This window comes from Ictalurus punctatus, chromosome 4 (assembly GCF_001660625.3).
Source record: "Ictalurus punctatus breed USDA103 chromosome 4, Coco_2.0, whole genome shotgun sequence".
Taxonomy (NCBI): domain Eukaryota; kingdom Metazoa; phylum Chordata; class Actinopteri; order Siluriformes; family Ictaluridae; genus Ictalurus; species Ictalurus punctatus.
Genome location: NC_071284.1, coordinates 25078803 through 25150891, shown reverse-complemented (window position 1 = coordinate 25150891; position 72089 = coordinate 25078803). Strand labels below are relative to the sequence as shown.

Genomic DNA, 72089 nt, shown 5'->3' with positions numbered 1-72089 from the left:
ATAAATGACGTTTTGCCCTGAAGATTTTTTCTTTAGCCTGGGATAATTCTCCACTTGGCATGATTTGTCACTACGTAACTGTGAATGAAGACCGCTTGTAATTATATGTTCAGTGACGGAGGCGACAGAATTTACAGGAAAATACATGGAAATACTCATGTCTTATTGGCTGACAGCTCTCAATTCTGCCAAACGCTAGCTCACCGTCAGTGTGAGAAAAAATGGATATATGCCGATTTTTTTTTTAAACCAATAAAGTGGAAACTGAAACACTAACATCCTCTGATGCTGAGCAGGAAAACAAGGTGTGTAAATGTCTAAATGAGTTAAAGTTTACGTGAACATGATATGAGCAGAGCATAAAGAAAGATATACTTTGCAACCAAAACAATGCTAGCAATGACAGCTGTTTCTCCCCTTGGCTAGTGACACCAAATGAGCCTAGTCAGAAAAGTTTTATATTTTATTGGGTCTGCTAGTCCTACAAACACTGTCAACACCCGAGGCAAGTTTTATGATAAATCCAATTTTTTTCTGATCATTTCATGCATTGAGAGACTAAAATTACTGAAAGACCTATGAGTTTCACTTTGTAGTGTATTTTTGTAGGTTTGATAGGTTTTGAAAGTAACATGAAAGTAAAGTAACTAGTAATCTAATTACTTTTTACATGCAGTAATCAGTAACATAACCAGATTACAATATTAAAGTACTAATTAGTAATCTGTAGTGGATTATTTATGTTTTTTGACCTTGGATGCATGTAAACCTATTGTATGAGACCTATGAAACAAAATTAGGCATGTTTATATTGCATAATAGGTGCACTTTAATATTAATCCAAAATCTATTAAAGGTCATGGTTAAGAAGTTATCAGATGTCAAATTGGAGCGAATGCATGAGGAGCAGATGTCTATATGCTAACCATTAACAAAGATATTAACCACAATATTCAGATCTATTTAAACTGCATATGAGGAATTTGGTTTAAATAATACATTCCTGAATATTACATATTATCTGCAATGATAACAGAAAAAAAAAAAAAAACATGTTACTTTTGATGATAAACAGTAATTGGTGAAAATGAAATCTTTTCAGCTTGGACTCCTACTGTAATTGGTTAAGAACTTGACAGCTGTTCCCTGAAGGAGGTTCAACAATTTTCCCAAAGTAACTTAACTTCCAAGTGCATAAACTCCAGTCCTCATGGGCTGCTGTGCAGTATTTCACAGCATGTTCCTTCTGTTTCACACACACCTGATTTACCTTAATCAATTCAATCAGGGTTAATCAGATTGTGAGTATGAGAGGCCTGCTGTTTAGTCAAGTATTTTTTATGTCCCTTTGCATTATATATTGTGAAGCTCCATCTAAAGCTAGGTTTATGCTGTACAATTGTTTTGGGTGTGGTCTGCTGTTTTACAAAAATAAACCAAAATTGGAAGAATCATTTGGTTATGATCAGTGAACTTAGAATACATAATGTGATTTGCCATTGCTACCAGAGGGCTGGGAACAAAGTTCTGGCAATGTTAGAAAATTTCTATTAAAATATCAGAGTGTGACAACTACTGCTGTGCTCATCTAAAGTTCATCAATAGGAAAACAGTATAGGATAATGCAAAACCCACGACAGCTACAAATATGGTAGCGGCAATTGTGAAATGTAAATGTGCTAACAGACTCACACTGAAGATGGAAAAGAGTCATAGAGTACAAACAGGTAAGGATTGAGTGTTCACACCTGTGTGTGGATAAGTAAAGGTCTCTTCATACACTCTTCTTTAAATACACCAAGCATTATAAGTCCATGAAAAATAAATAAAGTACAGACATGTAATATTTAGTATGCAGAAAACATTGCCTTAAGGATGCCCCTTTGGAAGAGATAACAACATCTTGGTATGGTCTCCTCAACAGTAAACAGAAAAATACACTGGCAGGAGTTATTAATACAGCCAGCAAAATCATTTGCAGCCGATAGAGCAAACTAGGTGAGTATGCCTTAAGATGAGAAAGCAAAGTGTATTCTAAAAGATACTACTTATCCCATGTATTATCAGTTTGTTGTACTGCCTTCCGGAAGACGCTATGTAATGCCTAGGGCAAAAAATAATATTTAGAAAAGATCATGTTTACCTATGGTGATTGGATATATTAATCATAATAACAAGATTAAATGTTTTTCTTCCTTAAGTCTCTAAGCAAAAGGAGAACATTTGTAGTTATTTTAATATTGCCATTAATTTGTTTTGTATCAGTTTTTTTGTATTATGATGTTGCTAACATTTGTGCTGTATTGTACGTGTCGTTTATGTTGCTGGTGTGGTCAAAGAGAAATATCAATCTCAGTTGACAATAAAGTTTTTATTGTTTTTATATAGGGAATGTTTGATTTCTTTATGTTTAATACAGATTTGCTTTATAAATTTCTTGTGTCTAAGACTTTTGCATAGAACTGTACATCATTATTCTTGCACTCTTCAATCACAATCACACATCAAAGCTCTCTGCATTTGAGTTAATTGAAAACTCGGCTGTTTCTTTGGGCTACAGCAACAAAAGATCAAACAGTGCATCTCATGTCTGGAAGATTTATCCAAAGATAACTTGGAGGTCAACATCAAAGCATAATATAAGGGGTCCAAAGCGGGTTCAGTTCACACTGAATAACAGCTCAAATGCAAACACTGAAGGATAAAAAGGGAGGGGTAGTATCAGGCCCTTTGCGATCTGAGGTATAAACTGGTGAAATTGGTTTTTGTGACATGGTCAAACATTTCTGCATAACTTTAATCAACTTTATGCATTCATTTATTAAAAAAAATATATCATAGTTAACACAAGCTTGGAAGGGGGCCAGATTTTTTAAAAATAAAACTAATAATAATAATAAGCACAGAAGGCGCACCAAGCGCAATGCAGAGCTTGAATAGAAATTTAACAGAACAAAGGCATTTATTTGTATGCCAAGAGGTTGAAAGGTTAGTGCAATGCTGAACCACAAAAGAAAGAAACCAAAAGACACAACATTACGCAAACTTTTAAGAACTTGCACCACACAGGAATCAAACCCAGGACTTTTATACGTGATGCTTGCCATTTATCACAATGCGTCACACAGAGAACACACAGTTGTCTTGATGCTGAGGAGAGCTTCCAAGTTGACAATGAGCATACAAATGCATTAGTTCGAATGTTAACTGATTAGCATGCTAAGCTAATTAGCATTAGACCACAAACATGGGCATGGCCGAATTGATAAATGTATTTCTCAGGAATGGTAGCGTATATAAAAAAAAAACCTCTTCAGTTATTTCTGTGCAGTTCAGTCCAAACATCTTCTGAGCCAATTTTGAACAAAATTGAACAAGATTTGTTGGAGGAGTAGTGAAAAATCAATATAGCAGACAGACAAAATGATGGAAAATTACAAATGAGATGTCTTTGGAATCGGCATAAACCAAGGAATATAACGACACAGAAAAAAAATTTATGTTTTCACAAGTTATGTTTTTTTTTTTTTTACAAAAAAACTTTAAATCTCTAGAACACTAGATTGCACTGCATTCAAATTTCTCAGGTACCTAGAGGACATCCTATGTCCTATGGCGTTCCCCAGGGTTCCATTTTGGGTCCTCTTCTCTTTTCTCTATATATGCTTCCTCTCGGTCATATTATTGAGAGACACCACTTATCTTATCATTTCTATGCCGATGACACAGCTTTATCAGTGAAAAATAAGACCTGCTCTGTGTCTAGTTTGTTTGACTGTCTGCATGACATTAAATGCTGGATGGACAAACTTTTTACAGCTAAACAATGACAAAAACAAAAATAATCGTCTTTGGTCCATCAACTCTGTCCTCTGACATTGTCAGTCCCCTCTCTTCTAATGTGCGTGTGCCAAAAACCTCAGTGTCATTTTTGACTCCACACTGTGCTTTGATAAGCAGATTAGTGCTGTTGTAAAAAGCAATTTCTTTCAGTTAAGATCTATTGCTAAAATCAAGATAATGCTCTCCAAGAAGGACCTCAAAACTGTTAATCATGCGTTTATAACATCTAGGTTGGACTATTGTAATTCACTCTATCTGGGTTTGCCTAGAACAACAGTTGATTGTTTACAATTTTTACAACATGTGGCAGCCAGATTACTGACTGGCACTAAAAAAGTGAGCAAATTACACCTGTGCTCACTTCTCTTCACTGGCTACCGGTCAAGTTCTCTGTTGTTTTTAAAATTTTGCTTTTTGCTTTTAAAGCTTTGCATGGACTAGCTCCACAGTATCTTTGTGATCTTCTCACCTAGTACACTGCTTCAAGTCACCTTCAATCATCCAGTCAATTACTACTCTCAGTTCCTCATTCATGTTTTAAGGCTAAAGGGCTTTCTCGATGGCTGCTCCTAGGCTTTGGAATAGTCTTCCTCTTCACATTAGATCTTCCCCTTCCGTTTCTGTGTTTAAATCCTCTTTGAAGACCTATTTGTATTCTTTACATTTTAATTGAGGGTGTAAATTTTTAATTGGGCCATTTTGTTTTTTGTTTACTCTTGTAATTTGTTTTAATACTGTTTTATGTGTCTTGTACAGCACTTTAGTTTCAACATCTGTTGTTTTAAATGTGCTTTATAAATGAATAAACTAATCTAAACTATGAATGATCCCTACCAAATTTTGTGCCAATATGTTAAATATTTTAAAAGATATGACAAATTTCAAAATGGCAGACAGTTGGTTCATCCAATCCTGGCAAAATTGGTGTCCATGGATTCTCCCAGTAAATCTGAAGACACCAAGATCATAATAGCCAAACTAACTATTCAAAAGTTCTAAGGAAAATATTAATTTTTCATATTTCATGATGTGAAGGTGGCACTCTTCGCAAATTCAGCATGGACCCTGCATGGAGTGTACCAAGGTTCGTTATGATTGATTGAAATATGGCCGAGATATAGCCTCTGATCCAATTTTGGATCAACATTGTTAAATTTGCCACATCATAACTTTTGAACAAAAATTAATTTCAAAATACTGTTCAGTCATTTTTGTGCGGCTCTGTTCACTGATCAATTTGAACAAGGAGTAGTGACTTTATTTGTCACATATACATTACAGCACAGTGAAATTCTTTTCTTCACATACCCCAGCATGTTAAGAAGTTGGGGTCAGAGCACAGGGTCAGCCATGATACAGCACCCCTGGAGCAGAGAGGGTTAAGGGCCTTGCTCAAGGGACCCCCCGACCTTCTGATCAGTATCCCAGAGCCTTAACTGCTAAGCTACCACTGCCCCACCCTAATGGGTTGAGTCTTATTACAAATGAACTACATTTATTTTCTCTAGGATAAAGTGTTCAACAATTATAACCATTTGAAAAGCAAACTTTTGAACACGCTCTTGAAGATTTTTTTCTTTAGCCCCAAATAATTCTCCACTATGTAACTGAGCATCAATAAAAGAAGACTGCCTGTAATTTTCTATCTTCAGAGAACGGAGGCAAGACCAATCAGACAGGGTTTACAGGAAAATCTGTGGAAATACTTGTGTCTTATTGGTTGACAGCTCTCAATTCTCCCACACAGTCAGTGTGAGGAAAAACAGATATACGCCGCTAATTTTTTTTTTAAAACCATTAAATGGGTTAAAACTGAAACAGTAACATCCTCTCATGCTGAGCAGGACAACAAGGTGTGTAAATGTTTATATGAGTTGAAGTTTACGTGAACATGATATGAGCAGAGCATAAGGAAAGATAATGTATTTTGCATGTCACTGTATTTTGCTTGGCAATGTGCACTCGGGTCACTGCAACACAGAACATTCATTACTATAATACCCGCATATGTGCAATCCTTTCCACTCACCTTGTCCAACTCTACTCTCCATTCACAAATTTTCACCCGAGCACACCCCACTTCCACAGTTAGTCTGTTCAAACTTTTAATTTCCAATAAAAATGTAGGACATCATCTCAAGTTGCTGGAATATTCTTCAAATATATGTTTCCCATATGAACTCATTGGGGTGTCAATAATTGTGGAACACCTACATTTAGAAAAGATAAATCTTTTTTTTTTTTTTTTGGGGGGGGGGGGGGGGTGATAAACCTGTGTTTTGTTTGATATCCATGAGAGTATTTTTGTGAATTTTTTTAACAAAGGATCAAAAAGTTTTGCTCATATATACCAATGGTGCTGATATTCGTGGAGGGCACTGTACATCATGTTAGTGAATGTTGATAATAAATTAAACTCAAGGTTGTTGGGTTTACATATTGGACGCTAACATTTAGTCTAATATAAGAACTCTGCTAATTAACGAAAAACATTTCAGTTGTGGAGATCTTGACTTGAATCCCGTTAACTAATTCCATGAATAATGTTAGTTAAGGAAGTGCTAGTTAATGTAAGGTATTAAGAAATTACCAGTGACTTACCAGTGAACTGGGTAAATTGTTTCACATAAAAGAACAAATCTAAAGTTATTGTTTCCATGTAAACATTAAAATAAGCATAAAACTGTGTCTACATATGCTGTTGGGTTGAGTTTTTCTCTGAGTAATGTACAGTATATTCAGGTTTGGCATTAGAGCCTGCACTATGTTTCTGGGTGGTCCTCTGAGTGATGAATTAAATGAATCAAAACTGGCTAACTTGATTTACTTAACCAGGGAGGAAAGTGGTTAGGTATATTACTGATTGTCATTAGAACTTAAGTGAGACTAAATGGTAATCGGTAATGTGTGAAGCCATTGACCATTATACAAATCTCCCCTGCTCTTTCTCATTTGCCATTTTGATTTATCTTGTCAAACTAGGTGTCTTTTAGGATGATTATGTCACACATAATTTTTATCTATTCTTTTACACACACACACACACACACACACACACACACACACACAAGTTTTTCTTTTTTGCAGCCGTAAAATGTTTTTTCTTCATCTATTATTATTATTATTATTATTATTATTATTATTATTATTATTTCCTGAAGTCCAGACAACACAATAGTTGTAAAGGAGAAACACACTAAGTGCATTTTAAGTGCACAGTCCTTTCAGATGATGATTCTTTGATTGCACTCCTTTAAAGATCATTGTCTCCATTAGCTTTATGGTACTCCATGCATCACAGTGTGATGGTTTATGGCTGAACTCACTCTGATATATCTGTACAACAACAACAAAAAAATGAGAGACAGCGAGAGAAAGAGAGAGAGAGATTAAGAGTTAGAGAGAGAGAGACTGGAGCATGCACATTCAGTCTGAATGTGAGGGCAAAAAAACCTGTTCTGATGGTACAGATGGCAGATTAGTGCAACTGCTGGATAAAGACCAGCATACCAAAAATAGCCAGTTTTAATTCTGATGTACGAATCCCATACTGAGTATCAGCATCAGCCCTAAATGCTGGATAGTTATCCAGTTAAATATGAAATATTTGCAACTTGAATTCACAGGTATAATATTTTCATATAGATCAATTTATGTGAGCCACAAACATAGATTTTATATAATGCAACGTTTGCACAGATTCTTTATAGAGATGGCTTGGTTACTGTGTTATAAGCACACAATTGTTTAGGATGTCTTTGCATGTTGTAGCATTAGAATTTCCCTTCACTGGAACCCAAACCTTTTCCAGCATGACAATGTCCCTGTACTCAAAGTGAGTTCCATGAAGACATGGTTTGCCAAGGTAGGAGTGAAAGAACTTCAGTAGCCTGCACAAACAGCCCTGACCTCATATATATGTGTGTGTGTGTGTGTGTGTGTGTGTGTGTGTGTGTGTGTGTGTGTGTGTGTGTGTGTGTGTGTGTATACACAATACAAAAAAAAAAATCCTGTAAAATATCTCATATATGATGTGTGTATATATACTGTATACATGTGTGTATATAAAAAATTGTATGCTTGAGCTGAACAGTGACAGTGTTTCTATAAAATGGCCAGTGAATGGAGCTTTGAGATTGAATATGTTTGTCTACAGTCAGAGGGTGATAAAATGCTTGTGTAACTGGTCAGAAGATACAAAATGAAAATGATGAGCATAATATAATCATTTTATTCTTGCTAGCTTCATCTCCAGTCCAAGTACTGACCACAACTGACAAAGCTCCAACGCTATGCTACCACTGACAACAACCCATAAATTGTATGGGATATTGTGAAAAAGCTTGACAAAGCAATTTCTAAATGAGACTTCAAGTTATCAACAGTGATGTCATTACAGGAAAACAACACATCAAAATGAAGCTTACCTGAAAGTCCCCTATTGACACATGTACTTACCATTACATCACTCAATTATCCTGTCAGTTTCTGTGTTCTGAATGCTACCTTATTTGACTGACTTTTTTACTTACAATTTTCACTTTCATGCATGGATCCTATCTCACTCTCTTAGTCTCAATTATTTCAGTGGAGTGTATTGTCTACATTCATTCATTTATTCACTCATTCTTCTTCATTCATCTCCAGTAACCATTTTAATCTGGTCAGGGTCACGGTGGATCTAGAGCCAATCTTGGCAACACTGGCTTCAAAGCAGACAAATTCACCCTGGATGGGATGCCAGTTCATCACAGGGCACCATGAACACACACACACAGACACACACACACACACACACACACACACATTCAAACTCGTACAATTTAGCAGCTAACCAACATATTTGGATCTGTGAGGTAGGAATGCTTTGGGGGTTTTTTTCAGGTGATTACACAATTTCATGTTAACATTTAAACATAGCAGATGTGTGATTTTAATCATTAGGGCCTGAGCACCACTGGTGCAAAGCCCTATCAGATCTGCTCCGTTTATTATTAGGGCACGAGCGCCACTGGTGCGAAGCCCTATTGGATCTGCTCTATTCATTAGGGTCAGAGCACTGCTGGTGCAAAGTCCTATTGGATCTGCTCCGTTAATTATTATTATTATTATTATTATTATTATTATTATTATTATTTTCCAAAATGAGTCAAATTTTAGAGGACCTAAACATACCCGAAAAATCACAAAGCTTTGCAGACACTTCAGAACCAGTGCAAAATTTACATCTGATAGGGGTTCCAGAATTGACTGTGGCAAAACGGCTCGATAGCACCACCTACAAAATTTCACCGATGTGCGCCTCGCGTTACGTTTCACCTACATGTACGAAATTCGGTAAACATGTGTAGGATACCTATACGTACAAAAACTTCTCTTGAACCCATGACCTAAATTCAACAGCAAGTCAGCCATTTTGATATTTCTCTTCAATTTTTGCTCCGTTTTTTGCCATTTCCAGGCCTCGTACTTTAATGAACTCCTTCTAGAGATTTCATCAGATCGGCATCGTATTTGATCAGTCTCATCTAAAGGCATAGTGATGCCAAACTGCAAAGCTTTTGAGTTTTTTCTGAACGGTGTAGGTGTAACAGCTTCACGAATTTCGATGTTTCGCCATGAAAAAGGAAGTTGTTGTAACTCAAACATAGAATGTCCAATATGCTCCAAACTTCACAAGTTTTATAAAAGTCCCGGCCTGAAGACATCTACATGCCAAGATTCAGTATTAGTCATAGCGCCACCTGCTGGCAACAGTAAATGATACATTTTACGTTGTGATACACTCCTGACAACATGTAAGTGCTGAAAAGTGCTAAAAAAAATTTAATGGCATTCCCCTGGCACAGCAGCCCCAACGTACACCCTGGGTGCAAGGGCCCGTTCATCGCTGCTTGCAGCTTTAATTATAATTATAATAATTATTATTATTATTATTATTATTATTATTATTATTATTAGGGCCCAAGCACCGAAGGAGCCGCGCCTCCAGTGTAGACCGGAGGGCTCATGCACCGGAGGTGCAGGGCCCTATTGTTTTTCCGGTGTTTTTTATTATTATTTTTTATGTTTTTCATGCATTCGTGTGATTTTAAGGGCCTAAACATACCCGAAAACTCACGAAACTTGGCAGACATGCCAGAACCGGTGAAAATTTAATAATTACGTAGGACATGGGCATGGGTGTGGTCGAGGAGCTCCATAGAACCCCCGAATGCAGGCAATGGTCGTGATGAAGTTGCTCCGATGTGCACGAGATTTACCATCGTCATTACTCTTATCAATATATTCAGCCAGTTCCTACCCTGTTGTCTCAAGTTCACCCGGGAATCCACGAGTGGAGCCCGGGCCAGCAGTATTGCGAGGGAGACCCAGAAGACGAGTATGGCACCCCCCCAATCCCCGCAGACAGCCAGGGGTACCGGGCGGACACAGTCCTGGCCTGCTACTAGGCCTAATCTGAGAATGGTCATAAAGGCCAAGCAGGCAAAGAAGAGCAGTCCTGAGGGGCTGTGGAGGGATGTATCAGAGGACATGAGGTTGTTAGGGCAGGTAGCCCCCAGTGCTACTGTAAGGCCTCCCCTAGCAAAGGCGATCCCAAGTTTTCAGTGTGCTCTGGTCAGCGAGCTGTCACAAGGCAACGGAAATCTGATGCTTTCCCTCCAACAGAATGTGGAGTAATTAACGTCACTAAAACACCAGCTGGCAGCGTGGAAACTACTACCAAATGTGTCTCCATGGGTTCTGTCTACCGGAGAAAAGGGTTAACGGGTCCAGTTCATAGCTCGACCTCCCCGGTTCAGAGGTGTGCTCATCAAAATAGTCAGTACAGTCCAGAGCCTGATATTAGTGCAGGAAGTAAGATCCCTCTTGGACAAAGGGGCCATAGAACATGTACCCATGTCATGTCTGCTGCTAGTAGCACCTTATTGGCCAGCTCGAATATGGTTCTCAGAGATAATATTCCTACTAGATGGTACTCCTTGGGAGATTCCCCTCCACAGGGACCCACTGTAGACCAAGTGAACTGCACAATAGCTAAAGTCCTGGAGTTCTTACAAGAACATTTCTCAGTGGGGTGGGCTCCTTCTACAATCAGGGTTTATGTGGCCGCCATTTCGGCCAGCCACGTCCCTGTTGATGGAGCCTCTGTGGGGCAACATCCTCTAACTTCGAGGTTTATGCGTGGTGTCAGGCGGCTGAGACCCATCTGCAGGCCACGCATACTTTCCTGGGACCTTTCTGTGGTCCTGGAAGGTCTGTCAGGTGCCCCATTTGAGCCCTTAGAGTGAATCTACTGTCTCAAGCCGGAGGGCTGATTTATCACCCTCGGCCAGAACTATGGAAACAGTGGGCCTGGCCCCTGAGGGGCACTAGCTCATAGGTTCTGGTCTCACAACTGAGGTCATAGAGACCATGTTAAATGCTAGAACACCATCCACAAGGAAATTGTATGCACTCAAGTGGCAGCTTTTTGTCTTGTGGTGTGAGGAACGTCAGCTAGACCCAGTGAACCGTGCAATAGCTAGAGTCCCAGAGTTCTTACAAGAACATATCTCAGCAGGGTGGACTCCTTCTACAATCAGGGTTACGTGGCCGCCATTTCGGCCAGCCATGCCCCTGTTGACGGAACCTCTGTGGAGCAACATCCTCAAGCGAGTAGGAGATCTACAAGCTCTCTCTGTTTCCCCTTCCTGCCTGGACTTTGCCCCTGGATTAGCCAAGACCTTCCTGTATCCTATGCCGGATTATATTCCTAAAGTGCCTACATCAGCTGCCCACCCTGTGGTGTTGCAGGCTTTCTGCCCTCCTCCATTCCCCACCCCAGAACAAGAGAAAATGCACCTGCTGTTTCCACTAAGGGCTCTCTGTACTTAGGTCCACCGCTCTGGCCAGTGGCGTAAGATGGAGCAGCTGCTGGTCTTCTTTGCGATGGCAGTAGAGGTGATGCTGTGTCAAAGTAGTGCATCTCTAATTGGATAGTGGAAGCAATCTCTATTGCTTATGAGGCGGTCTCGCTACGCCTCTGGGCATAGGGGCTCATTCCACTAGGGCGGTCGCCTCCATGAAGGCTTTTTCCAAAGGGGTATCCTTACAGGATCTGTGTGCTGCTGCGGGGTGGTCTACACCAAACACATTCATTCATTATTACAGCCTGGATATTCGTGGTCGAGGAGCTCCACAGCACCCCCAAATGCAGGCAATGGTGAAGTTGCCCCCATGTGCACAAGATTTAACAGAGTCACTGCTCTCATAAAATGTGACAAAGTTCACTTGGTTTTATCTGACTCCGCCCAACAGGATGTCGGCCATATTGGATGAAATGTTGGATTTTCAAAGTTTCCCACGTGTTTTGAGAGACTTAACATGGCTGAACATCCATGAAACTTTGCATATCTATTTGTCTTATGACATTAATTGATATGATGTTGCATTTTATCATAGTTGTGCCATATAGGCTCCATAGCGCCCCCTACGTTTTAAATGTACATTTGACACCACTGAAATGCTCCAAAACTCAGGATATTTGGCACACTTAATAAAGTATGGCAAAATGATACTTTTATTTGGTCATTTAAGTTAGGTGTGGCAAAATGGCTCGATAGCGCCACCTACAAAATTTCACCGATGTGCTCCTCGGGCTACGTTTCACGTACATGTGCGAAATTCGGTAAGCATGTGTAAGATGCAAATACGTACAAAAAGGTCTCTTGAACCCATACCCTAAACTCAACAGGAAGTAAGCCATTTTGATTTTTCTCAAAAAATTTTGCGCCATTTTTTTGCCATTTCCAGGCCTGGTACATTAACGCACTCCTCCTAGAGCTTTCATCAGATCTGCATCATATTTGGTCAGTCTCATTTAAAGGCATTGCCGATGCTAAATCGTGAAGCTTTTGAGTTTTCTCTGCATGGCGTGGGTGTGGTGATCTCACAAATTTCGATGTTTCACCACGAAAAAGGAAGTTGTTATAACTCAAACATAGAATGTCCAATATGCTCCACACTTCACGGGTTTTACAAAGGTCCCAGCCTGAAGACATCTACATGCCAATATTTAGGTATAGTCATAGCGCCACCTGCTGGCAACAGGAAATTATACATTTTACATTGTGACACTCCTAACATGCAAGTTTTATACAAATTCTGGCCTGAAGACATCTACATGCCAGTATTCAGGTATAGTCATAGTGTGCATCCGGGAGCGAGGGCCCTTTCATCGATGCTAGCAGCTTTAATTATTATTGCTATTATTATTATTTTCATGCTTTCATGGGATTTTAAGGGCCCAAACATACCCGAAAACTCACGAAACTTGGCAGATGCATTGGCATGGGCGTGGTCGAGGAGCTCCATAGCGCCCCCGAATGCAGGCAATGGGCAGAATGAAGTTGCTCCGATGTGCACGAGATTTACCATAGTCATTGCTCTCATCAAGTTCTAAAAAGTTCACATGGTTGTATCTGACTCCACCTAAGGCCAATCTACTCCAAACTTCACATTTTTGATGAAAGTCCAGGCCTGAAGACATCTATATGCCAATAATCAGTTGTAGTCATAGCACCACCTGCTGGCAGCAAGAAATTATACATTGTACATCGTGATACATTCCTAACAACATGTAAGTGCTAAAATGTACAAAAAAACAAAGAATGACATTCCCCTGGCAGAGCAGCCCCAATGTACAACCAGGTGCGAGGGCCCGTTCCTCACTGCTTGCAGCTTTAATTCTTTTTGTTTTTTGTTTATAAAATTAGTTTATTCTGAATGGAACACGGCCTATTTATAATTAATATATTTATAAATTAAGCTGTCCTAAGTATTCAAATGAATAAAACAGAGCCACAGAGTTCACATAACATTCATTAATAGAGTTCACATAACTACCAGCAGGTAAAGTTGGAAAATGGTAAATTTTTCCACCTGATCTTAAACTTAACTGGCTTTATTTAAAAAAAGAAATAAAAAAAAAAAAATAATTAAAAATTAAAAAAAAAAAAAACCTCTTTGTACTCCTACATGATACCATTAATTTCTGTAAAAACAAAGGATTGCAAAAAAGACAAACCTATTGGATCATGCTTTGAAACTGTGTTAACAGTGGATTTGACAGTATTTTGGGGATTTCCAAAGCAATATTTTTATTTGCAACAAATTCAGACACAAGCAGCTCGATCTCTGTGTAACAATGGAGATGGAGAGGCAGAGTGAGGATTAATATCAAAAAGTTTAAGTAATCTTGCATACACAGCACTACCCAGACGTTTTTCAATGAACCATAAACAATTATTGCACATACACCCGTGGAACAGTCCTTAAGACACTAACAGTTTACAGACAGTGGGCAATTAAGGTCACAGTTACAATAACTTTGGACACTAAGGAGACCTTTCTTCTAACTCTGAAAAGCACGAGAAGAAAGATGCCTAGTTTTCTTGGAGGTATAAGTACTGCAGATGTGGCCAGAACAATAAACTCCAATATCTGCAATCTGACTCCCTGGTCAGAAATCTTGTGAGGAGCTCCCATGCCTGGCCGGTTGATGACAGAATGGCGTTTCTTCCACTTGTGGATAATGGCCCCAATGGTGCTTACTGTAAGATTCATAAGTTTTGAAATATGTCTGTATCCCATTCCATCAATGTGTTTCGCAACAATAAGGTTGTGAAGGTCTTGGGAGAGCTCTTTGTTTTTACCCATCATGAGATGTTTCTTGTGTGACACCTTGGTGACAAAAAGCCTTTTTATAGACCATCAATTTATTGACCCAGCTGATATTACTTTGTACAGATAGGGGGTATAATTACTTATGGATTTCAGCTGGTTCCTTACCTTGGAGAACTGCTTTTTTTTTTTTTTAGCATGTTTGTGTCATTCCACTTTTTTAAACACATAACTTTATGGACTTTAATGTTGTGAATTCTTTTTACTTCCAGATTTCTTGAATTAATACTGATGTCTGGTGAAAATTTCATGTGAACAGCCTCATTGGGAATATATTCACCAAAATAAATATTGCCAATACTTACCCCCCCCCCACTCTCTCACACACACCATATAATGGAGGTTTGGATGGATGCAAATACAGATCAGAGCTTTGTTATACGAAAGACAGGCAGAAAAATCCAAATCGTGCAACATAGCCGTTGTCATATTCAGTGTGAAGGGAGACGCTTATCCTGACAACTACACCAAAAATGTGGCAATATTCCCAAGTGGAGGGAAAACATCCATCCCAAATTCAGTAAATCCAACTACACCACCCTGGGTGAGAACCAGGGAAATACTCCCAAACAAAAAGGCACACAAGTTTCACCAATCGGGGCAAGGAACATGAGTGAGACCCGAGTACAAATATAAGAATTATATTTTATTATGACACTTAAGTATCATTTAAAACTTGACATGAAAATATAAATCAATCACTTTCCCATGAAGCACAAGCATTTTAAAGACTAAGAACTTCTCCAGGCCCGGTAGGGACAAGGCAGGCCAGCTACAACTCAGGAAGTCATCCAAACCCACTGCAAGTCTCACACACAAAAATAAAAGAAAAACCACACACACACACACACACACACACACACACACACACACACACACACACACACACACACACACACACACGTTGTTGGTTGTTGTGTTGGCACGCTGAGCACACACCACCGAATAAATGCAGCTAGCTTTCCCACCAAGACTCACTACCTCCTGGAGAGAAAGAAGACACCAGTTAACCCAAAGTTACACAAACACTAAACAACAAGACACAGAAAGACAAATATTACAGACACTGTGGTATGGTAGCTATAACACCCAGGCCCACTGACACCCCCACATGAAATAGAGGCAGTGGATAGCACCCAAGCAGAACCAGAATTATGTTAAACAGTACAAGTGACAATTATGGCCAATCTAGCATGGAGACAGTAAGGCTTAACATACACCCTCTCAGTAGTAAAGTGGTTAGGTGGAACAACAAACCTGTAACAGGTTTGAGGCTAGAAAACACTAATTTTACCACTCTCAGACTACTCACTCTTACCATATGTGGTTACAAAACAAACCAGACATACACCCAAAACTAAAGTAAAACAAAGTACATAAAACCATGAAGCAAAACAGTACATAAGGTAAAACAGTTATTGAAGCAATAAAGCAAAACAATTATTGGAGCAAATAAGTAAAACAATTGTTGATGCACTAAAGCAAAACAGCAGCGGCGTCACATGTAGCGTCTTCAGCTAGGGGGTTATCTTAGAGAAGACTTAGCTCAACTTCCCACTCTCACCTTAACACAAAGTTCAGAGTATCAACCTAAATCTAAGTCCTAATGTGAAAAAGGGAGAGGTGAACTTACCATTAGCTTGAACAAATACCAGACACAAAGTTGTATGATCACTCACAGGTACCGCAGCTCGATATACACACACATCATTCAGCCACTAGCACCAATCTCCAGCGCCAATTCGCCTCTCTAAGACTATAAAAACAACAAGTTAGCCTTGAGGTATTCAACACATTACGCGTGACAAAGCCTGAACGGAAGTGGGAATGCCATAGGGAGCAAGGAACTCAGAATCACCAAGACACCTATCCACTTACCAAAATAAGGGTCCTTAAATAATTGGGTAGCTCTCATCCTATTGGTCTCCCAAACCCATATCCCAAGCAGAACCAATAGGATAACCAAATGACTTACCCTGCCACACAAGCAAAGGTAAGGCGATTAGCAAATGGGAATAAACGAGGCAAAACAGAATCAAAGAACAAGGGTGAGAACAAGATCAAAGCTATGACACATGAAACAAGGCTTCGTTTCTGGAAAACTCACATAATACTTTGCGACGAACAAAGAGACATGAGGGGTTTAAATGTTAAACATAAATATCAGGGGTGAAACACAAATCAGCTGACACTAAGGACACATATGGGAAACAACCAATGACAATACAGGGGCAGAGACAGGACAGAAATCACAACTAAACACATGTGTCAGAAGTAAATAAAGTCAATGTCACTAAAACCTGGAAGCACGTGCTTGTGCTTTGGAGAGCGTAGCATGCTCCAGCGCTTAGAGTGAGGGGAAATCATGCCATATATGTATACAGTATCTCACAAAAGTGAGTACACCCCTCACATTTTTGTAAATACTTGATTATATCTTTTAATGTAACACTGAAGAGATGACACTTTGCTACAAGGTAAAGTAGTGAGTGTACAGCTTGTATAACAGTGTAAATTTTCTGTCCCTCAAAATAACTCAACACACAGCCATTAATGTCTTAACCGCTGGCAACAAAAGTGAGTACAACCCTAAGTGAAAATGTCCAAATTGGGCCCAATTAGCCATTTTCCCTCCCCGGTGTCATGTGACTTGTTAGTGTTACAAGGTCTCAGGTGTGAATGGGAAGCAGGTGTGTTAAATTTGGTGTCATTGCTCTCACACTCCCTCATAATGGTCACTGGTAGTTCAACATGGCACCTCATGGCAAAGAATGCTCTGAGGATCTAAAAAAAAGAATTGTTGCTCTACATAAAGATGGCCTAGGCTATAAGAAGATTGCCAAGACCCTGATACTGAGCTACAGCACGGTGGCCAAGACCATACAGCAGTTTAACAGGACAGGTTCCACTCAGAACAGGCCTCTACATGGTCGACCAAAGAAGTTGAATACACGTGCTCAGCATCATATCCAGAGGTTGTCTTTGGGAAATAGACATATGAGTGCTGCCAGCATTGCTGCAGAGGTTGAAGGGGTGGGTGCTCAGACCATACGCCGCACACTGCATCAAACTGGTCTGCATGGCTGTCGTCCCAGAAGGAAGCCTCTTCTAAAGATGATGCACAACAGCCCGCAAACAGTTTGCTGAAGACAAGCAGACTAAGGACATGGATTATTGGAGCCATGTCCTGTGGTCTGATGAGACCAAGATAAACTTATTTGGTTCAGATGTGTCAAGCGTGTGTGGCGGCAACCAGGTGAGAAGTACAAAGACAAGTGTGTCTTGCCTACTGTCAAGCATGGTGGTGGGAGTGTCATGGTCTGGGGCTACATGAGTGCTGCCGGCACTGGGGAGCTACAGTTCATTGAGGGAACCATGAATGCCAACATGTACTGTGACATACTGAAGCAGAGCATGATTCCCTCCCTTCGGAGACTGGGCCGCAGGGCAGTATTCCAGCATGATAACGACCCCAAACACACCTCCAAGACGACCACTGCCTTGATAAAGAAGCTGAGGGAGAAGGTGATGACTAAACCCTATTGAGCATTTGTGGGGCATCCTCAAATGGAAGGTGGAGGAGCACAAGGTCTCTAACATCCACCAGCTCCGTGATGTCGTCATGGCGGAGTGGAAGAGGACTCCAGTGGCAACCTGTGAAGCTCTGGTGAACTCCATGCCCAAGAGGGTTAAGGCAGTGCTGGAAAATAATGGTGGCCAGACAAAATATTGACATTTTGGGCCCAATTTGGACATTTTCACTTAGGGGTGTACTCACTTTTGTTGCCAGCGGTTTAGACATTAATGGCTGTGTGTTGAGTTATTTTGAGGGGACAGCAAATTTACACTGTTACACAAGCTGTACACTCACTACTTTACATTGTAGCAAAGTGTCATTTCTTCAGTGTTGTCACATGAAAAGATATAATCAAATATTTACAAAAATGTGAGGGGTGTACTCACTTTTGTGAGATACTGTATATATTTGTGCTTTCTACAAGGAATAATGTAGACAAGTTTGGCTTGCTGTGCAAATGGTTAAAGCTTCAGGCAAATGGGAAATAAGGGTGCTGTGTAAGGAACTCTGGCATAGGCCTTAACTGCCTAAAACCTAAACTCTTAGCCAATCATGAGTTACACCATATTAATACATGTCTACATGTGATTACTCATGAACTATGAGCAATTAGAAAATTTCAACTTCCAAAGTTATGGGTACCAAAAGAGTGTGCAATGCTAATGTATAATAAACACAGAGAACACAATTCTATTTGAGCACAAGCGAAGGTCCAAACTGAACCTAATATGGAAATTCCTGGTTGGGAAAGATAGTATTTGAATTCCTTTTTTGTCTGTACTGTTTGACAGTTTGTCGAAAAAATAGGAGAGTTAGACATCACACAATGGGAAGAGTGCTAAGAGGAAAAGACAAAGTTTGTGTATGTTTTGCAAATAAAGCACTCGAGGACAAATCAGACTCAATGGATTAGATGAGTGCTTCTCTGATTTCCCACTAGAGGTAACTCTAACAGAAGGGGTTGCATCAACTGAATGCTTGGCAGCCCAGTAAATCTCTAAACCAGGCAGACACGCAGATACAAAGAGTGAGTGATTGGACCTTCTGTACACACGTGTTTCTTCCAGGACTGAAATGGGCAAGCTAATGAAATGTTAGTAAGTTTTAGTTGAAGCTAGAGACAGTCTTTCTCGTTGCTATATAAGATTCATATTGCTCAGTATTCATTTGTTCCAATTGCAAAAGAAAAACATCTTTGTTTGATCAAGCTACTGAGAATCTATGCCCTACACACACACACACACACACACACACACACACACACACACCCACACACAAACATACACTCATACAAACACACACAAACACACAAACACACATATACACGCACACACTGTAGTGCAGCAGGAAGCATTACTGCATCACAGCTCCAGGGTACCCAGTGTGATTCCTCTCACTTCCCAAAACCATGCCAGAAGTTGAATTGGTTATGTTTAATTGCAACTAGGTCTTAATGTGTGCATGCATGGTGCAGTGAAATGGACTGGGGTAATGTCCAGAGTGAATTCTTGCCTCACACCCAGTATTCCTGGGATAGGCTCCAGATCCACCACAATACTGATCAGGATAAAATGGTCATTGAACATGAATGAATGGATGAATGAATGAATGAATGAATGAATGAATGAATGAACATAGGTAGTAATATTCATACTCGGAGATTGACATTATTTTTTCATTTTTTTTTTAAAAAGGTTACAGTAAGTGACAAGGTTATAACTGTATTTATATGCGTGTCATATTAGTATCAGACTCTGCCATGGTCTCACATGCTCAGAAACCACCAAGAGGTTCTCTCCTGTTCAAGGTCACCAGATTATTATATGCACACACCTGGACTCAGTGAAGCACACACATATAAATAACCCAGACTCAGATGCAAAGTTTCACTCATTTTACTCATGGTGATTCAAACACTGCTGTCTGTTCAAAGTCTGTTTGCTGATGGCCTCTGTTTTTGAATTTCAACTTGCATTTGTTACCTGTTGCAATAAACCTTTACCTACATGTACAGGTGCATCTAAAAAAAAAAATAGAATACCATGGAAAAGGTTTTTTTTTTTCTCACCCCCCCGATTCTGTGCCTCTCCACTCTTCCTCCAGACTCTGGGACCTTGATTTCCAAATAAAATGCAAAATTTATTTTCATCTTCCCCATGATTGTGGTTGTGTGTACTGAACCAGAATGAGAGATTAAAGGCTCAGGAAAAGGCTCAGGTGTTTTTAGTTAATTATCTGATTAGAGTTCTTCTCAGGTCAACATTTCTGTATTATAAATTATTTATTCTAATATTTTGAGATACTGGATTTTTGATTTCCATGAACTGTAAACTGTAATCATCAAGATTAAAACAAAATAGGCTTGAAATATTTCACTTTATGTGTAAGGAATCTAGAATATATGAAAGTTCCACTTTTTGAATTAGACTATAGGGAAAAAAATGAACTTTTCCATGATATTCAAATTTTTTGAGATGCACCTGTACTTGCAGTCATCTCTGCTGCCTGAGAATGAGATGTGATTGTGTCACACCAACACCGGGCTCCCCTTACATGCTCCGGACTTCTAATCACTATCACTTGCACACAATCACACACTTATCAAGGACTCTTTATAATACGCACTATCACGTCAAGTCTTATACAGGACTAGTGGATTTCTCTGGATATTATCGTCCTCAACTTCCTGTGGATTACTACTTTCCTTTGTCTCTCAGTTTAGAAGAACATCTTCTTCTGTTTTTGCTCTGTTTTACTCAGCCATCATTTGCAACTCATCTTTGTTCCCTCGCCATCATCATTTCATTCACTCAGTCTGTTATCGCTGGATCAATAAACCTTCCCGCTGTTGGGTTCATTGTCGTCATCAGTGTGTAGTCTACATCATAACAGATTGGATGTTTTAAGTATAGATTTCATTAAATTATAATAAATGAAATATATAATATATTAAATGTATGAATACATACAAATATAGTATAATTAAATTGTATATACTCAAAATATAATTATCCATCCATCCATCTTCTATACCGCTTATCCTTCTTCAGGGTCACGGGGGAACCTGGAGCCTATCCCAGGAAGCATAGGGCACAAGGTAGGATACACCCTGGACAGGGTACTAATCCATCGCAGGGCACAATCACATAGACATTCACACACCCATTCATATACTACGGACACTTTGGACAAGCCAATCAGCCTACCATGCTTGTCTTTGGACTGGAGGAGGAAACCGGAGTACCCGGAGGAAACCCACGCAGCACAGGGAAAACATGCAAACTCCGCACACACAGGGCCATAGTGGGAATCGAACCCCCGACCCTGGAGGTGTGAGGCAAACGTGCTAACCACTAAGCCGCTGTGCGCAAAATATAATTATATAATTTATAAAATGATTTAAATTACATAAATTAATTATGATGGTAGCCGAATTAAATAAAGACAATAATATAAGTAATAAGTATGTAAATGTAATATTTATAATAAGTACCCAGAAGCTATAAATGAAAATGTAAAAAGTAAAAAGTAGGTTTTCTTTAAGAGCTAGCACAAATTAACCAAAACATAAACACTAAATACATCTGTACTGTGGTACCCTCACAGGAAAATTATTTGTACCTTTAATATTAATCTTTTACCTCTTTACTGCTCTGACTATCTGTATCTGTATGTTGATTTTAACCCAGAGGTGTTCATGACTTTTTCAGCAATTGGCAAATGTTAAAACTCGCTAATCTTTGGGATGGCAAGCCTTTGTGTGTGTGTGTATTGTGTCAGGTTGTGTTGGTGCATTTCATTTAATTATGTTTACATTGTGTCCTATGCTAGATCATTTTGATAGGTGCAGGAAGGATGATCTGCTGCTTATTGGAGACTTTTTCCATGTGTCACTTCCCTGTACAGCTAGCAAAAAGGTAGTTAAAGCGGTGTTGTATGAGGCACTTGTGGCTTAACAGGTTCTACCTGAGTGTGAACCACTTCCAGGTATTGCCATGCAGCCTACCCAGCCTCTCCAGGTTACTGGCGGGGCAGAGGCCATGACTGAGCCAGAGGATAAGGTTGATTCAGGTCTTGAACAGCCTCAGATCGGCGCAGTGAATCCCGGTTGGCAAGTAGTGCTAAAAGAGCTTGAGCTGGAAATTAAGCGGCAAGAGTTCCAGACACAGCTACTGCGAGTTCATGAGCGGGAACTGGACGCTGAAGAGAGGAGGCTTGACCTGGCTGCTTAGCAATGGAAGCCAGTGCCCCTGCCACGGAAATTTAGCTCCCCGATAGCAACCTTCCCATATCTCATTGATGCTAAACACTCCAGCCCGCTGCCTGCTCCAGGGTTTTCCTCATCGGTGAGGCCGCCTGCCTTTGATGTTAGCCGACACATACGGCTAGTGCCTGTATTTCGAGAAGACAAACTAGATGCTTATTTTGCTGTATTTGAGAGAATAACCACAATTAATTTACACTGGCCAAAAAGTTTGTGAATGTTGTTATTGCAGTGTATACTATCTGGTAAAGCACAAGAAGTGTGTTCTGCCCTCACATTCACATTAGAACAGAGTTTAGAGTATGACACTGTTAAAGTTATAGTTCTCCGCGCATATGAGCGTGTGTCAGAAGCTTACCGGCAAAATTTTAGGAACACTGTTAAGTCGTTGCACCAAACCTATGTGGAATTCGCCCACAAGCCACGCTATGTGATACATGGTGTTCAGCTAGCATGAGGAATTTTGTTCATTTTAAGGAACTGATATTGTTAAAAGAATTTAAGAATGTTTGCCAGAATCACTGGTGGTGCATTTGATTGAGCAGAAAATTTATACACTGTCCAAAGCTTCTATTTTCACAGATGAGTTTGTTTTGACCCATAAAGTCATGTTCAGTCCTCCATCTCTGAAAGATGTGTCAGCACGTTTGTCGAAGCCTGTGAGTAAAATCCGTACTTTTTCTAATCCCTCAGCTGGGTCTCATGACTATTTTTATTATCATGAGCCAAGTCACATCATCGCAAATTGCCCAGTATTAAGTGAAAGCAAACGAGGCAACAGACCAAGGTTAAAAAAGGTTAATGCAGCTGCAGCTTCACACAGCATTTCTGAAAGTTTTTGTCCAATTGAGCCAGTATTTGAATCTTTTGTATATTCCGGATATGTGTCCTTAGATCCTGATGATGTAAAGGAGCCTGTACGCGTGCTGAGAGACACTGGTGCTGCTCAGTCTTTTGTGCTAGAAAGTGTGTTACCCTTCTCTGAAGCTTCTTACTCAGGCATTGATGTTTTAATCCAAGGCATAGAAGTGGCTGTAATTTGTGTGCTTCTGCACACGGTATATTTGGAAACTGAGGGTTTCTCAGGTCTGGTGAAGGTGGCTGTTCATCTAGCTCTGCCAGTCAGTGGTGTTTGTCATTCTAGGGAATAAGATAGCTGGAAATAAAGTCTTTTCCTTACCTGAAGTAGTTTCAGAAACTGTCAGTGCTAACTCTCAGCCTGGTGACCAGCACTCCTCTGTGTTGCCTGTTTGTGTGTTAATGCGTGCCCAACAAAAGATATATGCTGATTTATCTGCATCCTTTCTATTTCGAGTGGAGCCCTGTAAGGAATTTTATAGTACCTATGAAGTACCACATGAGGAAGAGGTCCATCCTAAATCTACCTGTGTCTTGTGTCCAGTTAGTGGCTGCTCAGCAATTAGACACTTTGTTAGCATAGTGTTTTGAATCCGTAAACGGTCGGTCTGAATCCGAACCTTGTCAGACATTATATTTTATTGACGATGGGGTGTTAATGAGGAAATGGTCTCCTTCTAGTTCCACTGATGGTTGGTTGGAAGCATTTCAGGTGGTATTTCCTAGCCCACTGAGAAGTCATGTTCTGACATTAGCTCATGATCATCCTTGTTCTGGACATGCAGGGGTCCATAAGACGTACCAGCAGGCCTTACGTTATTTTTATTGGCCTGGTATGAAAAGTGATAGTGCCACTCCCGTACAAGTCTTTACCGACCATAAATCCCTAGGCTTTTTACACCATATGTGTAAGACTAATCAAAGGCTTATGTGCTGGTCTCTTATTGTACAAGGTTTAATTTAGTGACTGCTCATAAATAGGGTGTCCAAAATATACTAGCTGATACGCCATCACAAGCTTGATGTTATCGAAGGGTTGTTGTTTTTTTTTATTATTTTTTTGTAAACATTTTTAGGTTCACACTATGGTGGGGGTTGTTACAAGCCTTTTTGTGTGTGTGTGTGTGTGTGTGTGTGTGTGTGTGTATTGTGCAAAGTTTTGTGTGCAGGTCCGAACTCCCTCCCAGAGTTGACATCAATGAATGGTGACCATATTTAAATAGGAGAAGAGAGAGAGAGGGGAGGATGTTGGAGGTGGTTACCTGTGATTTGGTGGTGTTAGGATATTGTTTTCGGTTCATGTTGCTTGCCCATATGGTTATAGTATTTTTGTTCTGGCTGCTGTTCTGGTTCTGACTTTTGCCTGTTTATGACTGTGAGTTTGGATATCTCTGAACCTGTTTATGTGTATATTCACCATTGTATATATGTTTCACTCGGTTTACTGGCAGTAGGGGCATGGCTGCCATTTCTTTTGGGAATGGGGTCCTTTTTGTCTCTGTTTTTGGATTAGGGAGTTATGGAAGTACATTTTTATTTTTGTTGTTCATCTTTTAGGTAAACTAACTCTCTAAACCAAGAATTATTTTGTTTATTATTTTGGCCTTGGCCCACCCTGAAGATATGCCAGGTATTATGTTCTATGTATAGTTGTATATACACTTTCCGATTTGCACAATATACCACAATTTAATTGAAATCTGTTTGTGTCTGTCATTCCTGGCTTCCCTTATTTAGAGGTCTTTCCCTTTGAACCGTGGGTCCTAACACAGAATATAACTTTATTAAACTCTGGATCTTCTACAGTTCCTTTGATGGCCTGGATACATATAGGACAATAAAATACGCTATACTGTTACACCCTAATATACACACTATATACTTACACACACACACACACACACCAGCAGAAGCAGCAGCAGCAGCGTCACTGTTTATATTTTTCGGGTAGATGATTCATTCATTAAGCATAACGAAATGACAGACTGGCACCGGCACAGTCATTACAGTATTACCATAAGATAAAATGTCATATATGGTAACAAGGTCACTGCATTGTAAATAGATAAATAGCTTAGAGAAACAGTGGAAATTAATTGTGTGTTCAAGGAAGGAAAATTTGAGTAGGTGAAAAATTTCCAGTTGTAGAAATGCTCTTGATGTTTATTACCTAATGCTGATCATACACATCTCTTAAATACCCCATGTTGAATGTGTTATGCAAACATGTTGCCAGAGATGTGTGTGTTTACATCAACATTAAGATGCAGCAGAGTGAAAAGACCAGCATGGGTCAAAGCAACCATATGCTCTGCTGAGTGTGGTTGGGGAATTGTGGGTAATTTGGTGACCTTTATGAAAACATATAGTGGGGGAAATAAGCATTGAATGTGTCAACATTTTTTTTCAGTAAATATATTTCCAATGAGGCTATTCACATGATATGTTCACCAGACTTTGGAATTAACTCAAGAAATCCAAACATTAAAGTCCATAAATGAAGTTATGTGTAATAAAGAGGAATGACACAGGAAAAAAGTATTGAACACGCTAACTGAAATTTATTTAATAATTAGTGGAGAAGCCTTTGTTTGCAACGAGAGCTTCAAGACACTTCCTGTATGAAGAAATTAATCGGTGCAGTATTCAGGTGTGATTTTAGTCCATTCTTCTAAACATACTTTAAATCTTGTTCAATTGGATTAAAGTCAGATGATTGACTGGGCCATTCTAATGCCTTATTATTTTTTTTTCTGAAACCAGTTGGGAGTTTCTTTTGCTGTATGCTTTGAAATAGAGATTCACCGATGTATCGGCCAATAATTGGCATCGGCCGAAAAAGGCAATTTTTCATGCAATCAGCCATTGGCCGATAGTTTAGACGATTGCCAATGATGATTTGGATGATTTAGATGATGGCCAATGATTAGGGCCGTTTATATCCTGTCAATCAAAAGAGGGTGGGAAAACACATCGAATTTGTGCTGTGTGTAAAGAAGATGTCTCGTGTGGAATGATGACAAAACTGCAGTTTGTAATCTCTATAATCTCTGTACTGCTAAAATTTTACACGGTATGCTACAGTTGAGTAGAAGCAGTGTGTATTTTGTTCCACGTGCATGTTAACAAATGAGTGCTTTTACACCAGACGCTGTGAAGCGGGAGTTTCTGTGTCGAGTCTAATTTTTTTTTTGCCGCGCTGCGAGCTGCTCGGGCTGAATTAAAGCGCCAGTACACCGTTGAAAGATTTAAATAAAGATGTGTTGACAAAAAAGTATATATTGCACAGAAAAATATATTTGTAGACTAGTATATTTCATGTTAATGTTAATATATAAAAAAGTTTATATTATATATTACCAGTCAATAATGAAGTAGAAATGCTTTTGTTTGTGGTGAGTGAATTTGAGTCTAACAGGAGGTTTTTTAGAATTCAGTCAATTAATTCTGTTAATATGAATTAATAACATTCAATAAGTTAAGAAATCTTACTTGAATCTAAAGAATTTAGTTAATGTGTTAATGTGCCAATATCACTCTGGTAATCTGGTAATTGGTATCGGCTGAAAAATTTTGTATCGGTGCATCTCTACTTTGGATTGTTGTCCTGCTGGAAGGTCCAGCCACTTCTCATCTTCATCATCCTGGTGGATGGCAGCAGTTTCTTCTGAAGAATCTCCCGGTAAAGGGCTCCATTCATCGTTCCTTCAATTATATGAAGTCTGCCAGTACCATATGATGAAAAACAGCCCGACACCATGACGCTTCCACCTCCAAACTTCACTGTTGATATAGTGTTTTAAGGGTGATGTGCAGTGCCATTTCTTATCCAAACATGGTGTGTAGTATGACTGCCAAAAACTTCAATTTTGCTGTCGTCTGACCAGACTATACTCTCCCAGTATTTCATAGGCTTGTCCAAATGAGTTGTAGCAAAATTTAAGCAGTAATGTAATAATTTAGTAATGGAGTCTTGTGGGGTGAGCGTGAGCAGTGGAGTGCATTGCCTATTGTTTTCTCTGTGACGATGGCACCTGCTGCCTCCAAGTGTTTCTGGAGCTCTTTCCGAGTGGTCTTTGGTTCTTGGGCTACTCTTCTGACTATTCTTCTGACTCCCTTGTCAGAAATCTTGCAAGGAGCTCCTTTGCATGGCCGGTTGATGATGGCGTGATGTTGCGGATAATGGCCCCAATGGTGCTTACTGGAGGATTCAGAAGTTTTTAAATACATCTGTGTCCTATTCGATCGATATCACAATCATAAGGTTGTGAAGGTCTTGGGAGAGCTCTTTGCATTTACTCATCATGAGATATTTCTTGTGTGATACCTTTGTAACGAAAAGCCTTTCTTATAGACCATCAATTTACTAACCCAGCTGATATTAATTTGCACAGATAGAGGGTATAATTACTTTCTAACTACTTATGGATTTCAGCTGGTTCCTTTATGGTTCCACATAACTTTATTTATGGACTTTAATGTTGGGATTTATTTATATGTGTTGATTTCTTCAGTTAAGACTGATGTCTGGTGAAAATTTCATGTGAATAACCTCATTGGAAATATATTTAATGAAAATAATGTTCAATATTATTTCCACTGTTATTATGTCTGTTAATAGTCATTAAGATAATAGCAATTATGTATAATGTAAAGTTATGCTTAAATGAAAGATTCATTCATAGGAAATAAAGTAAATTAGTAAATTAGTTTCACTTGTTTTGAATTTGTACCATTCCTAATGTGATTAGTTTAGTGTTTAAATCAATCTCAAACCTGTGCTTGCTTACTGTTGATATCTAGGTCAATCTTTTGAATAATGTAGGCAAGACTCATTGAGTTAAGTGGTATAGATCACACAAGTCCTTCAGTACGCAATAGAAATAAAACATTTCCCTGATAGCAAATGAGAAATGGCTCATTGCTGGCCCACATTTAGCACTTCATCTGGCACATACCATAGCTGAATGCTGCTGATGAAATTAACCGAATCTGACTGCCAGAACACAGTCACAAAGCAAAATTGATGAAATTGGGCCACGTTTGGCCCAGAATTGAAATATAACACAAGGAATGGTTACATCTGGGCCTTTTTGACCTGGATAGTGTTGATCAATCAGACATACTGTAGTTTCATTTTCTAAACATTAATAATATCTACCTAATATGTATGTATGTATCAAGTAATGTATTTCTTATTAGCTTGTTGGAGCACAACTGACTTGAAGTACCTAGAAGCTAATTAGTTCACTCTCACTGAGACTGGCCTGTGACAAACTAAGTAAAAACCCTGACTGGTAATTAGTATTGTCTGGATTCTGTGTATGAATGCAAATGAATAAATGCCTTCACTTGTCTTCAATAGTATGCAGTGTGTTTAGGTGGGTGTTAAATAACACTGTATTATCTGTTTGGTATTAGCTACTCATGCTTTCTCATTAAAATCTCATTCACAAACACACACACACACACACACACACACACACACACACACACACACACACACACACACACAAGACTGTTTAATTATTTGTGTCATTTTTTTTTCTTTCACAGATGTGAAAAAAAAAAACATTCTTCAGCAGCTTCTTTTAATTAATGTTTGTTAATAACAAAATAAGTGTAATTAAGCATGGATGTAGCCTCATTGTTCTTAAGCTGTTGCCATGTAGATTGTCAAACAATGTCAACTATAAAGAAAACTTCATACTGTTTGCTTAAAACTAAATTGTATGAACATTAACTCCATTCCAAACCTTCATCTTAATAAGTCAAAGAAAATTTATTGTCATCATGCATATTGTACAATGTATAGGATGACATAGTGAGCCTTTGTGATACATTACACACTTTAAAATAAAAAGACACTTAAATAAGTGAAGAGACAAGAGGAAATAAAGGCACAATTTAGTAGAAACCCAAACAGTAAAACAAACACGAATATTTTTATAACCTTTCATACAAATTGAGTTGTGTGAATTATTACAAATTTGCAAGTGTCAGATCGTGTTACTAATGTAGTGTTAGTTATATTGGGTATAATTTCTAAAACTGCATATGAAAACACTTTTCTAAAAACACATCATTCACAGCAAATGTGATATTAAAGAAAATCTTGTTAGTTCAGAAAATATTTTTTATCCAACAGAGCACCTGGGTTTGTTTAAATTTAACTATACTATATAAATGGCCAAACGTTTGTGGAGACCTAGAAAATCATACCCATATTTGGGCCTTCCAAAGTTGGAAGCACACAACTGTATACGTTGTCTTTGTATGCAGCAGCATTACAATTTCCTTTACTGGAGCTATGGGACTCAAACATGTTCCAGCATGGCAATGCCCCTGTTCACAAAGCGAAGCCATGACATGGTTTGCCAAGATTGGAGTGGAAGAACTCGAGTGGTCTGCACAGAGCCCTGACCTTAACCCCACTAAACATCTTTGGGATGAAATGGAGTGCATTGAAAACATTTTAAAAATATGAAAACATTTATACACTACTTTAGTTCTTATTTTACTGAAAGGTTTCTTCCTCTTAAGTATGATCATCAAAAGGCAAAATAGTAACATATTATGTGTGAATATGTACATATTGTTGTCCGCAATCTACAAAAACACAAATATATACTAGGAAAGCAAAATAAACATACTGATGTGTGTCCCTTTTCCTCTCTATGCTGTTTATCTTCCTGATGACCAGTGAAGAATGAGAGGAATAAATCTTTGACATAATTTCATGTGTGATAACAGATGGATCAGCTAGAGGTCACGGACTGTGCGTATACACACACACACACACACACACACACACACACACACACACACACACACACACACACACACACACACACACACACACACACACACACACCACCTGTGTCCTGTGTTTGTAAGTTCCTATTACCAGGCTCTACATGGTTTCTGCCCTCTTGTTATTGCTGGGCGAACATTTGGCATTGCGTCATTCATCTGCTTTGGCATTAAAAATGGTGCTGAAGGTATCCAACCCGACATAGAAGAATTGCAATAGAATATGTTTGCAGTGCAGTGAAAAAATATAAACCTGCATTCTTATGTCTGACTCTTTTATGTGTTCACACAGCAGCACTTTAATCGCATGAATGGAGGCCGGGGAAAGAATGAGTGTGTGTGATTATAAATCTTTGACCAGAAATTCTCTCTGGTATACACACATACACACACACACACACACACACACACACACACACACACACACACACACTCCTTTTTATATAATTTACTATAGTTTTATACTATATTTTTACTATTAGTCCACAGTACTGTAAAATGTTCATCAAGGCATATTTCAGCACCAAATCCAATAACCACATAAATGTGACATCGCACACAGAGATTTCAATTGAAATATTTGGATTTTAAGCATATAGCTGACTTATTTTAAAGATATGTCTAATATTTCTAATAGTAGTAAAGATGGTTTAAATACATAGCTGTTCTTTCATTTTTTCTTTAGTTCTTTCTTTCTTTCTTAGTTTCTTCCTTTCTTTATCTTTGTAGATCTCTTCTTTACCCTACATTTTTGCTTCCTCTGTCACTTAAAGGAGGTGCTGACAGAAGCAAATGCAGCTATGGCAGTTTAATGAGATGACAACGAGTCCAAAGGATAAGGCAGAAGACAGTAATCATTAACAGGCAGAGGTCAGGTGATCAGGTAAACAGCACAAACAGGGCAGGACAAAGAGATGAAGTCATAAACGTAAGCAAATTCAAAATACTAGAATAAACAGACATGATGTAAGGCTTTGTAGGAAAGTCCATCTGTCTGAACTTCCTTATTCTCGTGCTGGTGTCCTCTTACACAACCACCACACTATCTAGTGTCAAAAACCATCTGTCTTTGGGTTTTAAGATTTCACTTGACTCAATATTAATTATCTATCTTTTATTCATTAGTTTATATACTTTTATATCTTATTTTATCCCAAAATGCAACAGCCACATTACAACTGCATTCTTCTACCACATACAGTTTACCCATGTTAATTTAAATACAATAGTTATAGTAGCTGTACTGTGTGAATCGATCAAAATTAAACCAAATATTAAAACATTTTATGCATTAATTTAAACATGTGGCAACATTTATCAAATATATTGTTACAGAAAGAGCATATTCACAACATGATTTACACATCCTGACAAACACAGATAATCAGAGGTGGGTAGTAACACGTTACATTTACTTGAGTAACTTTTTGAAAAAAGTTACTTTTAATAATAGGTTTAACTGGCCATACTTATATTCTTACTCAAGATAATTTTTAATCACAAAAATGTACTTTTACTTTTTACATCCAGTGCCATTCCTGCATTACTCTTAAACATTAATGAATATAAATAGTTTGAATAATTAGTATAAATCATGTATAATGAGGTGGTGAGCCTTGCGATACACTGCAGTGGTCTGAACCCGGACACAACAACCGCTCACATTTTTAACGGCTCAGTCCGGGAGAGGGGAAAGAATGGAGGCAGGACACACACACACACTGACAGATCTTTGGGAAGGTCTCACATGGTTCTTCATCAGTCGAGGTGTGTGTTGCCTGGCTCTCTTTCTCCTGGGGGTGGTGTTTAGGTTCCGGTTCAGGGTAACATCTTTTAGCATCTTGGCAAAGACAGGAACAGTTGCTTTGTATAGGTGGACATGGTCATAAAGGCATATGAGGTCCAGTGTGGGTTGATGTGCCAGGTGCGCATTAGGTTTGAGTGCACAGGCTCGGGAGAGGTTTGCATTTACCCATTGGATTGTGTCTGGGTGGAAGTCCTTCCACAGTAACAGTGTGGAGATGCTGATTTTTCCATTCGGGAAGATGGTTGTGAAAGTTATTACAGACACTTTTTGTCAAAATGTCTGATTGAATTATGACCCTCTATATTTTATGACCCTCCATGTTCCCTGACAGTTCTGTAGGTTGTGTAAATTTATGACCTCTGGTAACCCTATTTCAGGTGATTGAAGTGAGTGTGTGCATGTGTTTATGTGACCTCCTTGCAATTTTATGGCTGTGTGAGATAGGGACAAGTTTTGTCTGTGTCTATATCATGCAGCATGTCCACCCCACTGAATGATTATGACATGTTTATGTTAATGTGTTTAGTGTAAACGCAGCTTTTTACAGTTTCATTCACACAGTGCATACATATGTGGTATAATTGAATCATCATTTCTCAAATTACTTTTCCGGTAAATATTATTTATTTTGAAGCGTAAGCATACTTCAGGAGAATATGGTTGTTGTAAAAAAGTGTAAAAATCGAATGGCCATATATGATATGTAGCCTATGTACATTAATACGGTTGAGCCAATTTGTACATCTATCAGAAAACAGGACATTTTGTGGACATATTGTTTATGTATACATATGTGAGTGATTTTATGTGTAATCACATTGTCAAGAAAATGAACAGACAGTCTTACTCTTTATAGATATAGAAATGTTTAATTTAATTACTTTTAAACCCATTGTTGCTTTACAACATTTCTTTACATGTACCTTGTGTTGCAGAGTACTGTATATCATTGCATCCTCACATCTCCAGTTAAACTAAATATAGAAATATAAGATTAGTGGATCCTATGCACTAGTGGTGGTTGAGATTCCACCCCATCCTATGTAAAATCACTTTGAGTGTCTAGAAATGTTTTATATAAATGTAACTGCAACAAAGATACACTATAAGGCCAAAGGCTTGTGGACAACTGAGTATCACACCCCAACCTGTCCTTAAACATCCCATTCCCAAATCATGGGCATTAATATGGACTTGGTCACCCCTTTGCTGCTATAACAGCCTCTACTCTTTTGGGAAGGCTTTTCACTAGATTTTGTAAGGTGGCTATGTGTCATGATTTTGTTGAGGCAGTGGATGCAAGTGCAGATTTATATTAAAGTAAGTTAAAAAAAAAAGAAGCAAAAAAACCCCAAATAACCATACACAGTGAAAACCAGAAACTTGCATACATATGAACTTAACAATAAAAACTTGAGAATGAAACACACAGAAACCAAAACTTGTAGTGGTGCTTATTAGGGGTAACACAGACCAACTGTGATTGATCTGTGGGACATGTGACATGTTCATGTTATTTGCTGGGGCTGTTGGGTAATGTAGTTCAGAGCCAATTTTGGCATACCGATGACAGAATCCCCATTAAAAATGTATGGCCCCCGCCATACAAAACAAGTTCAAGAGGGGGTCCTGGAATGCTATATGAGATGTCCCCAAACTGACCAGGTTTCTTAGGAGGACCGGACACCATGACGCATCAGGGGAAGCAAAGCCTAAGGCAGAGCCAGAGGGGGAAGTGACGCTCTTCACAAAGCCAGCTTGGGGTGCGACATTCTCCAAGGAGTCAAGAAGAAGAAGTGATGAACTCCATGAAGCAAAGGGGAAGATCAATGTCCTCAGCAGAACAGGGAGGCAGAGCAACATTTGAAGTGGAACAGAGTGGTGTAGTGATGTCTAAGATGGAGCAGGGAGGGCCCACATGCACTGAAGCATATCTACTGCATCCATTTTAGGTCAACCTTTCTGTCACGATACAAGTACAGATTTGTATTAAAGAAACAAACAACCAAAACAGTGAAAAGAAGAAACATAATCCCAAACAGGACATGCAAGACAAACCATACAGACTATGCGCAAGCCTATGGTACTCAGCTACATAGGACCATGAAAACAAAAGCTTGACAATGAAACCTACAGCAACTAGAACTTAAATAGGAATGCTTATTAGGGGTAACACAGAACAGGTGTGAGTGATCAGTGGGACTGTGAGGAATTAGCCCGGGGAAGGGCGGCGTACAGACCCACAGGAGGCAGAAGGATGGTTGCAAGCGGTGGTTTATTGTGGCTAGGGTGAAGTGAATGGGTTATAAGTGGATAAGCGCGGGGTTTTGTGGAGGCGTGACGGCCGGCGGAGTCTACTCGTGGCGGAGGCGGGATTCCCGAGGCGGGGCGGGGGTTTTCCCGGGCCGGCGTCCTCAGTGTGTGCGACTCTCACTATCCGGCGGTCTCGTCCGCGCTTGTGCCTCCTGAAGAGAGGGAGAGAGAGAGAGAGATTAGCGTGGGGCGTGAGGTTACCGTCGTGATCGGAGATTGCACATCGCTGCAAACACGCACGGAGTCCGTCTTGACGCTACGATATTCTCTCCCCCTTCCCGGCCGGAAGCGCGCCCTTTTATCCTCCTCCGCCATCGCCTGAGTGGTGGGACTTCCCCGTTGGATCCGCCAATCGCTGGCCGGAGTCGCGTCAGCCCCGCCCTGCCGCGGCGGTCCTTCCGGCTGGCGGAATGTTCGGCAGGAAGCTGCCCACGTCGTGCCGGTGCGGCAGTTGGAGAAGGAGCGATTTCCTTCTTATGTGCGCCGGCACTCTGCCGGTCGCGACAGTACCCCCCCCTCAGCTCCGAGCCTACTGCCGCTCGGTGGTGGGCCCAGAGGGTGTCGGTGAGGGCTCCTTTTAGGGCCTGGAAGGCCCTTTCTGCATCGGCTGTCCACCTCACCTGGTCTGGCTGGCCCTTCTTTGTAAGGTCTGAGAGGGGAGAGGCTACAGCAGAAAAGTTAGGCACGAACCTGCGGTAGTAGCCCGCCAATCCCAAGAAGGCACGTACCTGGTTTTTCGATGTCGGACGCGGATAGTCCTTCACAGCCTCGATCTTCTTTAGTTGGGGCTTCAGCATTCCCCGTCCGATGCGATATCCCAGGTACTGGGCTTCCGTCAGCCCTGGGTGGCATTTCTTTGGGTTCGTTGTCAGGCCAGCCTCCCGGACGATGGGGCCCACCCTGTCAATCCTTGCTTGCCCCTTCACACGTCGCCGTGATCTCCGGGGCTCGGCTCTCGGTACCACCCGGAATCCGGGCCAGTCTCGTCCCAGGAGGAGGGGCACGGGGAGTTTGGGGATGATTCCGACCTGAAGGGGCCAGGTGCCGGCTTCGCCCCGGATCTGGACCTCGGCTGCGGGGACTTCCCGGGTGTCCCCATGGACGCAGGTCATGGTGAGCGTCCCGCTTGGGCGGCGTCCCTCAGGCAGGATGGAGGGCTGGGCGAGGGTCACCGTGCTCCCGGTGTCCAGTAGGGCGGTTACCGGTCTCCCTTCGACCCACACCGTCAAGGAGGGCGCCTCCGGCGGTTGCTGCTGATGGAGGGCGCAGCCTGCGAGCCATGGTTTTGTCAGCAGCCGGGCGGCTTCCCTCTCCGGCTCTGTAGGCATGGACTCATCTCGGGGGTGTTCACAAGTGGGCGCCCCCTGGGGGTTCCTCCAGGTGCAGGGCCGGGTCTGGCGGTCGGACCGGGGGCCCTGGGCACCGAGGGGCCGATCGAGGTGCTGCTGCTCCCTGGGGTCGAGCTCCAGGGTGGCCAAGGTTCGCTCCAGGACAGTCAGGAGTTCCTGGGGCGTAGTTGTGGCGTGTGCCCCCACAGCCTGTCTCTCTGCCCGTGGTAGCGCCCTCAGGAAACGGTCGAGCGCCACTTTCTCTGCCACCTCCGAGGCGGTATGCCGATCCGGCCGGAGCCATCGTTTGGTGATCCGGATGAGGGCGCTCATCTGGCACCGTGGTCGGGCACCTGGTCGATAAACCCAGCGATGGAATTCAGTAGCTGCCTGGCCAGGGGTTCGGCCACACCATGGCAGGACTCCCTCCTTCATCGCCAGGTAGTCTGCGGCCTCCTCCGGCTCGAGGGCATAGTAGGCTGTTCGGGCCTCTCCCGTGAGTAGTGGGCCAAGGGCGCGTGGCCAATCTTCACGGTCCCACCCGTCCCGGCGGGCGATACTCTCGAAGGCTTCGAAGTACGCCTCGAGGTCCTCTTCGGGGCCGAGGGGGGGTAGTAGGCGGCGGATCTCACTGCTTGCGTCGGGGAGAGGCACGGAGGCGGCGGGGGCCTCAGTCCTCATGGCGATCAGTGTCTGTATGGCGACCTGAAGGCTCTCGGCGAGCTGCTGTGTCACAGCGTGCTGCTGGAGGCTGGCCTCCAGCAGGTATTGCAGGGTGCGGTCCATTTTGGGGGGGGGGGGGGGTTCCTTTTTTTTTTTTTTCCTCTCTCTCGCGGGTTTATTTATAATTTTTTTTTTTTTTTTTCTGTGTGGTAGGCGGGTCTGTACTATGCCTGCATCCTCCACCAGTTGTGAGGAATTAGCCTGGGGAAGGGCGGCGTACAGACCCACAGGAGGCAGAAGGATGGTTGCAAGCGGTGGTTTATTGTGGCTAGGGTGAAGTGAATGGGTTATAAGTGGATAAGCGCGGGGTTTTGTGGAGGCGTGACGGCCGGCGGAGTCTACTCGTGGCGGAGGCGGGATTCCCGAGGCGGGGCGGGGGTTTTCCCGGGCCGGCGTCCTCCGTGTGTGCGACTCTCACTATCCGGCGGTCTCGTCCGCGCTTGTGCCTCCTGAAGAGAGGGAGAGAGAGAGAGAGATTAGCGTGGGGCGTGAGGTTACCGTCGTGATCGGAGATTGCACATCGCTGCAAACACGCACGGAGTCCGTCTTGACGCTACGATATTCTCTCCCCCTTCCCGGCCGGAAGCGCGCCCTTTTATCCTCCTCCGCCGTTGCCTGAGTGGTGGGACTTCCCCGTTGGATCCGCCAATTGCTGGCCGGAGTCGCGTCAGCCCCGCCCTGCCGCGGCGGTCATTCCGGCTGGCGGAATGTTCGGCAGGAAGCTGCCCACGTCGTGCCGGTGCGGCAGTTGGAGAAGGAGCGATTTCCTTCTTATGTGAGCCGGCACTCTGCCGGTCGCGACAGGGACATATGACATGGTCATGTGACCTGCTGGGGCTGATGTTTAATGTATTTCAGTGGAGATATTGGCATACCCATGACACTATGGGGATTTGTGCCCATTCATCCACAAGATAATTTCTGAGGGAAGGTGATGTCAGGTGAGAGGTAGAATTCCAGTTCTTCCTAAAGGTGTTCAGTGGGGTTGAGGTCTGGGCTCTGTGCAGGCCACTCGTGGTCATACAAACCAATCCATGTTGTCATGAAGCTTGCTTTTTGAACAGGGGCATTGTCATGCTAGAACTAGATCTTTGTTCCTGTAAAGGGAAATCTTAATGCTACAGCATACAAAGACATTCTAGATGAGTGTGTCCTTCAAACTTTGTGGCAACAGTTTGGGGAATGTCCAAATATGGGTCTGATGGTCAGGAAGTCAACATACTTTTGGCCATATAGTGTATAAACAGTGGCTCATTTTGTGAGACTTTAAGGCCAGATATTAATCAGTGTTAAATTGGTGCATAATTAATTCTGATGTTATATGTGACATTTTAAGCTATTGAGGCCTTCACATAACACACTTTGCAAATGACATCATGAAATGTCCAGCACTGATTTTCCACATTTGGTCTCTGCTGTAGATGTCATTTTAATGGCAGTAATTATCGTAATTAAAAATACTGGGGACTTTTTCAGTTTTTCAGTGTGCTTTATTTTCTTTCATTCTTTCTTTCTATTTTATATATTTATACCAGTACATTCCATGCCCAATCTCCAACATTTATCATTGAACAATTAATTACCCATGCTTGTAGCTAATTATATTCATATTCCTGTATACACTTCTGTCAGAATGTCTTTGGGATGGTTAGAGCTGTATGACCTAGAATCACATTAGTGAACTGAGTGGCAAATAAAAGAGAATTTTTGGATCATCTTTGATGTTTTACATCAACTTCACAGAATTCACTGCCAAAAATCTGGAACAGTGCATGAATATCCAACCAGAATGCACCTCTCTATGCCTTCTGACATATTTTCTTTTCTTTTTTTCCTTGTTATATATGACAGTTTCCTTGTTATATATCAAATGGTGGTGATTCTGACCTTAAGTATTCTGAATATTGAGAAAATTGTGAATGTTGGCAATGTGATAGATACAGTGCTTAATATAGATATGTAGAACTAAATACAAATACTTTGTTCAGTATGAAAAGATAGTGTTCTGAACAAATGTATTTTGTTACTTTATGTGAGGGAATGTGAGTGGTCAGATCTGAGGATCGGGGCACAAAGAAAGACGATGTTCAGGAACATTCATTTACAGCATTCATTCATTTGTTCTTACCGTAGTAACTGCCTGGTCAGGGTCGCAGTTTAAGTTAGTCTACTCGTTTGTTCATATTTGATGAACTTGAGTGATGTAGCTGATGTTATGGAACTGTCAGAGCCAGAATTAATAGATAATCATGACAGTGCAGCCATTTCTACCTCTGGGTTTTCCAGTATTTTTCAGGGGCATAACGGTAGGGTTCACATATAATTAATTTGTGTTTAATTTCACATATAAAATATAATAATTAAAAAAAAAAAAAAAAAAAAAAAATGTGGTTTGGGCACACCCAGTTCAGGTTTAAATCCAAATGCAGGTTTAGTTAATTCAGGTTTAATATTGTTTGGAGCACTAAACAGATACAAATACTGAGACATGCATTGTGTTATACCCATATTGCTTAATAAATTTAGAAGTTAATGGATTTTAAAATAACTTCCACCACTTAAAAAGAAAACAGGAGGATAATATAAAAAAAAGATTAGTAAATAAAAAATCAGGCCTGTGTTTCTGCACCTTTCCACATGCAATTTTGCTCTGTTTGAATTTGTGCTGTCATGGTTACCTTCTTTATGGCTATTACTTCAATTACTTTATCAGCAGAAGGGAAGTTTACATGTGCTCTGCTCAAATTGGGGTTTATTACTTAAACCCATGCTTCTGATCATAACGAATTGTGTAACTTACTTTTATCTGCTGGCTGATCAGCATTTAGCAAATCTCTAAGCAAGTCATCTCAACTGCATTATTAAAGCTACATTTGTCTCCAAGGACCAAGTGTACACTTATACAATGTACTGTAGGTGATGCACACTTGTAAGTCTTGAGGGGAAGACAAGACAATACGATAATATATTAATATAAAGTATAAGGCAATATAAGACAATAACGATGATTTATAAACAGTTTTGGAAGCAGGGCATGTATAAAACAGCAGAACAAAAACACTTTATTTATTATTCAGTCAGTAGCATGGGATACTCACATGTAGGAGTGTGTAGAGTGGAGGAGATACCATCTACTCATCCTGTAGCATTCGATTTGGTGTGATTTTTATACCAAGACTGGGCTATCTTCCACATCAAAGCACGACATCACTGGTGGATTCACACCCACACACACCATGTTATTTTGGGGTGTTTCTTTATCCAAACACTCTCACTACTGAACTAGTTACTTGGCAGAGATTGTGGTACAATATGTCTTCTGATCACATATTTCACAGAGATGTGGAATGAATGTGAGTGTTCATTTCTTGACACAGGTGAAGTTAGATTATGTGCCAAATGCAGTTCAGTCCCAAAGACAGAGTCCACTGCCAAGATCTGTTTTTATTTAATGAGTTATCAAAATTATCAAGATTATTAGTTCAAAATGATGTCCTTCTTCACCAGTATAAGCAGAAAACAGTGCATTCTTAATTGCCAGAAAACAATAGGGACAATAAAACATTCAGGATATGATAATAAAATAACTATGGGATCTTTGCAGTGTATATTTTAAACATGTGTGCTTAATAATATGCCATATATATTAAATGCTATATAGGAACTGATCAGTAGGTTTGAACAGCTACCATTCTTTAGGCCTTTGCATGCTAAAACTGCGTTTGGGAAAGATATGATACACTCCCACACTCCCAAGTCCATCCCGGACTGTAACTGAAAAGTAATGTGAAAGTACCAATCAATCCACACTATCCTGAGGCCAAGTTCTTCATTTATTTTATCCATTATCAAAAAGCTAATTCAACATTTGAGTTGATACTCAGATGAATTAAGACCCTCTGCCAAACTCAGTAGAGTCCAAAGCTTACCAAGAACTGTTTTTCAGTTACATATTTTGTTATTACAACAAATCATTTTGTTAATTTAGAGTTCTCTAATTTACACAGTTCTTCGTTTACTAAAATCATTTAAAAACAGTGTGCTTTTATTAAAATGTATAACAAAGAAATTCATACTAATGGAGAGAGCAAAATACAGCAATTATCAACATTGGGTTAGGCGCATACTATGTTACAATTTGAATGAAATATATGATCACAGCAATTAGTACAAAATGCAACTGCTGTGCAAGTATTTCTAAAACAGCTAAAAAAGTTAAATGTATGTATTCATGTCTGACAACTAATGAATTAAGTACAATTTTGAAACCTGCTGTATACTCTGAATGGGAGAGTGGTGAGATGTTAGATACTGACAGAGAATAGTAAGAACAATTTGGCCTGAGGCCTGTGTGAGTGGAGGTTGATTGACATGTTCATGTTCCTTTTTGTGCTTTGAGAGTCCACGATAGCTGACAGACCAAGAAGAAATTTCTGACATGTCTCAGGAGGAATGGAAAAGGCCTGTGGGAGGCCTGTGCCAGTTTCTTCCCAAAAGCATTTTTATTATCTAGAGGACCAAAAAAGAGGAAGAAATGAAGAAAAAGAGGAAGAGATCCCTCTGCATGGACACACTAATGCTTCACTCACATGCGTCCATGTCTACTATACAAACTGACATTATTTTAAACTCACTGTACCTTTACAATGACAAAGGATAGGAGTGGACAGAATTTTGAATTTCTGAATATACAAATACATCCAAAAGTCTGGGTTGTCAACTAAAAACTTGTCCAAAACTAATATAAAATTATTGCCCAGTTGATATTTATTATTTAAGAACACATATACAATTGAATGTGAACATGGTGTCCTATACATTTCTCCCCATGTGTGTTTGCTGGATCTTTTTTACACAAACATCCCCAGTGCATATAGGGCAGAGCCCCACCCCCACCTCGGCTACTCAGACCACATTTCTGTTATGCTAATACCAGCATACAGACTGCTCGTCAGATGATACAAACTAGTTTTGAAGCAGGTGAAAACCTAGCCAGCCTAACCTCTGCTCTTCAGGACAGTTTTGACCACACTGACTGGGACATGAAGGCTGCAACTGACAGCAACTACATCATCTTGGAGGAATACATGGCATCAGTTACCAGCTACATCAGCAAGTGCATTGATGATGTCACCGTCTCAAAGACCATCACCACACGCTCCAACCAGAAGCCGTGGATGACTGCGGAGGTGCGATCACTACTGGGGACCTGAGACTTCGCCTCCGAGGCAGGTGACAAGGCGGCCCTAAGAACAGTGAGTGCCAAAACTGTCCCAGGCCATCAGAGAGGCAAAGTGCGCACACGCCCAGAAAATCCACAGCAACTTCATGGATAGCGGCGACATGCGACGCATGTGGCAGGGCACTCAGGCAATCAGCAACCAAAGGACAACATCACCCACCTGTGACTGTGATGCGTCCCTTCCAGATGCCCTGAACAACTTCTATGCTCGGTTTGAGTCGCAGAATGATGTGGCAGATAGGAAGACCACTCCTCCTCCCAACTACCAGATGCTTTGTCTAACCACGGCTGATATGAGGAAAACTCTACGTAGAGTCAACCCACGGAAGGCTGCTGGACCAGACAAGATTACTGGCAGAGTGCTCAGAGGATGTGCAGATCAGCTAGCAGATGATTTCACTGACATCTTCAACATCTCCCTGAACAGTGTCATCGTTCCAAAGTACTTCAAGGCTACCACCATTGTCCCCGTGCCGAAGAAGTCTCCAGTGTCCTGCCTCAATGACTACCGTTCCGTTGCACTCACATCCATCATCATGAAATGCTCCGAGAGGCTCGACATCATCAAGACCCTGCTGCAAACCTCACTGGACCCGCTGCAGTTCGTGTATCGCACCAACCACTCAACAGATGATGCCATCGCCACCACCCTACATCCAGTCCTCACCCACCTAGACAAGGAGGACAAACGTTTGAATGCTGTTCATAGACTTCAGTTCAGCATTCAAGACAATCATTCCTCAGCAGCTGATTGGAAAGCTGAACCTACTGGGCCTGAACACCTCCATCTGCAATTGGATCTTAGACTTCTTAACTGGGAGACCTCAATCAGTCCGGATCGGGAACAATATGTCCAGCACCACCACGCTGAGTATGGGGGCCCCCAGGGCTGTGTGCGCAGTCCACTGCTGTTCACTCTGCTGTGAACAGTTTACACTTTACCTGGCTGCTACCACAATGACTGCTATGTCTATATTTGGTATAAGCTAATCTGCTGAATACTCAGTCATAGCATGTTATGTTTACATTTATACCATTTTTAAATTATAATGTTACTCCTTGGCACCTATCTTCTGCACTACCTGTTATATCAGACACTTCCACACTGAAACTGTGTACTGTTTCGCGCTACACTGTCACTTACTGTGCCTATTGTCCTGTTTTAGTAGTATTGTACTATCCTGTGTTTTTAGCACACATCTGCATGTGCACTTTATGTAGAATGTTTGTAGATCTTATTTAGCTCTGTGTCGTCTCATGTGGTTAGAGTGGTGTTTTATGTAGCACTATGGTCCTAGAGGAACATTGTTTCAGTGTATTGTACCAGCTGTATATGGTTGAAATGACAATAAAATTACTTGAACTTGAACTGTGGTGGATTGGTATTACCAGGATAGGCTGTGAGTTAACTGTGACCTTGATGATAATAAAGTGGTTACTGAAGATGAATGAATGAATGAATGAATGAATGAATGAGCATGCACCTAAATGAATGAACATATAAAAACCCTAACCCTAACCCTAACCCTGCTTTTGATTAGTGCATTATCCGTTTTATTTAGTTTATAATGATGGATTTCCACTGCTTATGCACTACATCTGGCTCAAAGTTGTTGCAAGACTTTACGGAATAACATCTACAAAAAAAGGCATATAAAAGATTTCTTGAACTATGAGCACTGATGTGAGAAACATACAAGACTAATAACAAAAACAGCAATAAAAAGTACTGATAATGATCAGGAATGTGGTAGCTTTATACGAGTGCCCAGAAATTTAAATCAAAGGACTGCAGATCTATAACAGGACTGAGGAAAGCAAGGGGTCTCTGAAACACATCATTCACTCACTCATTTATTTATTGTTAGATTGTTACCACACCATATACTACCATAAAACTGTCAGATGTGTAATCTCCTAACACACATGGTTAACTGATATAATTTTTTTGTTGTTACAATTCCTGTGCCATCATCCCTGCAATTTTCAATTAATAGCAATACCATGTTTTGGACATCTAGTGAATGATAATGCAGTCTTGTTAAAATAGAATGCATAAATAGAAACAGACTTGTACACCTAGCATGCATACAGGATGGAAGAGACACTGAAAGCAAAATAGTGAGAGCAATTTTGCATAAGGAAAGCTTGCTTAGAGATTGACTGGTACATTTACATTCCATTTTTTTGTGCTTTGAGAGTACATGATGGCAGACAGGCTAAGGAAGAATGTCTGACACATTTCATGGTGACTGGAGAAGGTCTGTGGGAGTGTGCTACTTCTTTCCCAAAAGGATTTTATCATCTAGAGGGCCGAAAGAAATAAAAAGAGGTGCAGACTTTGGACCCTACTGTTCATTCTGCTACGGGTAGCTTCCCATCCTCCATCTGCCATAAAACCCATAACCAGTGGAAAAATGGTCAGAAAAGACAAGAGATGTACACAAAACATTAAGAGGAAAATGTAGACTGGAGTAATCCAGTATAGACATGAATGGAGCGAAACAAGTTGGAAACTGCAAAGACATGGACGGAGCAATGGATGCCCTGACTGATAGCCTGACAGGAACAGAAATAAAAAAGGACTCTCTTGCAGGAGATTGAGTGACAGCTTTATACACCGCTGTTCACCAAGAGGCACCTGCCACTCTTCAGCACACTGTTATAACCACTCTGAGCTCTCTCCCCTACTCTCTCTCTTTGGCAGTAAATACACTCTTTGCCTCTTGATATCATTCTTTGCACTGAAGGGCCAACTGAAGTCCTCCAGGTGATGTCCTACTGGGGCATAAGGTTGTGTAACTGCCCCCCAGAGCAGTGACAAGAACGCACACTTCCTCTCTTGTGACCTTTCCAGTCTGGGTTATAATGCTTAAGTAATCAGGAATCTTCTGTTAGTATAAATGAACACAATCTTCACAGTAATTGAGAAAAGAAGAAAAGAATGGCTTAATAATACTAATACAAATACTCTTGAATAATAATAAGAAGAAGAAGAAGAGGAAGAAGAAGAGAAGAAGAAGAAGAAGAACAACAACAACAGCAACAACAACAACAACAACAACAACAATAAGAACAAGAATAATTCATTTTCAGCAAAGTTTTTTTTTTTATTATTCTGGTCAGAGTCTTGGTGGATCCGGAGACTATACAAGGAATACTGGCCATGAGACAGGTATTAATACCCTGGATGGGATGCCATCGCAGAGCACAGTGCGCACACACATCGCATGCTCATCCACACCTACGAGTGATTTAGTATAGCAAGTCCAGAGAACCCAGAGGAAACCCACTCCCACTTGGACACAAGCTCAGTATCAATATGCTACGTGCTGTGCTACCATGTGACCATATAATAATAATAATAATAATAATAATAATAATAATAATAATTATTATTATTATTATTATTATTATTATTATTATTATAAATCCTTTAGAATCCTTTCTATATCTGTATGTGATTATAGAGCTGTGTGTGTGTGTGTGTGGGGGGGGGTGGGGGGGGGGGTAGAGTCACAGAACTTGGTCGCCCACTACAGGACAGGCTTGCAAAATAAAGACCTGCTGAAGAGAGATCGGTGTGGAGACAGAGAGCCTTTCATGAGTTCAGCCTGCTGCAGAAAGATCGAAACCAGACCGAGAGAGAGAGAGAGAGAGAGAGAGAGAGAGAGAGAGATTGATTGCACAATCGTACGCAGCTGTGTATCCTTATAGAATAGCATAGTTCTGAATAAATAACAGAATACAATTAAACTAAAAACAGTAGATGTACAGATACGACAGACTCCAGTTTTCCTCCAGAATAAAATCACACAATTACATTCGCCTGGAGATGTAATGTGCTGAATCACAGCAAATATATAACCATGCAGAGAGAGAAAGAGAGAGAGAGAGAGTGTGAGAGAGAGAGAGCAATAAAGAAAGGCTGATGCACTCCCTCCTCCTCCTCCTCCCTTCAATCTCTCCTCCTCCCTCCTGCTCACTTTCCTTCAAGCTCATTTCACAGTGAGGTCTCGCATTGTGCCGATGTACCACGTCTCCTCTTTGCGAATCCACAATGAGTTGATGCTGCTGCTGTACTACGGACGTGATTTAAGCTGTATCTCAGTCGCTTCTGCATCTGAACTGCAACCATAAATCAACCTAACAGAGGAAAAAAAGGACATTGCATTCCAATCACATATTCACTTTCCCTCCTTTGCGTGGAAAGAGCAAGGAGAGATAGAGAAAGACAGAATTCAACACAGGAGATGATGCTCAAAACGGAGACATCCAGCAAGCTTTAAAGCTTTAAACTTGGAAGCTACTGAAATCCATTAGGAAAAGAGGTAAGTGTTGCCCTGAATCCTTGGACGTGGGAGGACAAACACATCTCAGTCTATTTTTAATCCAAACCTGCTCTCTGTTCATTGATTTCTGCCATCAGAAGGACCTCTCTATGATATTGTTAATCTCAGCAGGAAAAAAGGCTCCATTACTTTGATTGTCATTTGGAATAAAAAAAAAATCTTTATATCACCATCACCATTTGAAAAGGTCCAATTTTATAGTTTATACAGGAATATGTTATGGAGTTATAATGCATGTGCAAATTTGATATGGAGATATATTGCAGTTGGTGGACTCTATGGAAAGAAGAATTTTTTTTTTTTTTTTTTTTTGGTTTTTGTTTCAGTGCATGTCTCCCTCCAGTCTAAAACCTCCGGAGCACCTGTCTCTACATCCATCCTGGCACAGGAGATGTAAAGTTGGAGCCCACTGAAAAAAACCCAGAGTAGGTACCTGCAGTATTGGGAATAGAAGTGACATTGTCTTATGAGGCGATCATTACATTTGGTATTTGGGAATGCATCCTCACACACACACACACACACACACACACACACACACACACACACACACACACACACACACACACACAAGGAAATGCCAAGGCATAGGCTTTGCCTGGCACAAAGTGTGCTATTCATCTAAGGCAGCAACTACCATTTTCCCCTATTATGCATGCATGCTTAATGGAATCTATCATCCATTCTGAGAGCACATTTCTGATCAAATGTCAGCATGTCTGGGACAATATAGCACACTGTCTAGTGTCTTGTACTGTAACACGTTTAGCAGATCTCATCTATTAGCATCTCCACCAATGTGCCAATAGCCAATTAAGTGTGTTCAGTGTGTGGAAAAGCAAAGAGACTTAGATATGCATCGCCGATCTGAGAGGAGATGTTCTGGGGGAAGCAGCAGCATCTATCTCTATCTATTCTTCTCTCTCTCTCTCTCTATCTGTCAGAGGATTGTGAGATAAAGAAAGCTAACATAAGGGTCTTTCTGCTGTAAAATCAGAAGAATAGAAGGCAGGGTGCAGAGCACTGCCTGAAGTGTTAAGTTGCTAAATGTCTGCTCTGTCCCACTAACTGTGTGTGTGTGTGTGTGTGTGTGTGCGTGAAGGTGGGTGGATGAGAGAGAACAAGAGATAGCATGAGAGAAGATGAGAGCTCCTGTCTGATCTGATAGATGTGAAGACCAACATGATTAATTTGAGTCACAGTTGTGCTATGAAAATGTGCACTGTCACTGGAAAACCAAAAACATGTGCGACCTTTACAGAAAACCAAACGATTTAGCTGTAAACATGGGCGTGTACTATGTCCCGACATAACTAGAACATCATGTCATCATGATGCTAATCCTGATTTTTGTACTGAATTGTATGTAATTAAGGTGATTAATTGATTTAGTTCCATGCCATGTTGCTGCAATTTTATGTACACATCATATATTTTCCCAATGATAGAGCAAGGCAATGTTTGAATGTGTCATTGTTGCATATAAATCCCCCAAACATTTACACAAATTTGATGCAAACATTGCAGCCAGTTGCCCAAGTAGTTATTCTTCTCTCTATGTCTGTTTCAGTGCAGTGAAGTGGCACTCAGCTGCAACTGCATCAGGTCTTGGAGGAAGGATGCTGTGGGTAACCCTGCTAAGCACAATAGCTTTAGGGTGGACTACGCCGATCCCCTTGCTGGACGAGTCTGAGGAAATAGACGAGCCCTGCTTCGACCCTTGCTACTGTGAAGTCAAGGAGAGCATTTTTCATGTGCATTGCGACAGCAAAGGATTTATAAATGTCAGCCAGATTTCCCAATCATGGACAAGGCCCTTTACGCTCAATTTGCAGAGGAACTCCATGCGCAAGTTGTATTTTAACAGTTTTTTGCACCTCAACAATGCTGTGTCACTCAATTTGGGGAACAATGCACTGCAGGACATTCATGCTGGTGCATTCAATGGGCTGTGTATTTTGAAAAAGCTCTTTCTACATGAGAACAAGCTGGAGGTGTTCAGAAATGACACTTTTCTTGGACTTGAGAGCCTTGAATACCTTCAGGCTGATTACAATGTCATAAAGAAAATAGAAAGTGGTGCTTTTCGAAACCTGCACAAACTCAGAGTGCTTATTTTGAATGACAATTTGATACCCATGCTCCCCAATTTTTTATTCAGGTCTGTATCATTAACGCATCTTGATTTGCGTGGCAATCGGCTAAAGACTCTTACATATAAGGGGACGTTGGAGTATGTGGGTCATAGTCTGATGGAGATTCAGCTTGAAGAAAATCCATGGAACTGCGTATGTGAGATTGTACAGCTCAAAACATGGCTGGAGAGAATACCGTACACAGCTCTCGTGGGTGATATCACATGCGAGTATCCATTTCACTTTCATGGAAAGGATCTCCGCGAGATCAAAAGGAGCGAGCTATGTCCCCTGCTATCTGAAGCTGAGATAGAGGTAAAACTCAGCATCCCGAGGCTACCTTTCAGTAATGAGAACATGTGGCCCACCAAACCCTCATCCATGTTGTCATCTTTCCATAACACTGCCTCCTCGGTGGAGTACAGAGAGAGATATGTTAAGCCAACAAAACGACCTAGACCTACGAAAACGCCACCAACTCCACGAAGCCTTTATCCTGGTCCAAACCAACCTCCTGTACCTGGCTATCAAACGAGACCACCTATTCCCATCATCTGCCCAACAGGATGTATGTGTAATTTACACATCAATGACTTGGGACTCACTGTAAATTGCAAAGATAAAGGCTTTCACAACATCTCTGAGCTCTTGCCACGGCCACTAAATGCCAGAAAACTCTATCTGAGTGGGAACTTGATTCAGAAAATATACAGGTCAGATTTTTGGAATTTCTCCAGTCTGGATTTACTCCATTTGGGTAACAATCGGATATCATATGTTCAAGAAGGTGCCTTCATCAACCTGCCGAATTTGAAAAGTTTATACTTGAATGGTAATGATATTGAAAGGTTGACTCCAGGAATGTTCCGTGGTTTGCAGATGCTCAGCTACCTTTATTTAGAGTACAATGTTATTCGAGATATTCAACCAGCTGCTTTCAGCCTGATGGCAAACCTGCAGCTGGTTTTTTTAAATGACAACCTGCTGCGCACGCTTCCTGTCGATGCTTTTGTTGGCACCTCCCTGTCTAGGCTGAATCTACGCAACAACTATTTTCTGTATCTGCCTGTTAGTGGAGTGCTGGAGCACCTTGACTCCATTGTACAGATTGATCTGCACCAGAACCCGTGGGAATGTTCGTGTGACATTGTTCCACTCAAGCAGTGGATAGAGAAACTGAGCTCTGTCATTGTGGTTGGAGAAGTAATTTGCAAGACTCCAGAGTTTGCGTTTGGCAAGGACCTTCGCACCCTGGAACTCGAGCTTATCTGCCCAGAAATGAAATTTTCCGCTGCTTCTCCTGGACTTGCTAATGATGTGACTTCCACCAGTGACTCTGGATTAGGATACACCCCTTCCACGGGAGCTGTACCACTTTCGGTTCTCATCCTCAGTCTCTTGATCTTGTTCATCTCTGCTGTCTTTGTTGCTGCTGGCCTATTTGCTTTTGTACTAAGGAGAAGGAAGAAACTCCCATTCAAGAAGCGTCAGGAAGTGATGGATTTGACTGGGATGCAGATGCAGTGTCGGATATTTGAGGAACAGCAAACCTCACCTGAGAAACCTGCCTCCAGCCATGTTTATGATTACATCCCCCACCCTGTTACTCAGATGTGCAACAATCCCATTTACAAACCACGTGAAGGGGAAATAGATGGAGAACGTTTTTCAGAGACAAAGGAAAACAGCAGTAATTATAGAACTCTGTTGGAGAAAGAGAAGGAGTGGACTATGGCTGTGTCAAATTCTCAACTTAACACCATTGTCAGGGTCAATCAGTCTGGAGATGTGCCTGGATTTCATGAGAATGGCATGCTTTGCCCCACAGTGATTGACAGCCAGAGACCAACTCCAACCGTGGGGTTTGTAGACTGCCTTTATGGCACAATTCCAAAATTAAAGGACATGCACATCGCACATGCACATCCTCCAGGAATGCAATACCCCGACTTGCAGCAAGATGCCAGATTAAAAGAAACTCTACTTTTCACTGGGGGAAAGGAATTTCCAGAGCAAAATGAATACCTCGAGTTAAGGGCCAAACTCCAAACCAAGCCGGATTACCTCGAAGTCTTGGAGAAATCATATAGGTTCTGATGACAGAGAGTAAGCTCACTTCCATACATAACCCCCAACCACAACTAACATATTGAAAAAAGCATTATATATATATATATATATATATATATATATATATATATATATATATATATATATATATATATATATATATATATATATATATAACAAAAATATTTTCCCCCAAATTACTTTGGAGGAAAGGCCATACTCAGATATTCAATGAAGTGCCTTTTTCAGAGTAGCCAGCAATGTGATGACCCTTATTTTTATATGGAACAGATTTGTTTGTGGGTGGCATGGGTAGAGAGTGACACAGCATTACAGCCGCATGACTGCGGGAGAAACGTCACATCTTCACCTTTTTTTCCTCACTCACACACATTCGGATATTTGCCCAAAGGCCTGGCACAGTTTGTAGAATATTGCAGCTTGCTGCATGCATTCAACTGCAAGGGTGGGTACTGCTGAAAATAACAGATACTTCACCTTCAATGGAGATACTGTGCAATGCATTAATGTTTGGTGGTCTATTTATTTTATATATTATCAAAAACAGACATGAAAAGTCCTCTTGCAGAGATGCATCCAAGGATCAATGTTTGTGAATACATAACACTCAAGATTTTATGGAATTTAACGCACTTTCGTAAGACAACCATGCTTCTGGATATTACCACTAACGGCTTTGTAGGAAACACTTTTACTGTTTTCTCTCTCACACAAAGATTTAAAAAGAAAATGTGCATATATTTATTCTGTAATTTCAGTGAGAATTTAATTGTAAAGGTAATGTTAAATCCATGTATAGTGATTATGCGTCTGGTTTAGCCTTCTTAATAAAACAAGGGGGGAACAGACCCACTTAAATCAAATAAAAATGGCATTGATCAATACCGTTTGGGAGAAATACAATTCATGTAGTGCTATGGTGATGGCATGTGGTGCTGCATTTTTTTTTCCTGTAAGGCAAGCTATAAAATGCCTTTAAACCTGCTGAGGTCTGCCGCTGTGCATCAAATAAACCTACCGCTGCTATTCAATGGAAAGCAGGGCCAATATAGGCCATCAGTTCCTATAATATACACACACACATTAAGGAGTAAGAATTTAAGCAGATCTAAATTATGGTAGATGGCACATTCAGACTAAATCAATTGAAGGCTAAACACTACACTAAACACAGGCTGTCTAACCTGCGAGATTTGCTGTCAATGGCAGTTGTCACTACTTATTCTCTCCACAGGAGGGCAACATTAAGACAGCTTAGAATTTAATTTACAGGACTTGGTGCCAAAAATTTATGGCTGACCATTTGGGAGAGACATATAAGAGGAAGAATCTTGTTTTCTTTCTTTCTTTCTTTCTTTCTTTCTTTCTTTCTTTCTTTCTATATTTTTGAGTCTTTAGGAAAAAGAATATGTTGGAAACCTTTTTCATTTAGTTTACATTTAAAAGTGCTGGTGCAATGCACAGTTCACAGTGTGAAAGCAACAAATTAATTCAATAAAAGCACTTACTGCTTTTTTAGGTCAGTCTCTTTGGTACAGAGGATGAAGCAGTAAATGCATGTAGTATGTAACTGGTCATAGTGGTGACTTATCTTATAATGTTGCTTTGCCACATACTAGAGGTCCACTCTACTGCTTGATGGAAAGTCATTTAACATTTATTCATTCATGTGACATAAAGATGCTGACATGGCATTGGGTTCTGGGGGTGTTGAGTGGTGTGTACTGTAAATATCCTAGTACAACATTAATTAGAAGCTGGTGCTCAGATTGTTTTCTCCATTCTGAGACTCTTCGTGAGACTGACATAGATCGCCTCATCTTTCAAACCATTTGTCTTCTCTGTTTACAGAACAAAAGTTCTTCAGCAGTCTTGTGTTGCAAATATTGGATTGTTTTGTTTTCCAAATGTATAGGTCTGTACATGCAGGTTTGAATTCAGGTTCTGTCTGAGCACATCATATGATCATCATTTTCAAGATTACAACACAAGTCCATTCACCTTGAGTTATTATGGTGCGACATTCAACGTGACCAGGATGACTAAAAAAAGGTGAATAGGCAATGATGAATCATGTCAGTCCATATAGTCCAAAGTCCCAATATGATTATGCTTTATCAATGTCAGTTCCAAAAGATCAGTGTTAGATTGTCTGATTTATATACCATTTTCAATTAAATATAAATGCAGTTTTTTGAACAGCACCCTGCTGTGACATGCAACTTATAGCCACTTATATTTTCCTGGTGATATCACATGCTTGCTCAGTGTTTTTTTGTTTGTTTGTTTGTTTGTTTGTTTGTTTGTTTGTTTACAGTTGGTATCAATAACACTGAAAATACATAATCTTTCTCTTTTATTTTTAAACTTCCATAGTTTGTATCAATGGCTAGCATATGATTCCATTTCCCCCACTGATAAATATGTTTAACAAGACCAACATGATGGATTTGTTTTCTGTAATGTGAAATTTTTCTCTCAAGTGTATTATTTATCACAACAGCAGGATATATGTGGGATTAGCCATTGTGCTGGAGTGGCCATTTGTTATATGTGAAAAAAAAACAGTTTTATTTTTGCCCACACAGACAAACGCACAAACCATTTTGACTGGCCTGTGTTAAATTTGTGTGTGAAAGAGTGAGAAAAAAAATATTTAAAGAAATTTTGATCTGTGCTTACTTTGAAGCTGTTTTGAACAGCTACTTTTACTCTTTAATTTGGATAACAGCAGTGTTGCCAGGTCTGCAGTTTTCCCACAGAATTGGTCTACATTTGAGACAGTGTTATTGGTTAAATTATATACCAATTGACAATATAACAAAAGTCAAACAGTGAATGCACTAGCTATAACACATGCATGTGCTGTGGTTATGATAAAATGATACAAAAGATAAGGTTGTGTAAGTACAGCAAATGTATAACAAAGAAAAACAGTAGGCTATGTATTATACTGTACAGCAGTGAATTGGTCTACTCTCTATTCTCATAGCTATACTTTATTTATGACCATATAGTATGTAAGAAGTAATGAATAACTCACAGACCATGAGGTTATGCAAAAATAATGCACACAAGGGGGGAATGATGCAACTCAGTGTGAAGCAGAGGTTTTGTTTTGTTTTGTTTGGTATAACAGCACAGTGAGTGAGTTATTGTGCTTATGCAATTATACCACTGCAATTTTCCAACAATGTTTACAAATAGAGATACACCGATACTAAATTTCTCAGCCGATACCGATAACAGATTATTCTTGATATCGGCCGGTACAGATAGTTCTGCCTTTTATGCCTTCTTTTAAATTAATAATAATTAATTCCACAATTCTGAAAGAAATGCAAATAAAAACTTTATTCTCTCCATTTCAACAAGTTGTTTCACAGTAACTGTTCTCATACACAGAAAACACATTACTCAAATTAACATTAACACATTAACTAAATTCTGAAGATTAAAGTAAGATTTCTTAACTTATTGAATGTTATTAATTCACATTAACAGTATTAATTGACTGAATTCTAAAAAAAAACTCCTGTTAGTCTCACTCACCACAAACAAAAGCATTTCTACTTCATCAATAACTTCAAACTGGTAATATATAATATAAACTTTTTTATATATATTAACATTAACTGGATATGAAATATACTACTCTACAAATATATTTTTTTTCTGTGCATTATATACTTGATCTTCATTTAAATTTTTCAACAGTGTACTGGCACTTTAATTCAGCGCGAGCAGCGCAAGCAGCTTGAGCAGCGTGGCAAAAAAAAAATTTGACTCGACGCCGAAACTCCTGCTTCACTGTTGCAGCGTCTGGTGTAAAGTTTTTGCAGTGCAGAGCTGCAGTTTTGTTGTCATTCCACCCCAGAGATACCATCTTTACACACAGCAGGAAATCGATGTGTTTTCCTGCCCTCTTTTTATTGACAGGATATAATCAGCCATGATCATAGAATGTTTATAAACTAAACTAAACGTTGTAAATAGAGATGCACCGATGTATGGGCCAATAATCCGTATCGGCCGATAAAGGCAATTTTTCACGCTATCGGCCGATACCTATTATTGGCCCATACATCGGTGCATCTCTATGTACACGGTTTACTTTATTAATGAACAACACATCACACATTTTAATGGTTTCTAGTTAGAGTTAATGCTGTGGAATATACGAGAGACAAGTTAGTTCTTGCTATCATTCTCTCTTGTTATAGCCATGATAAACAGTTCTTCCCTCACTAGACTCCCTCACCTGCTTGGTTTGCTGTCTTTCTAGTTTCCTACTGGAAAACTTTGCAAAGCACCATGACTGTCACAAGGCACTTACAACCAAGAATCTTTACATAAATGTTAAATAAATGTCTCCTAACAAAAAACATCATCCCATCAATGATTATACATTTTACTTTGCTAAAACATGTTTTTTACTCTGGTTAATATCAGTCTTAGATTATGTAGAGTGCCTTCCATATAAATCTCTCTGCATAAGCTGTTACTTTAGAAACAATAATGAATGAGTACATTAATATAAACCTATAATTCATGTTACAGCTGGTGTTACTGGCTGAGCTGTGCTGTTGTACAAAAATAATGCACACCTTCTGACCAATCAGATTTGAGATTTCACTTGCAGTGGTATGAGAGCTATTGCTATTTAGAGAAATTGAATCTTTCCCATAGGCATACTGTTTGTTTAAGATGAATTGTATAATGTCACTCTGTGATAATAGTGACAATAGCCAAAGTTAATACTGAATTTAAAAAGTGTATACATTTGAGAGGGACTTATGTTGAGTTTTGTTTTTGTGCTTATTCTGGAGATGATTTGTAGACTCGGCCACCCTGGATAAAACACAGCATTTATACGTACATTGTTTAATTCTAATAGTGGTACTGTGTGTAGATCATGTGTTTATGGAAAAAATGCAATTAGTGAGCGTGTAAATACTTTAACCTTCTTTAAATCACTATGGTTAGTAGACTGTAAATTCACTTGCATAGTCTGAAGCTCCATTGTGATCAGTTGTTGGCATACTTTCTTGCTGTTCCTTTTGGGTCTTTCCTCTGGAGGTTGATCTTGGCTTGTTAAAGCTCTGCTGGGCCAATTGTTAGTTGGCTGCTTGTTGTTTATGTAATTTATAATTGGCTGATTTGTTGTATCAAATGGCTTTTCTATGTTGGTGTGTTGAAGTCCCCAGATGGACATGTTGACATTACCCATCTTTGTACTTTGTTTGGTACGTTGTGTATCACTCTCGTCGCTTGTTTTCACTTGTCATTGTTCTCCAGCTCTCCATCTAATACTGCCAACCCCATTTTCACCCTCCTTCTCTTGCTCTCTCTCCCTTCTCCTCAATGATACATGCCATTAGTGCTTTCCCTTTTACTAAGGGTCATGAAGTAACTCATTCTAAAGTCATGGTTGAGTGCTGAAACACTCCCAATTGTACTAACTTATATATATATATATATATATATATATATATATATATATATATATATATAAATATATATATAATATATATATATATATATATATATATATATATATATATATATATATATATATATATATATATACACACACACACACACACACACACACACACATCTCCAGGTTTGAGGTTTCGATTTCCAGAATTTTAATGTTCTCCCCGTGCTTCGGGGGTTTCCTTCCCCAGTACAAAGACATGCATTGTAGGCTCATTGGCATGTCTGTAGTGTGTGTGTGATTGTGCCCTGTGATGGATGTATGTGTGTGCGTGTGATTGTGCCCCCTGGGACAGGCTCCAAGTTCCCTGTGACCCAGTAAAGATATATATATATATATATATATATATACACACAGTATCTCACAAAAGTGAGTACACCCCTCACATTTTTGTAAATATTTGATTATATCTTTTAATGTGACAACACTAAACAAATGACACTTTGCTACAATGTAAAGTAGTGAGTGTACATCGTGTGTAACAGTGTAAATTTGCTGTCCCCTCAAAATAACTCAACACACAGTCATTAATGTCTAAACTGCTGGCAACAAAGTGAGTACACCCCTAAGTGAAAATGTTCAAATTGGGCCCAATTAGCCATTTTCCCTCCCCGGTGTCATGTGACTTGTTAATGTTACAAGGTCTCAGGTGTAAATGGGGAGCAGGTGTGTTAAATTCAGTGTCATCGCTCTCACACTCCCTCGTACTGGTCACTGGAAGTTCAACAAGGAACCTCATGGCAAAGAACTCTGAGAATCTGAACAAAAAGAATTGTTGCTCTACATAAAGATGGCCTAGGCCATAAGAAGATTGCCAAAACCCTGACACTGAGCTGCAGCACAGTGGCCAAGACCATACAGTGGTTTAACAGGACAATGTTCCACTCAGAACAGGCCTTGCCATGGTCGACCAAAGAAGTTGAATACATGTGCTCAGCATCATATCCAGAGGTTGTCTTTGGGAAATAGACATATGAGTGCTGCCAGCATTGCTTCAGAGGTTGAAGGGGTGGGGGTCAGCCTGTCAGTGCTCAGACCATACGCCGCACACTGCATCATATTGGTCTGCATGGCTGTCGTCCCAGAAGGAAGCCTCTTCTAAAGATGAAAGCCCGCAAACAGTTTGCTGAAGACAAGCAGACTAAGGACATGGATTACTGGAACCATGTCCTGTGGTCTGATGAGACCAAGATAAACTTATTTGGTACAGATGGGGTTAAGCATGTGTGGCGGCAACCAGGTGAGGAGTACAAACACAAGTGTGTCTTGCCTACTGTCAAGCATGGTGGTGGGAGTGTCATGGTCTGGGGCTGTATGAGTGCTGCCGGCACTGGGGAGCTACAGTTCACTGAGGGAACCATGAATGCGAACATGTACAAGCAGGGCATGATCCCCTCCCTTCGGAGACTGGGCCACAGGGCAGTATTTCAGCATGATAACGACCCCAAACACACCTCCAAGATGACCACTGTCTTGCTAAAGAAGCTAAGGGTGAAGGTGATGGACTAAACCCTATTGAGCATCTGTGGGGCATCCTCAAAATGAAGGTGGAGGAGCACAAGGTCTCTAACACCCACTAGCTCTGTGATGTCATCATGAATGAGTGGAAGAGGACTCCAGTGGCAATCTGTGAAGCTCTGTTGAACTCCATGCCCAAGAAGGTTAAGGCAGTATTGGAAAATAATGATGGCCACACAAAATATTGACACTTTGGGCCCTATTTGGACATCTTCACATGTCCAAACTTTTTAGACATTAATGTCTGTGTGTTGAGTTATTTCGAGGGGACAGCAAATTTACACTGTTATACAAGCTGTACACTCACTACTTTACATTGTAGCAAGGTGTAATTTCTTCAGTGTTGTCACGTTAAAAGATATAACCAAATATTTACAAAAATGTGAGGGGTATTTTTCTGAGATACTGTGTGTGTGTGTGTATATATATATATATATATATATATATATATATATATATATATATATTATAGCTGCATCTATACAAAATTTCTCAGCCGATACCGATAACCGATTATTCAGAGTGATATCAGTAGTTCTGCCTTTTATGCCTTCTTATAAAATAATAATAATTCATTTTACATAAATACAAATAAAAACTTTTTTCTCTCCATTTCAACAAGTTGTTTCACAGTAACTGATCTCATAAACATAAAACACATTACTGAAATTAACATTAACACATTCTAACTAAATTCTGAAGATTAAAGTAAGATTTCTTAACTTATTTAATGTTATTGATTCATTTTAACATTGACTGAATACTAAAAAACCTACTGTTAGTCTCACATTCACTCACCACAAACAAAAGCATTTCTACTTCATCACTGAACATCAAACTGGTAATATATAATATAAACTTTTTTATATATTAACATGAACTGGATATGAAATACACTACAAATATATTTTTCTGTGCAACATATACCTTTTTTATCAACTCATCTTTATTCAAATCTTTCAATTGTCTACTGGCGCTTTAATTCAACGTGAGCAGCGTGCGGGGGCGGGGGGTTGGTGGTCACTTCCGGTGTAAAATTTCAGCAGTGCAGAGATTACAGTGCTTAAAAGTATATATATCTTTTTGTTCTTGATTTGCTATTGCTTTGTTCTGTTCTTGAGAATTCACAATCAGACATATTAATATTGTCATATTAAATTATGCATAGTTAGTGTAAAATGAGAGGTAGGAAAAATTGACTCATATGATTAATTGCAACTTCATTTATTTATTTATTTATTCATTCATACTTGCAGGGCTTTATTTTAGTAGTTTTAGGAGTACATATTTCTTTATAATTTTTCACTTTTTTTGTACAAAAACAAATTGGTCTTGCATTCCTAATGGCTTCAAGCTTTTGTTGTTGCAATGGCATAAATAACAGAACAGAAATTAATATTGATTTATGGTTGAACATGGCTGTTGCTTTGCTTCAAAAGGCTGACAGACTGCAGTAAATTGACCTATTCATTATTTGTTACATTTTGTATATTGTAAAATTGATGCAAGAAAAGCTTTTTTATTTTTCATTATTATCTTTTTATTTAGCTAAAACTTTAAAATTCAGCCAAAGGTGATCTTTGATGTAGGTTTATATAACTACATAAACTAGTGCCTGATTTTAATGTGTTGTTGCCATATGACAACCTAGCACATTTTCTGAGCATTTCAGCAATTTCAACAAATAAGCCAGTTAATCGCTGGGATAAAGTCACATGAAATCTCCCTCAGAATCTCTTTTCTTTTTAGAGTTCCTAAAATCTCGTCTTTTCATAGACACCTATTGCTGTGGTATGGCAAAAAATATTGATCCACTGTTAAGTATAAGATTGTATTTAGTAATGAAATTGCACAAATCGATAGTCAGACAAACTTAAGTACTGTTCTGTTATACAAGAGTTACACACAGGGTGGACTTTGCTCTCAGTTTCAGTTTAAGTTTGACCTTGGACTTAAGAGCATTTTTCTTGTGTGATATCGGCTCAAGCAAGGAATAGTATATAGCAAATGCAACTAAAATGTTACACTTAAATTTATGTTTTGGGCTTTAAATACATTTACAAATGGACTGTAACTAGAAGTCAATATTAAATGCATAACAATTGACACACCATGTTAATAGTATTCTCTGTTTAAATTAAATGATTTTTTTTTTTTTTATCCTTGCCGAGAGGACATCTAAGGAGACAGCATTTTAATTGGAGACACCGCTTATCTCAAGGACCAATTTTTTATGATCAACTCTTACTTAATGTAAGCCAAAACTGTAGAGTATAAATGCTCAGTCAGCTTATCCTTCAAACCAATGTCATGTTTTCTTGACAGGAGAGCATGTTAAATTAATAAAACCATTGACATTATTTTATTTATTTGGTAAATCAAAATTTAAAGCATGATAAAATATTTTACATTCTGCTTGCACATTATGGTTTCATCATCTAGATTTAGTATCTCATGACTACATTAAGTTGCAATTATCTATCAACACAAAATATATAATAAAATAAAATGAAATCCAAAATGATAGGATGTGCTGGATCAAGTACTTTTTAAAAAACAGCTTATTATATAAACACGTTTTTCTTCTATACTCTAACAGTTCTACCCCCATTTTTTTATTTATTTATTTATTTATTTTTTGTCTAAAAAACAATGGTCTGTTACCAAGGCAGTGGTCTAGATTTTATTCAAGCAAGCTTGTTTCAGTTGCTTCTAGTCAATAAAAATTTGGAAAACTCTGAGTAGACTACATGCAAGCATTTTGTTTACTGTCAACTTAAAGCAGCTGTGGAACCCATGTCTGAATACAAGCAATTGTTCCCCACATAAATATTGACAAAACAGTTGGACTTAAGTTGTGTCTATGTGTTTTATAGAGAAATGGAGAAAGAAAACTTAGAGAGGTGCTAAAAGCATTTGAGTTTTAATTCAGTATTGTGTTCCATATTATGTTCTGTTCTGTGTATCTTTTAGTACTGAACAGAAAGCCATTTTCCATATCACTTTTCTATCCACTTGTGTGTGTGTGTGTGTGTGTGTGTGTGTGTGTGTGTGTGTGTGTGGTGTGTGTGAGATAGAGAGAGAGAGAGAGAGAGAGAGAGAGAGAGAGAGAGAGATTTTATTATCAATACTAAACCAGGTTTGCTAACTTTCAGGATTAGTTTTGTTCAGTTGGAAATGTGTGTAGGATAGGGCAGAGGAAGGGGCACAGATATATGTGGCCCTACAATCTGGATTTGAACTGACATTGAAAAAAGAGAGAAAAAATGGGACATACAAAATCATCATTACTAGCTTACAAACAATGATGAATTTAGAATCAGTGTAGAGTGCCTTTCATCTGTTACAATACTCAAGTTTTCTGGTTTTAATTTCTGTTTCCTTTAATTCTTTTACAGCTACTAATAAACAGTAGATGCTTTGCTTAAATTGTAGGAATATACACTGGCAAACGTTTTTGAACATATGTAGTTTCTTATATTTTATTACAGTTTAATCACTTATTGCCATAGACAAAAAATACAGAATAGCAATGAAATAAGAAATCTAAATCTTTGTGGATCTTGTGAACTGTTAGCAGAGGAGTCAAAATGATCACTTTATTAAGTACTTGTGCACTTGAAAGATAAGCCTGTTAAACCTATAGATAAAAGACTTTTAGATTAGCTGTGTTAGTATTAACTGTAGAAAATTCTCATTTCAGTAAATATTTAATAATAGACATTTAAATTCACTTATACCTTTTCCTTGGTACCTATTCCTTGTTTAGTGTGGAGAGTATACTATGAATTGTAATTATGATATTTGCATGTTGCACAGAATGTAAAGAATACAGGCTACACGGTGGGTATAGGACTTAGCATACCAAAATCCTAAGAGTAATTGCACTTGACAGTGAAGAATTCTAGCTGCCATGTAGGTGTAGTGTTGTTTCCCGCTGTAGTAGAATAATGATAGTGCTAGAAGGAAATGTACAGTCTGTTATTCACCTGCTTGGAGGAAGAAAATGTCTTATGTTTTTATAGTCTGCCATCTCACCCCTGAAGGCTGGGAGATGGAAAATGGAGTAACAGAATGTGATTGGTGACAATCTTGCCTGCACAAGTTTGAGCCAAATGTTCATGGAACGGTGTGGAAATGCTTTTGCCATCTTGTGTTTTTTTTTTTTACTTTCAAGCATCTGCATCCTTTATTCCGCACATTAGTTAGCTTCCCGCTGCTCCCTGCTGTTTCCTACCTACAGTGTAGCACACACACAGCTGGGAGTATTGATTGGCTTCGAATTGCCTGGCTGTGCACTGAAAAAAATCTACAGAAGCACTTGTGTGTGTGTGTGTGTGTGTGTGTGTGTGTGTGTGTGTGTGTGTCCTGTGATCATACTTAATTATACAGTACTGTGCAAATGTCTTAGGCACCAGATTTTGTTTAAGTACAAACTATGTTATATATTTATTTTCTTTTATGACTTCTACATTTTTGAGTCAGTACAAAAACATTTTAGATTTCCTAAGACTAGTTTTCCAGTGCAAAATTAAATGTTACAGAAAAAAAAATGTATGTCGGTAAAGAAAGCAGCATATTATGTAAGAGACTACTTACAAAAAATAAAAACAACAACAAAAAAAAAACATAAAGAAGGCTGCTGGATTTTGCTGCAAAAATTAGAACAAGTGCGATAGTCAAAGTCTCCAGAAGAACTGTGGCTGGTTCTGCAAGATGCTCAGTAAAACTCGGCAGCTAATTTCCTTATAAAACTGCACAAAGTTGTAGTACCTGAGACTACTATTTATTTTTAAGCAAACGGTCATCATACCAAATATTGAATTTGTTTCATTTATTACTGTTTATTGCACTTTATATTATTTTAAATATATATTTAATTTCATTATTTTTGAAGGCATCTTAGCCCTACAACGTTTCATTGTACTGTATGTGTATTTTTGCACTTTTGCACAGTACTGTACATGCTTAGATGTGAATATTTGTGAGCTGTGATTATTCATAATAGGATAAAGAAAAAGAAAGAACATTGAGGTTGTTCACAAGGTCAACATGCACATCATTCTCTGTGGCTCTGTGTCAGCATTAACAATATTGTGTGTCTTATTGGAGATGAGAATAAAGCAACTTTATGTATGCAGTAAGCATTGGCCTATCTAACAGTCTGGCTCATTTTTCAGGCCTTTTTTGCAGGTCATTTTTTCCAGCAAAGGATCAAAGTCCAGACTTATTTGAGAAACATATTATGGAAGTCTTCATCCTTCCCCTTTGATATTTTAGTTTTTACAGTGTCTTGAAGATAACATACATACACAAGGATGTTTCTTACTTTTTGTTTTCTCCCCTCATTTTCTCACCACCCATTGTCCACCCATACAACATAATGTATCTCCTATATAACATTTTCTTTGTTTATTTCTTTATTTCTTTATTTATTTATGAGCACTGTTAAGCTAATTAATTCTGGTGGCTCACACACTAAAGCTGTGTTCCATTTAAAAGTGTACACTGAGACTAGGATCACAGAAGATCTCAGAAAACAGTTGTGGGCATGGGATGTTTCATTTAAGAGCAGACACAAAAAAAATTAAGACTGTGGGGAAAGGAAAAACTATAGTAAAACTATAATAATAATAGTTATTATTATTATTATTATTATTATTATTATTATTATTATTGTTATTATTATTAGTAGTAGTAGTAGTAGTAGTATAATTAATCAGTTAATTAATTAATTAACTTATTTTATCCCCCAAGACTGATGTCATCTACAGACAGCATAATATCACTACTATAGAGCACTGAGATTGCTGTTTGGATTATAAATTCTAATCTCTCAACCTGACAAGCCATGTTCCACTTACCACAGCTGAATTGTGTAAATTACTATAGCTACTAGTTAGAACATTTAGTAACATAGTACACGATCACTTAAAACCTATCTACATGCACTGTATGCACTTTTGCATTTTAGAACCAACAGTAAATGAGAGTTTTATGAGCTTACCATTTAGCCAATGAATTCTCAATCTTACATGCTGAATATAGGAGAAAAGTTTTCTGTAGGAGTCTTGTTGCTGTCTATGGAGATTTTAAGGTAAATCACAGTGTGGGTGGCCTTATAAATAGTTTTGATGAAAAAAATAACAATTATACCAGTTTATATATATATATATATATATATATATATATATATATATATATATATATATATATATATATATATATATATATATATATATATATATATATATATATATATATATAATACATGAATTTAGCACACAACATCTTAGCACACAAGCATTCAGTAAAGATAAAACAATTTGTATGTTTTTCTTATGCTTTGCTACATGCACAGAACACTAAAACAAACATCTATTTCACAAGTTTGAAGTATTCATTCCTCAATAAAGAGTTCCTGAGTTCATGATAGTCAGAAAAACAATATAAACATCCTTATATTCCTCACCTAGGGTTTTGACCATTAAAGCTGCCATTGCTGAACTGAATAGTGATGTCCACGCTTAAACAACACCTCTACCTATATTTGTCAAAAAATCTACTAAAACAATTACTGTGCCTAAAACTAAACAATCTGTCATTTTGTAGTGCTTTCAGAAAACACCAACATATCCAGTGGACTATTTTAATCCCATAATGCACCACAATAGGTAAAGTACAAATGATGTATCCTAGGTGACCTGAAATACCTAAAATGCACTGCATTGTTTGATTTGCACACACACACACACACACACACACACACACACACACACACACACACACACACACACACAGAGAGAGAGAGAGAGAGAGAGAGAGAGAGAGAGAGAGAGAGAGAGAGAGAGAGAGAGAGAGAGAGAGCATACAGCAAGTTACCATGGCAACAGACTTCCCAGACATTATAAATATAAAACTAAAAGAAATATTCTTTTGTCATCATTTCTATTGTCATGTGTCTCTGGGGTCATTCCATCTCAAGTGGTCCAATAATTGCAAAGTTGTTTGCTTGACCGTTTTTAATTTTTCAATTGTTTTGAGTGATTACCTGTATGTATTGACATTGCATAACCGCCTATATTACAGTCATTTTTATGTCATGGCACACAACAAATTTAGGTTATACAGCTGTTTACAGAAACCTCAATATCTCAGCTCAGGATGGACTTAGCTCCTTGGAACGAATAATAATAATGAGTGTTTATTGGTCACATATACATTAGAGCACAGTGAAATTCTTTTCTTTGGAACAAAAATTGTTATCACAGGAGAAACAACATAGCTCGGTTAATGACTCTGTTCATTTGTAAAACACATTTACAGCATTTGGCAGAGTGATTTACATTTATTTCATTTATACATATGAGCAGTTATTAAGGGCCTTGCTCAAGGGCCCGACTGTAGCAGCTTGGTGGTGCTAGAGTTTGAACTCACAACTTTCCAATCAGTAACCCAACATCTTAACCACTGAGCAACCACTACCATGAAGGCTGATTCTTCAAAGCTAGCCCTTGAAAAAAGTCTCAAACCTGAAATGCTCTGCATGCACACTATACTTACCTAGGTACCCCCTAAAAAATTAAGACTGAGACTTGAACCCTTCCCATTCTAAATTGACCCTAATTCTTGATAATGGCAGCAATCTTGAGCATTACATTTGGACTTAAGTTCTAAGTCTAAGGAACATAAATGTGCAAAGTGTTTATATACAGTCTTGTGAAAAAATAAGTACCCTCCATGGAAACTGTTGGATTTTTTTTTTTTTTTTTTTTTTTACATATTTGAAAAGCAAACATTTGATCTTCTTTGAAACAGTGCCTATTAATTAAGTTGATACACTCTATCAAATGATACATAAAATTTACATTTTGTAGAAATTTTCACAATTTAAATGAACAGAAAACAGACCAGTCACATGGAAAAAGTAAGTACACCTCTACATTTATCACACCTTCAAATCCATAAAATTATAATCAGGTGTTTATAAAATTATAATCAAGATTGGGTGCCAGTGATTAGAATCTGCTTAGGGAGTGCAGTTGGAACATGTCATTATTTATACCCCTCTAGTGTCTGGTGTTCTCTGGTGTATCTAGTGTCAGGTGTATATCTAGTGTCTGGTGTTCCCTTTACTATTGAGGTGTGTGGTGTCATCATGCCAAGATCTAAAGAGTTCTATAAGGCCTTCAGAAAAAAAAAAGGTTGTGGATGCTTATGAGTCTGGCAATGGATTTAAAAAGATCTACAAATTATTTGAAATACATCATTACACTGTAAGGAAAATAATTTACAAATGGTGTACATTTCAAACAACTGCCAATGTGTCCAGGACTGGCCGTCCCAGCAAATTCAGCCCAAAAGCAGACCTCTGATGCAAAAAGAAGTCCCCAAGAACCCCAAAATTCATCACAGGATCTGCTAGTAAGTCTTGCAACTGTTGCTGTCAAAGTGCATGCATCTACAATCAGAAAGAAATTGCACAAATTTGACCTGCATGGGAGGCGTGCCAGGAAAAAGCCTTTGCAAGACTACAGTTTGCCAATTATCATATAGGCAAAGACTAGTAAGTAAGTAAGTAAGTAAGTAAGTAATTTTTATTTCTATAGCACCTTTCTAGAACAGACCTCACAAAGTGATTAATAACCACAATATAAAAACAAGGAAGCATAAAAAAACAAAGAAAGTATATTGTGAAACATTATTTTAAGAGCATTGTAACAAGATCACTAATTCAATCCAGTAGACTGTAAACAATCATTTACATATCTTTAAGAACAGATGAGACTTTATTAAATGTTTGAAATGATTGAAAAATTAAATGATAAATGATTTAAAAAGCTAATTTTCCTTGTGGTTTTGTTCAAGTTGTGACATCGGATCGAAGGTACACGCCCAAAAGAGGAAGAACTTTCCTCGTACAACTGCCCCACAAGGAAAGGGAACTGTCCTTTCCGCACCCCTAGTATTTTGGACAGTATTAGAGCATGGCTGAAAGGTGGGGCGGTCCAAAGCACACATGATTGGTGATCGCTGATTGCAGCAACGGCTCTCTACCATCCAGGAGACAGGGGCAGAGTATAAAAGGGCATGCTGGGAGCAGCAAGGTGAGCAGTCTCCTTTATAACAAAACGGCTTACTCCGTGTTTCTTTGTGAACTCTTTCAGAAGACTCCACTAATAAGAACGCCAACACTCCCTGGTTACCCCTCACCACTGCCCGCTCTGTGGATGATTTTCTCGTACATGGGAACCCTGCCATGATGGTGCACAGCTTTCTCTCCTCACGACAATCTCAGCTGGAAAGATGGATCATCAGGCCACCATCAACTCACCTTGCATTCCCTTCACTCCTCTCCTTCATGATGACCCTTTCTATTTTGATTGTGTACATATTGTAAATAAAATTGCACTAAGTCCCCTCCAATCGCTTCTGTGTCTCCACTGTTATATGTAAGGAAAGTTCAGATATTTCAATTAAATAACTGTATTCTCCACCAAATATGTACAGTAGGAGAGACTGGCAGATCAGATAGGAAGGGGAAATTTGGATAATTTTCCATACCTGATTAACTATTCATCCAGCGATAAGTTGAAAATAGACCGGTACATTTCCTGAAGAAAATGTACGTGGTGCTTGAAGTGGAGAAACCGGGATGGGGCGCCAATACTTTCGAGAGCTGGACACGCAGGGTGCCAATACTTTTGAGAGCCGATGGTGTAGGGCGCCAATACTTTCAAGAGCTGACGGTGTAGGGTGCCAATACTTCTGAGAGCGGGATGCTAAGGGCGCCAATACTTTCGCGAGCTGACGGCGTAGAGCGCCAATACATTCGAGTGCCGGACGCATAGGGTGCCAATACTTCGAAAGCCAGACAGATAGGGCGCCAATACTTTTTAGAGCTGGCCGTGCAGCCTGGCAATACTCTTTAGAGCTGACCATGTACGGCGCCAATACTTTTGAGAGCCGGAAAAAAGGGCGCCAATACTTTCAAGAGCCAGACAGAAAGGGTGCCAATACTTTCGAGAGCTGGACAGATCGGGCACCAGTACTGTTTAGAGCTATCCATTTAGGGTGGAAATTGTTTTAGAGCCGGCCGTGTAGGGTGCCAATACTCTTAAAGCCAACGGCGCAGGGTGCAAATACTTTCGAGCGTGAGACGTGTAGGGCGCTAGTACTTTTTAGAGATGGACAGATAGGTCACCAGTACTGATAGAGCTGGCCATTTAGGGCAGCAATGCGCTTTAGAGCCAGCCGTGTAGGGCGCAAATTCTTTGGAGATCCAGCCATGCGGGGTGCCAATACTTTTGAGAGCCGGCCATATAGGGTGCTAGTACTTTTGAGAGCCTTCCAGATAGGGCACCAATACCTCCGAGAGCCGGACTGATCGGACGCCAATCCATTTTAGAGGTGGACATGTACAGAGGAAATTCTTTTAGAGCAGGCCGTGTAGGGCGCCAATTCTTTCGCAACTCAATGTAAGTCTATGGGAAATTTTCAGAATTTGAGCTTCCATACCGGGAATGCCAACATTCCAATCACTTCCGAAAGGCGTAGCACACCTCTCCACAATAAGCCGATCGATTTGACACCTCACCCGTTGATCTCCGACAAACGGTGCAGGACTAGTTATGTGCCGAAAAAAAAGTGGAAGAAGAATAATAATTATAACTAGGTGGTAACATCCAGACACCGAGGGCGATGTTGTGCAGAGACACTTGAAGCATTTTGTTGTGTTGCCTGTACAAGGAACCTGCTGCCGACAAAAGCGCATTTCACGGCATTACAGCTGGACAATGCTCTGGAGGGTGGCACGGAGAAAGGCAAATAATGTTTCAACAATTTGAACACTAACTCCGTGGGAGGGAGAATGCCCTCTGTTTCCTGTCAGGAATGGCCCTGCGGCACTGAGAACTGGGAGGACTTAGTCACTGGCTTCAGGTCGATACACCTAAGGGGGCACTGTTGAGCTGTTGGATGAGGCTGTGCACACCAGTCTGCACAAGGTGGGCTTACCACTCTTTTGGGCTTCCTTCGCATGCTGGAGAGAGCTTTCTTGGGGTCAGCATGAAGCAGCTGAAGGCTCCTGAGCTCTTCATGGAATGAGCTGCCAGAACCACACTTACCGCATCAGCAAAAAAAACAAAAAAAAAAAACAAACAGACTGAGAGATCAGAAAAGGAAGATCTTGTCCCATTCTCTAATGTCTGTCAGGTTTAATCAGAGATGTCTCTCCACTACGACCCAACCTGCCGTGGAGGGTCTGACTGTGCAAGCGGTATGTTTCGTTGCTCTTAGTGCCAAATCAGTCACCCTTTGGAGCTCTTTGACTGCCTCCAGAGTCAAACCATCTCCTTTATCCATGTCCTTAAGGATGTCTGCCTGATAGGCCTGTAACATGGCCATATTGTGCAGTGCCAAACAAGCCTGGCCAGCAGCCATATAGGACATGCCAATCAATGCAGAAGTTTTCCTACAGGGCTTTGTAGGCAGTACAGGTTGAGCCTTCCACAAGGAGGCCAGAGACAGTGAGAGATGGACATCTTTTCAACCACTGCCATACAAGCATACCTCTGCTCAACTGAATCCACAGCATTTGTGAAGTCAGAGGCAGCCACATTTGTAATGCACACTGAGAATGGCTGCTTCCAGGATTTCATTATCTCCTCATGGAGATCAGGAAAGACGCACAGTCTACGCACTGTGTGCAAGTGAGGGCCAGGCAGGAAGTGCTCTTTCAATTTAGAAGGCTGACCTCACTGAACCTGCTACAGTGAGGGAAAAAAGTATTTGATCCCCTGCTGATTTTGAACGTTTGCCCACTGACAAAGAAATGATCAGTCTATAATTTTAATGGTAGATTTATTTGAACAGTGAGAGACAGAATACCAACAAAAAAATCCAGAAAAACGCATGTCAAAAATGTTATAAATTGATTTGCATTTTAATGAGGGAATTATGTATTTGACCCCTCTGCAAAACATGACTTAGTACTTGGTGGCAAAACCCTTGTTGGCAATCACAGAGGTCAGACGTTTCTTGTAGTTGGCTACCAGGTTTGCACACATCTCAGGAGGGATTTTGTCCCACTCCTCTTTGCAGATCTTCTCCAAGTTATTAAGGTTTCGAGGCTGACATTTGGCAACTCGAACCTTCAGCTCCCTCCACAGATTTTGTATGGGATTAAGGTCTGGAGACTGGCTAGGCCACTCCAGGACCTTAATGTGCTTCTTCTTGAGCCACTCCTTTGTTGTCTTGGCCATGTGTTTTGGGTCATTGTCATGCTGGAATACCCAGCCACGACCCATTTTCAATACCCTGGCTGAGGGAAGGAGGTTCTCACCCAAGATTTGACGGTACATGGCCCCGTCCATCGTCCCTTTGATGCGGTGAAGTTGTCCTGTCTCTTAGCAGAAAAACACCCCCAAAGCATAATGTTCCACCTCCATGTTTGACGGTGGGGATGGTGTTCTTGGGGTCATAGGCAGCATTCCTCCTCCTCCAAACACGGCGAGTTGAGTTGATGCCAAAGAGCTCCATTGTGGTCTCATCTGACCACAACACTTTCACCCAGTTGTCCTCTGAATCATTCAGATGTTCATTGGCAAACTTCAGACGGGCATGTATATCTGCTTTCTTGAGCAGGGGGACCTTGCGGGCGCTGCAGGATTTCAGTCCTTCACGGCGTAGTATGTTACCAATTGTTTGTGACTATGGTCCCAGCTGCCTTGAGATCATTGACAAGATCCTCCCGTGTAGTTCTGAGCTGATTCCTCACTGTTCTCATGATCACTGCAACTCCACGAGGTGAGATCTTGCATGGAGCCCCAGGCCGAGGGAGATCGACAGTTCTTTTGTGTTTCTTCCATTTGCGAATAATCGCACCAACTGTTGTCACCTTCTCACCAAGCTGCTTGGCAATGGTCTTGTAGCGCATTCCAGACTTGTGTAGGTCTACAATCTTGTCCCTGACATCCTAGGAGAGCTCTTTGGTCTTTGCCATGGTGGAGAGTTTGGAATCTGATTGATTGATTGCTTCTGTGGACAGATGCCTTTTATACAGGTAACAAGCTGAGATTAGGAGCACTCCCTTTAAGAGTGTGCTCCTAATCTCAGCTCGTTACCTGTATAAAAGACGCCTGGGAGCCAGAAATCTTTCTGATTGAGAGGGGATCAAATACTTATTTCCCTCATTAAAATGCAAATCAATTTATAACATTTTTGACATGCGTTTTTCTGGATTTTTTTGTTGTTATTCTGTCTCTCACTGTTCAGATAAACCTACCATTAAAATTAGACTGATCATTTCTTTGTCAGTGGGCAAACGTACAAAATCAGCAGGGGATCAAATACTTTTTTTCCCTCACTGTAAGGCCTATCAAGGTTGAGTTTCTCAGCACAAGAGAGAATGTCAGTAAGCTCAGTATATGCCTCCAAAGTCTTTCATTGAAAAGTTCTCACAATGTGCACAATGAGAAATGTCATGCAGCACCACTCTAGCATGAGAGATGCTGAGGCATTTCACACACTCACAGTGTGTCTATGCAAATTAGAGTGTATTAATTATTTATCTGTTTTCTCCCTGTACAATATACAGTGTGGGAAATAAGCATTGGATGCATCAACATTTTTTTTTCAGTAAATATATTTCCAATTAGGCTATTCACATTAGATTTTCACCAGACATCAGTATTAACTCAAGAAATCTGGAAATATAAAGAATTCACATCATTAATGTCCAGAAATAAAGTTATGTGTAATAAAGTGGAAATAACGTATTGAACACGCTAGTTGAAATTTATTTAATACTTAGTGGAGAAGCCTTTGTTTGTAATGACAGCTTCAAGACGCTTCCTGTATGAAGAAATTAATGTGCCGCAGTATTCAGGTGTGGTGTTGGTTGATTCTTCTAAACATATTGTCTATAAATCTTGTTCAATTGGATTCAATGTGACTGACTGGGCCATTCTAACACCTTGATTTTTTTTTCTATGAAACCAATTGAGAGTTTCCTTTGCTGTATGCTTTGGATCGCTGTCCTGCTGGAAGGTCCACCCATGTCTCATCTTCATCATTCTGGTGGATGGCAGCAGATTCTTCTCAAGAATCTCCTGGTAAAAGGCTCCATTCACCGTTCCTTCAGTTATAAATAGATAATTTATTTGTCCACAAAGAGGAAATTTGTTTCCACAGTGGGTGCATAGAAAAACATAAACACATAAACACAAACAACACCATATATATAAACCATCATTAAACAATCACAGACATAAAGCGGAGAAGGGAACAAAAAGAAAAACCTCAGGATCATACAACAAATGCCAGAGCATAAGATGGCATCACAATGGCTGATTACCTATGTGTTTAACGCTCGTATAGTCATAGGAACAAAACGTCGGGGTTATGCATGTAACTCTGTTCCCTGAGCAGGGAACGAGACATTGCATTTAGAATAACAGTATGGGAGCACCCTTGCGCGTGACCGGTATCTGATGCTTGTGTGAAATCATGCCTCTACTTACTGCCATGATCAGATGACGTGGAAATTAAGCGTGTCGCATGACTGATATATATATATATATATATATATATATATATATATATATATATATATATATATATATATATATATATATATATATGGCACCTGTGAACCATGCCGCCAGCCTCTATTATCTGGAGCGAAGACACAATTCACAGGCCTGCCCTGGTATGACGATGCTATGCAACGTCATACCAAGGGTACGGCCTGTTCAAAAAGACCCAAGCCCGAAGGTCACTGCAAGACACTTGAGCCCAGGGTGGAATGAATATCCAGGCTGTAATAACGGATGAATGTGTGTGGCGTAGACCATCCCACAGCAGTACATACATCCTGCAAGGATACCCCTTTGGACAAAGCCTTCGAGGAGGCGACCGCCCTAGTGGAATGACCTCTTATGCCTAGAGGCGTGGCGAGACCATGCACCTCATAAGCCATAGAGATTGCTTCCACTATCC

At 39.8% G+C, this 72089-nt stretch overlaps 1 protein-coding gene and 1 long non-coding RNA gene across 2 annotated transcripts; one reads left to right on the top strand and one right to left on the bottom strand.

Annotated features, from left to right (window-relative positions):
- Window positions 1-15193: 15193 nt before the first annotated feature.
- Window positions 15194-16420, bottom strand: LOC108264206 (uncharacterized). The gene is made up of 2 exons (XR_008393959.1): window positions 16202-16420; window positions 15194-15552 (listed from the first exon to the last, which is right to left on the bottom strand). It is a non-coding gene; the product is annotated as an uncharacterized LOC108264206 (long non-coding RNA).
- Window positions 16421-45495: 29075 nt separating this feature from the next.
- On the top strand, window positions 45496-66735 carry slitrk3a (SLIT and NTRK-like family, member 3a). The gene is made up of 4 exons (XM_017465227.3): window positions 45496-45824; window positions 46172-46270; window positions 47416-50086; window positions 65422-66735. The coding sequence occupies exon 3, from the start codon at window positions 47465-47467 to the stop codon at window positions 50075-50077; it is 2613 nt and encodes an 870-aa protein (XP_017320716.1). The 5' UTR covers window positions 45496-45824; window positions 46172-46270; window positions 47416-47464; the 3' UTR covers window positions 50078-50086; window positions 65422-66735.
- Window positions 66736-72089: the final 5354 nt, after the last annotated feature.

Coding starts and splice junctions, on each gene's coding strand:
- slitrk3a (XM_017465227.3), top strand. CDS start 47,465: ATGCTGTGGGTAACCCTGCTAAGCACAATAGCTTTAGGGTGGACTACG.